Source organism: Balaenoptera ricei, chromosome 2, assembly GCF_028023285.1.
Source record: "Balaenoptera ricei isolate mBalRic1 chromosome 2, mBalRic1.hap2, whole genome shotgun sequence".
In the NCBI taxonomy this organism is placed as follows: domain Eukaryota; kingdom Metazoa; phylum Chordata; class Mammalia; order Artiodactyla; family Balaenopteridae; genus Balaenoptera; species Balaenoptera ricei.
In genome coordinates this window covers 44752081-44824169 of record NC_082640.1, presented here as the reverse complement: position 1 = coordinate 44824169, position 72089 = coordinate 44752081, and the positions used below count along the sequence as shown (strand labels likewise).

Below are 72089 nucleotides of genomic sequence, written 5' to 3'. Positions count from 1 at the left end.
TGGAAGCAACCTAAGTGTCCATCAACAGATGAATGGATAAAGAAGATGTGGCACATATATACAATGGAATATTACTCAACCATAAAAAGAAATGAAATTGAGTTCTTTGTAGTGAGGTGGATAGACCTAGTGTCTGTCATACAGAGTGAAGTAAGTCAGAAAGAGAAAAACAAATACTGTATGCTAACACATAAATATGGAATCTAAAAAAAAAAATGGTTTTGCTGAACCTAGGTGCAGGACAGGAATAAAGATGCAGACATAGAGAATGGACTTTAGGACACGGGGAGGGGGAAGGGTAAGCTGGGATGAAGTGAGAGAGTAGCACTGACATATATCCACTACCAAATGTAAAATAGATAGCTAGTGGGAATCAGCTGCATAGCACAGGGAGATCTGCTCGGTGTTGTGTGACCACCGAGAGGGGTGGGATAGGGAGGGTGGGAAGGAGATGCAAGAGGGAGGGGATATGGGGATATATGTGTACATATAGCTGATTCACTTTGTTATACAGCAGAAACTAACACAACATTGTAAAGCAATTATACTCCAATAAAGATGTTAAAATAATCATTAGTTCAGTAATTTTTGTGTACATAAACATATGTTAATGTGTGTGCATGCATTCAAGCATGCATATATATTTTATTTACAATACAAATAGAAATCTAATTTTAATTACATAATAATTGAGAGAAAGTGAGTGCTAATGCAACTCTTGAGTACTGCATAATGGTTAATACCTATGACTCTGGAGTCTGATTATCTTGTTCAAAACCTCATGCTACCACTTAGAAACTGTTACTAGGGCAAGATAATTAACCTTTCCAAGCCTCTGTAAAATGAAGGCAATAATAAATAGAACCTAACTCAGAAGCTTTATTTTTAGTGTCCAATGCTAAAACTATGTAAGATGGGAATGCAAATATAAAATATACCAAAATTAATGAGTGTGATACACTTGCTTGGATTCACAGTAACTAGGAAATCAGCCCTTCCACCATCAACATAATTTCACCTCATTTATTTTGAAAGTTAAACCGTCTTCAACAAATCCCATGACCCCTTTATAGAGCATAATTCTGGCTTTCAGCTGTCATCCTGGCATAACTATTGACAGTGATTCCTCCCACTCTCAAAAGTTTGCATGATAATTTATTTGCTTACTCAGCCTTTACAGAACTTGGATGGCAGTCTCTTCTTTTTTCCTCTAAATAAATACTGTGACTGCTTTTGTTTTCAGATGTCTATGTGACATCTTTTCAAATATGTATGGTTTTTTTCTTTCCAAATTTGTGCTATCAGTTTTTCCTCTCAAATAGCCCTTTGGGGTTTTTTTTAAAACTTGTGAGTACCAGGTCTCCACCCCCCCACCCCGCCCCCATGTAACACAAGAAATTCCTAAAAGCGGTGTAGGTATTTATACTGAGGGGTTAGGGGGAGAGGCCTGTATTTATGTATAATAGAAAACTGTAAAACTGATTTTCAAGGAACTGGGGTGTGCACTAATTCAACTTCTAGCTGATGGATGCACCCTTCTCTTCTCCCTGCATGAAGATTTGCATAAGCCACAAAAACTATATTTCAGAATACTTAGTTTGTGATCTTTTCCCCATAAGAACGATTTAAAACTAGAGATCGATGCATGAGACACAATTTGGGGAGCAAGGGGTGATAACAGGTCAGCCTTAAAGACTATGAATATTCATACAGTGAAGAGACCTCTTTGCTTTGGTTTCAACCAGATTTTCCCAGAGTGACTTGTGCAAAGAACAGATCTTTTTATTTTTTTCTTTTTGCATTTTTATTTCTTTAACTGAGAGGCTGTGTAGTGGCATGGAAAGAGCTTATAGCAGAGCTATTAAAACACCAGATCTGGAAATAATCATGGCTGTATCACTTATTAGCTGGATGACCTTGAAAGGTTACTTAATCTATCAACTTCCTCATTAATGAAATGCAAAACCAATAGCATCTCTCTCATCTTGTTATAACAAGTGAATATAAATAGAAAGGTTAATTTAATAAATAGTATTGAAAAAGCTAGTTATTCATTAGAAGGAAAACATATTGGCCTCTCCATCTCATGCCATATACAAAATATAAATTCCCAATGAATTAAAGATTAAATACAAAAACAGGAACAGCAAATACAATAACAAAAACCTTAGAAGAAAATCCAGGAGGCTGCCTGTACAATTTAAGGATGGGGGGAACATGTTGACTACGGCAAGTAACCTAAGAAACTGTAAAAGAAATTATAGACTTTTTTTTACTATACAAGAAGTTGAAAACTTTTGTCTGTCATAAATATATATACCAATATACAAATGATAGAGTTGGAAAAAATATTTCCATGCAAATGACAGATAAAGAAGTAATATCTATATAATGCAAAAAGCTTTTGCAAACTGACAAGCAAAAAAAAAAAAAACCAAATGAATAGAAAAATTTTCAAGGAAATTGAATAGCAAGTCACAGGAGGGCAAATTCAAATGTTGTTTATACAAAAAGATGAATAAACTCATTAAAGATCAAGAAAATGCCAATTAAAGTAACAGTGAGATAACAGTGACACTCATCAAATTGGTAAAATTTATTTTTAAAAGTTAACATTTATTGATGGCAAATACTTGGAGGGGACCAAGCTCTCATACTTTGCTGGTTGAAATATAAATTATGTGGACTTTTTCAAAAAACAACCACGAAGAAAAATCTATTAAAAGGAAAAATATGTTTATCTTTGACCTAGAAATCCCACTCCTGTTTGTCTATTCTAGAGAAATCAAAACACCGATATGTTTATGCATATAAACACACACATAGTGGTAAAGGAATAGAAATGAAGTCAAGGTCTGTCAATAAGAAAACAGTTGAATTAATTATGGTGTTTCTGTATCACAGGGCATTACACTCCATTACAAAGAATGGATTAGAGCCAAACCAATTCACCCGGAAGGCTAGCTACAAAACATTGTTAAATGAGATAGGCATGATGAGAAAGGTTTTTTCAGCAAATTACTATTATTTACTAGTTTAGATAATAGCAAATGATACTCATCCTGTGCCCACACTAGTTTCTTGGCATTCTGTTGGCACCCAGTCTTCATTCTTGAACAATTGTATTTTAAAGGGTCAATCAGCATTCACAATCTATCCGCACTCGAGCCCGATCTTAGGAGGAGACAAATTGCCATCCATCCATGATCAACTCTTCAGACACAAATTGGTCATTACTCCTCTTCATTAGAGAAATCTTGGTGTTTCTCTAATAATTAAAATAATGGACAATAATCCAATTCTGTTTGGGTTGTTCCTTTTATTTGGGACTTTAAGGATTTGGTTTCTTTGTTTCCCTTGTGAGAGATGTTTGTAAAAGTAGGTGTTGCAGTTTATCTCACAGACAAATAAAGCATTATTATCCCAAGAGCTTCTAAAATGGAGAAGAAAAAGCAATAGATTTACTTTTTAAAAATGGTTTGCTGATAAGAGAGACAGCCCATGAGTTGAAAATGTGAGAGGTCCTGAACTGTACAGAAAGATGCTCAACCTTGCTTGCGGTGGAATTTTCTTGCACTAACCTAGGTAAGGAAGAACTATGTTTCCCAGAACTCCCTTCACTACATAGCTCCAGGTTCATGTGCACCAAAAGAGACCTGGTACAGGGATTTGGAGAATGGAAGAAAAGCAGGAGTCATGTTCCTTTTATACTCAGAAGGTCAGTGCAAGATACCACGTGCTGCTGCTATTCACACATGCCTACCTGCTGGCTTAACTTGCAGGGAACCTACAGCCAGCCTGCATCAACTCCCACTCCTGCCCAATCTCCACTTTTGGCTTTTCACTCTCCCAGACCTGGCGCGTTTTAGCTCTTTGTCAAAGGGCAACAGTTTCTCTTGCAGCTAACCTGCCACCTCCCCACCACCACCATTAAAGTCTGAGGCTTAGAAGAACTAAGAGATGAACTCAGTTTCCAGTCCAACCTCTGGATTCTGGCTCATCCTCCCAGGTTCCTTGCTTCTCTTAGTTTCCCCTGCTAACTCCCTGCCCTGCTGACTTTAGGCTCCAACATCACACAACAGAAACAACAGCCACATATAAATTGTTTGACCAGTTCTCACAATTGTGTACGGTCAAATACATAAAATCATGGCTTATTATCAATATTTCCCACTGTTTCTGACTTTTAGATTGAACTCTGATTGATGCCTTACTCAAAATAAGAGAAAGGCATATTAAAAGTTCACTGAGGTAGAATCAGTGAATATCTGATATATAAAAATATATTTTTATGTTGGATGGAAGCTGTGGGAACACAGGCCCAATCATATATTGTTAAGGAAATTAAAAAATACTGTGATAGTCATGGAGAATAAGTTGATTCACATCGAGTGAAACCATACATAGATTTACTCTTAGATCCTGAGGTACTACTTCTGGAATCTATCCCAAAGATACACTGGCAAAAATATAAAATGATGCATGCACAAGCCTATTAATTGAAACACAAATTTAATAACAAAAGACTGGCAATAACCCAAATGTACATCAATAGGGAACAGATTGAAAAATTATAATAAATCCAAGCATTGAAGTAGTATAAAGCTGTCAAAGGGAATGAGGTGCATCTCCATATATTACTATGGGTTAATTGCAGGATATAGTAAATATAGTAGAAAGTAGAAGATGCAAAGGGGAAAAAAGTGTGGGTAGTGTGTGTCTACCATTTATCTAAGTGTTTGCAAGGATATGAAACAACTGGAACTTTTATTCTATACACTGCTGGTGGGAGCATAAAATGTTACTTTTGAAAACAGTTTAAACATACACCTACCATAAGAACCAGCCATTCCATTCAAAGGTATTTAACCCCAAAAAATGAAAGCATAAATCCATACACAGACTTGTAAATAAATGTTCATAGCAGCTTCATTTTTAATAGCCAAAGACTGAAAGCAAACTGAATGTTCATGAACAGATGAATGGATAAACAAATTGCAGTATATCCATATAAAGGGATACTATTCATCAATAAGAAAGAACTGTTCATACATAAAACTTTGATGAATCTCAATATAATTATACTGAGTGAAAGAAACAAGACAAAAAGAGTACACAGATTCACGATGATCTCTATTAAAATTCCAGCAAATTTTATTTGCAGAAATGAAAAAAATGACACTAAAATTCATTTGGAGTTTCAGGGGATCTCCAAATAGCCAAAACAGTCTTGAAAAATTAAAAAAAAAAAGGTTGAGGGTTTATATTTCCTGACTTCAAATTTACTACAAAGACACAGTAATCAAACCAGTGTGGTGATGGCATAAAGACAAATAGTTTACTGGCATAGAACTGAGAGTCCAGAAATAAACCCATGCAGCTACGCTGCATTGATTTTTAGCAAGGGTGCCAAGAGCGTTTAATGGGGGAAGGACTATCTTTTTAACAAATGGTGCTAGGACAACTGGATAGCCACATGCAAAAGAATGAAGTTGAACCTCTATCTCACTCCACATACAAAAATAAACTCAAACTGGATCAAACACCTAAGTGTAAGAGATAAAACTATAACATCCTGAGAAGAAAACAGAGGGGTCTTTCGTGACCTTGAATTAAGCAATGGATTCTTAGATGTGACACCCAAAACACAAGCAACTAAAGAAAAAATAAATTATCCTTGATCCAAATTAAAAACTTTTGCACATCAAAGGACACCAGCAAGGAAGTGAAAAGACAGCTTACGGAATGGGAGAAAATATTTGCAAGCCATATGTCTGATAAGGGTCTAGAATCCAGAATAAACAGAGAACACTTACAACAACAACAAAAAGACAAACAATGCAATTAGAAAATGGGTGAAGGACTTGAACAGACATTTCCCTGAAGATGAACAATTTCAAAATGTTGAAGAGATGCTCAACATAATTAGCCATTAGGAAAATGCAAATGAAGACTGAAATGAAATACTAATTCACACCACTAGGTTGGCTATAATTTTTTTTTAATGGGAAATAACAAATGTTGCAGAGGATGTGGAGAGATTCGAATCCTCACACATTGCTGGTGAGAATACAAAACAGGGTAGCCACCATGGAAAACTGTTAAACATACTGTTAAAATATGACCAACCACTCTCTCAAGTATATGCCCCAAAATATTGAAAACACGCAATCAAACAAAACCATGATTTGTCCATGAATGTTCATAGCAGAACAATTCACAAGAGCCAAAGGGTGTAAACAACTCAAATGTATATCAAAAGATGAATGAGTAAACAAATTGAGGTATATCCATACAGTGAAATATTTTTCAGACATAAAATAGGAATGTCTTACTAATACATGCTACAACACGGATGCACCTGAAAAACATTATGCTAAGTGAAAGACGCCAAACATAAAAGGCCACACAGTACATGATTCCTTTTATATGAAATACCCAGAATAGGTAAAACCAGAGAGACAAAAAGCAGATTAGTGGTTGCCAGGGGCTGGGTAGAGGAGAGAAAAGAAAAGTGACTGCTTAATGAGCATGAGGTTTCTTTTGGGGGCAACCGAAATGTATTGGAACTAGATAAAGGTGATGGCTACACAATACTGTAAATGTACTAAATGCCACTGAATTGTCTACTTTAAAATGGTGCATTTTATGTTATGTGAATTTTGCCTCAACAAAAGAAAACAAGACTACATAGTGAATGATTTCTTTTGTGTAAAATTATAGAGATGAAAATTCATCTATAGGGACAGAGAGCAGATCAGTGGTTGTCTTGAGATAGGAGGGTATACAGAGGAGGGGGATTACCAAAGGGCACAGGAAGCTTTAGGGAGTGATGGATGTGCTCATTATCTTGATTGTGGTGATGGTTTTGTAGCTGTATACATATGTCCAAATATGTGTGCAGTTTATTGTATGTTATAATTCACAATTAGTCACACCTCAATAAAGCTGAAAATAATTTAAAATGATGGAGTTCTCCATAGATTAAAAGATACTTAACAGTCATAGTAACAAGTGTACTGTGTGACATTATTTACCTCCTTATAAAAAACACATCATAATACACAAAAGGTACAAGGAAAAATGTGAATGACAGATAATGAATGACACTAAGGTATTGCTGTTAATTTTGTTAGCATGATAATGGTATATGATTATGTATTTTAAAGTCTTTATCTTTTGGTGATACATAATGAGGAGGTTATTCTCTTTACCTTTATATACATTTGAAATTTTCTATAATAAAATATTTAAAAATAAGGTTAGCATGCATATGTATTCCCCTCACATAATACAAGATGTAAAGGGAATTTCTTATACTTTTATTCCCTTTCCAAGCCATAAACAACTTCATGGGGATAGATTTTATTCAGTAGAATGACTCAAGCCTGTTCTACCATGCTGTCTTAGTTAGTGATAGTTTTACTAGGTCCATACATTAACTGATAAAGGAGGAACTGACACAAAGCCAATGATCAAGGTCTTGGCCTCCTGAGGCAAGACTGTCTAAGAGTCTCCCAACATAATTTCGAGGTGAAGGGGATCATTACACTTCACCGAGATTTTTCAGAAACTGAATTTCTATGTTTTTCAATACCAATCATCTCTCACTCAGCCATCATGGCAAAACTCCAAAGCCTCAGTCTGAGGTTACCCTGGGAAATGTCTTTAAAACACTATTTCTACTTTTATTTCTGGATGATCAGAAATAACTGTATCCTTCTGGGGATAATATAAACTATTTGTCCCATGTTCTGCACAGAATATTGGCATTTCTGATGAATAGGAGAAAGTTAAATCCATTTTGGGAGAGAAAGGGGAATTGGAGGAATCGATGTCTCTGAACGTTCTGGTTTGTATTTTCAAAAGTTTAAGGATTTTTTAAAACTGTTAATTCCTCTAAGGTTTTACTTATAAATATATGTGTGCCTCCCTTCCACTGAAAAATTCTTTCAATATTTCTTAGGTTGTTCTTAATCTATTCTATGCAATTGTCGTAAATCAATACCTTTACTGAGAACACCACAAACCCAACAATTACTTTGAAAGTTTCCTGCTCAGATACACCCAGACATAAAACTGGAATATACCACAAAACTTAGGACTATCAGATTTATATGATTTTAAACAGAGATCTCTCTTATAAGTAGCAGATAGAAACTGAGTTCCAAAGTATAATGTCACTAAATCATTATCCTAGAATCAGTTAAACAAAAGGTTTTGATTTAGAAATCTACTCTACATGGAAGATAAAAACACATTACTTCAAATCACTATGCACTATGGCATTTTTACCCGTTCTGTTTAATCAAAGCACATAGCTCATTAAACCAGGACAGTGAACCATATGTACATTACCCAGTCATATTAATCTTATTGGTCCTTGCCTGTCTGACAATGACCAACTTCATGTTAATAATGACTCCTCCCTAAAGAAAGATCTGAAATTCTTCTACCTACTTCTCACTCCTCCTAGCTCTGCACAGAGACATTCCTAATAGTTGATAGAGAGACCCTCTTCTTGGTGATGACACCTGTGAAGTTGTTCAAACACAGAGATACAAAGACATGAATTCAATTCTTCTTCCAATTTATCCTTCAAGTCACTTTTCTCTAGTAGACTTCTGTCATTTAAATTTTGAATAAAATATCTATTTTATCACACCCTCCAACTCTGTAACAATCACTACTACTTCTTGAATGCCTTCTTGAGCCCTGGCACTCACTAGACATGTGTATACTCTAGACCAAGCCTCACAATAATCATGCAAACAAGATCTTACCTTTTAAAATGAGAACACAAATAGCCAGAGAGATTAAGCTCAAGCTTACTCAGCAATAAGTGATAGAGCTAAAATTCTAAACTTAGTCCACCTGCCTGTGTCTTGTGTTCTATCTACTACTTCCTTTCCACTCTCTACATCTCTCAACAGAACTGTGTTATCACTTTCCAAGACTTTCACTCTCCTTAATAACTTCAGCACCTAGTTCCCAAAGTGTAGAGGACTGACCCATCCAGCTACTGTGCCAGAAATAAGATGTCAGCTAACTCTGGAGGTTTACTATTGAGAAGTCAATTTGGCTCTCATTCTTTTTTTTTTTCTTTTCCATATTCTTTTCCATTATGGTTTTCTAACAGGATATTGAATATAGTTCCCTGTGCTATACAGTAGGACCTTGCTGTTTATCCATTCTATACATAATAGCTTGTATCTGCTAATCCCAAACTCCCAATCCATCCCTCCCCCACCCCCCTTGGCAACCACAAATCTCTGTGTCCATGAGTCTGCTTCTGTTTTGTAAATAAGTTCATCTGTGTCATATTTTAGATTCCACATGTAAATGATATCATATGGTATTTGTCTTTCTCTGTCTGACTTACTTCACTTAGTGTGATAATCTCTAGGTCCATACATGGTGCTGCAAATTGCATTATTTCATTCTTTTTTTATGGCTGAGTAATATTCCACTGTACATATGTACCACATCTTCTTTATCCATTCATCTGTTGGTGGACATTTAGGTTGTTTCCACATCTTGGCTATTGTAAATAGTCCTGCTATGGACATAGAGGTGCATGTATCTTTTCAAGTTATGGTTTTGTCCAGATATATGCCGAGGAATGAGATTGCTGGATCATATGGCAACTCTATTTTTAGTTTTTTAAGGAACCTCCATACTGTTTTCCATAGTGGCTGCACCAACTTACATTCCCACCAACAGTGTAGAAGTGTTCCCTTTTCTCCACACCCTCTCCAGCATTGGTTATTTGTAGACTTTTTAATGATGGCCATTCTGATCAGTGTAAGGAGATATCTCATTGTAGTTTTGATCTGCATTTCTCTAATAATTAGCAATGATGGGCATCTTTTCATGGGCCTATTGGCCATCTGTATGTCTTATTTGGAGAAATGTCTACTTAGGTCTTCTGCCTATTTTTTGATTGGGTTGTTTGGGTTTTTTTGTTGTTGTTGTTATTAAGTTGTAAGAGTTGTTTGTATATTTTGGAAATTACGCCATTGTCAGTTACATCATTTGCAAATATTTTCTCCCAGTCCATAGGTTACCTTTTTGTTTTGTTTATGGTTTCCTTTGCTGTGCAAAAGCTTATAAGTTTGATTAGGTCCCATTTGTTTATTTTTGGTTTTATTTCTACTGCCTTGGAAGTCTGACCAAAGAAAACATTGGTATGATTTATGCCAGAGAATGTTTTCCTGAGTTTTATGTCTTATACTTAAATCTTTACATTTGGCTCTCATTCTTAGGCCACATTTCATGCTAACCACTTTTGCCACTAATAAGGGTAATGTTTTGTTTTCCACCTACCTTATTCCTTTATTTTATTTCTCAGTTGGTTCAAAACCCAAATGGGGAAGATTGGGCCCACTCTATGATCTGACATCACTATTTTAGAATATGTGCTCCTAAGTTTGGGTGGATTTTGCCTTTGCTTATTAAAAAAGAGGGTTCCCTATGCAAATCCATACTGTAACCAAACACAATAGTTGTTTAACCTGCGTGCACGCACACACGGAGAAGTTAGGTTAAGAACATATGTGTTAATTTGCCTCTGAGGAACAACTTTAATTATAAGTGAACATTTTTTATTCCTTAACTAGGCCCAATAGGACTTCTCTTTGGCAGTACCTACTTTTTTATTTTTAGCTGTTGGTTAGAAATGTTCTCTGTAATTGAAAGCAATAAAAAGGTTTTCATTTAAAAGGAAGGGGAGTCTATAAATCAGATTGATATTCTCCCGCATAACAATGAGTCTTTAAGATTTTATTTAAGCTTCTTCCCCTGTTTAAATAATATTGAGACCCTTTCAACTTGCAAGTGGAAAGTAACACAGCTTGCTGTGCTACCAAACCCAAGAAGCCTCACAATATAAATAGAGCCAGAGGTACATAGAGCCAAAGCCAGCTCAGCTCCTGCAGGATTCCCTTGAATACAAGTCCCTTGCCAACAACCAACATATTTTCTTAGCAAGAGGAAAAATATTTCACAGCATGTTACATTACTTGCTGTTTTTCAGCTCTTAAATAATAAAAGTCAATAATCAGTGAAGTCAGAATAATGACTTTAAACTCACACGGGGACCACCAGGTTAAGAACTGTGGACCAGATTACCAATTCTGACAAAAAAAAGGGAGCAGGTTTATGATCAGATGATCCATAGCATAAATAGCTGAAAATGGCAATAATCAAGGATTCACTTCAGTGCTTTATGACTCACATTTACATGTTAATGATCAAATGGAGAATCAGAATTATTGTTGGGAATAGAGACACTGTACCCCAGGAGAAACAGGAGATTACCTAATTTCCGGGGTTTCACAGACCGCAAATAGATCATCAGGGACCTTTACTGCACATTTAACAGTTCATTTCAAGGTGCATCCTATGTGTCACAGCCCCAAACTCAAATACCTGCAGGGTCAAATAGGTAATGGAAGTAAGCAACATGGACCCCGTTTACTAGTTCACACAACTTCTCTAAATTCTCAGCAGGACTAGCTACACAATTTGTGGAGTCCAATGCCTAATGAAAATGCAAGGCCCCTTGTTCTCAAAGCAGCAAAAAAGTGACATTAAAGGTATTAAAGTATGAAGCTTTTTCATTTCTCCCCAGTCTCATGCTGTCTCTGTCTCTGTCTCTCTTTCCCCACAACTCCCTCTACGTGTCCTGTCAAGATGATTTTATTTGCTATTTAATGCTGCTTTTCTTCAGGCACAGGCAGACTCATTAGGCGAGTGCAGACCCTATGGTGTAAGACCTAAAATTAAGATTCAATATTACATGCTGTCTTGACATCTGAAGCCAAGAGGGCCTCAAATGGCATAATGACAAGTTCCCCTCCCCACTCTGCTCCTGCAGATAAGGTCCCCTCGCCAAACACCCCTCCTTATCACGGGGCCCCAACACAGGGCCTGCTTGTTCCTGAGAAGCAGGTTTCAGTCCCCTGCCAGCCCGCAGAATTATTCAAACCAGCCAATTCCATCCTCCCGTGGAAATCAGGGGTCACCTCTACCTCTTGTTACTACAAAGCCTGCTCTCACAGCCTCTGCTTATTTACTCTCTTCCCAAGTGCAACTCCTCTGTGGCCCTGTGTGGCACGTGACTTCTTCCTCCCTGGACCTGTGAGTACAGATGACTAATAACTGCTGTCAAACTCATTTGTCTTGTGTCAAGTGTCATGTGTTCAGCCATCCCCATAATCCCAGGGCATGACTCTTACCTTTGCCAACAGAGTGAAGAAGAGGCAATCAAAATAGACTCTCACAGACCCTGCCCTGTGACATCATGAGCAGGCATATGTGTACATGCTGGTATGTGATCCACCGACTGCCTCCCACACGCTGCTGGACCAGCACACCATGCCCCAACCATGGGTGCGGAAGGTATCTTCTCTTACCGTGAGTTTACCACCCCAAGTCATGGCAGATGGGCAACCCCCAGGGGCATTGCAATCTCTCGTCCAGGACATGACAGACTAAGGATAGATGAGAGGGTCACTCCTGCCAAGTCACCCACCAACAACACCCTGGCACTGCTAGCCCAGGGCGGAGACAGCCACCACCATGCCCGGCTCCAAGATAGGAGGAGGACATGCTTGTCCAGCACTGACTGTCCACACATCAATGCCCAGACCCCCACTAGGGGGAGACGGTGGCAGTAGTCATGAGGTGGGGATGAGGAGCAGGGTCCAGGCAAGGTCTGGGGCACCAGGAAGTGGGGAAGTACGTGGCTGAGCATCCTTCCCAGGAATGCAGGCAGTGAGGTGCTAGAGATGCAACTGCACGTGGGTTGAGGCTGCAGACCTGGGGCATGCTCCATTGTCCCATCAGACTTCATGAACAAAGCACAAATTCAAAGATAAAATTATTAAGAATTTTAAGACAGTAACCAAGGGGCATTAAACCCTAAGCATGGAGCCCTGCCTGTGAAGTTGGTCCTGGTTCTCAAACATTCAGCACACTAAGTAGCAACGTTTCTGGTTGTACATGTTTATGACTGTTCATGACACATGATTTCTACTGCACCCAGAAGATCCTTTCTGATAAACTTGCTATCTCATAAAAACTTCAATGCCTCCAAAGTATCTTCATTCTTACTGAATTTACAACATCTTAATTTATTTTCATTGAAATGTAAAACCTGTTGAAATTTCAGTAATTTTATTTCCAGTTTGGCCCATGGTTCTCAATGTGGTTATTTCATAAAGAATTCTTAAATTACATCACTTTGCATAGATACAATTAATTTGTACCTTAAACACCTAGGAATGTGTTTCATATCTACAAAGAAATTTGCTTTCTTCTTTCTTGCATGAAACATAATACCCTCTCAATGTATCTTCCATTATTCCAGTGTGAATAGATACAGAAGATACTTCCTCTTAATTCTATGCCATGAAAACAGCACTGCAGGTATGACTGTGAGGGCCCACTGACAGCCTCAGTGTTGAGGGGCCAGTAGAGTATGGTTTGGGGAGCACGTGCCCCATCTAAATGGAGCCTCCATCGCTCAGCAGCCAAATCATTGCCACATGGAAATATGGACCCAGGATTGGCAGAGCTGCCACATTTTCAAAGAAAGCCAGTAATTCAGATTTTTACAGGAAAATAAAACTTATTTGTAAATGATGATGACCGATGAAAAGAAAAAAAATTTAATGCTGATTTGACCAACACAGAAAGGACCTAATGAGACACATGTAGGTAGCATTCAGCCACATTTGATGGTCTCTGACATGGAAGAAGAGTACCACTCTCATAAAAATCCCATTTATTGCTCTGTCATGACACTTACCACTTACGCACTCATTATCTCTTTATTTGCCTGTTTCCTTCACTAGACCCTGAGCTCCCTGTTGAAGGGAGTATGTCTGCACCTGGCACAATGGTCTGGCACACACCAGGTGCTACAGAATCATCTATTAAATGATTTATTTTACTTTTAAAATTTTATTTATTTATTTTTGGCTCCGTTGGGTCTTTGTTGCTGCACGCGGGCTTTCTCTAGTTGCGGCGTTGGGGCTTCGTTGTGGTGCGTGGGCTTCTCATTGTGGTGGCTTCTCTTGTTGCAGAACACGGGCTTTAGGCGCATGGGCTTCAGCACTCATGGCACACGGGCTTAGTTGCTCCGCTGCATGTGGGATCTTCCTGGACCAGGGCTCGAACCCGTGTCCCCTGCATTGGCAGGCAGATTCTTAACCACTGCACCACCAGGGAAGCTCCTATTAAATGATTTAAATTCAATGAATACTTATTAAAAACTTACAACTTCCCAGGCACTGAGATGAACCAAACAAATAATACACATATTCTATGAATGAATCTTTCATTTTAAAAACTTTCTTCTTTTCTTCTCAGTGAGACTTTAAAAATCTCTAAGTTCTTTTTAAAATCACATCTATCAGTAGCAGAGGGTCAAGTGTTGAGATTTTATTCTGCAGAACTTGGCCCTAGACCAAGAAATACATTAAATATCACCCTTGAATTTCGGTGGAAAGCTCCCGACATTCCTCAAGTTTCTTATGCATGTAATACATAGATGGGACATAATGTCTTTCAACAGACATTAATTGAGGGCCTAATATATACCAGGTACTGTGTGAGCTTTTGGGGACCAGAAGACCAAGTAAACATGGTCTCTCCCCTCAGTTAATCTCAGACTATAGAAAGACAACCTTACCCTGACTTCGTCTAACTTGCTTTTTTGGTCCACAAATTCTTCCTTGCAGGAGAGTCAGCTCCATCTATCCATTCCCCTCAATCCCTTTTCCAAAGTGCAGTCCCACTGACTCCCAGGATGCCATAATATGACAATCTGGGGCCAACAATGTCCATGAGTTTACACTGGCCTGGCCTATCTCAGGATGTGATGCCACTCTCACGGCTGCACCTATGAAAGCATCCTTCACACAACCACATCTTATTATGCCTACTGCACAACCAAGCCAGAATATCTTAACCTAAGATATTTGCAGATGTTCCTGGATGAGAAACCACACTGGTGCTTTCCAAATCTGCCTCCTCCTGCAAACCAACGCCCAGTCTGCATTAGCAACGATAATATCAGATATCATTGATTGACTCCTTGCTCAATACTAGATCTATTCTGAACACACACTGCGTACAGTATATAAAGCAGTCCTTACACATATACACACAGTCTCTAAGGTCATCTTTACAGTTACCCAGAAAGAAGTCAGTTCAGGGAATCCAGGTTATGAGGCCAACACTTGTTTGGAACTCATACTGTTTATATTTGTATAGGATACAAAATTATAATTCTCAACTACTTTGTAGGCCTCCTGACTCTGAGGATCTCAGATATGGATTTCTTACATACCCGACACAGGTCATGGGAACTAGCTCAGATTCTCTCTGCCTAACCTTCCCAAATCCATTAGTATTCACCCATGACCACATCATCACACTGGCCTGGGGCATTCGGCTAAGTGTTCTCCCCAGAATTCAAATAGGAAGAGGGGAACAGGTAGTAGGACACCAGTGTCCTCTTTTCTCCCAATCCTTTACTTTTGGCTTCCCTCCTCAATCTGTCTTTCCCACTTTCTTCCAAGTGATAGAGCCACGGGGTCCCTCTGAGCAGCCCCACAAGAATTTTCACCCTAGCTTTTGCCTTCTAATTCTTGCCTCCATTAACTAGACTCCTCTTTCCCATGGTAAAAGAACTTTCTACCATTTCCTATCTAGTAAGACATTCCCTTAAACCTTCTATTTGCTTCTCTCTGTACTGTGTCTTGGCTCTTGGTATGATTATGAAGAAGAGTGGAATTTAAATAACCATGTTCTCTTTCAACAGACCCTAGCTTTCAATGAAGACTCAAGAAAACCTGTTCTGAAACTCAGAAGTGAGCACTGATCTCTTTGGTCTAAGTGTACCCTGAGCAAATTAATGTTTTAGGTAGATGAGTTGCCCTTTGGACATAATTTAAGGAGAATAAAATACATTGTCATAGTATATTTTTAAAATGGTATCCCAGGGACAGGAACGCTCATAGTAAAAAGAAGTTGAAGTGACATTCATTATTTTCTGTCTCAAAGAAAAGCTTCAAAAGGAAGCAATCTTCAGACTGAATAAAATCTGTCACCTCCCCGCCCCCCCGCATCTGCATCTGCCTTCCTGAATGCCAAGAAGTTGGAGGAGATGAATATAGGGATCCTCAACCACTCTGCCTTCCTCTTCACTCTCATCCCTAATTCACTTCTTTCTCTAGGTTGTACTTTTATCTAGGTGGTCTGAGTGCCATAATTCCTGCATCGGATCAAGAGTTAACATTTTTTAGCTAAGAGTGATTGACAAAGCCTCTTGTTGTTTCTTTATGACTTATGTCAAGCTTATTAAATAACATTTAATCAATTCTGGGCAGCGTTGATGAATCAAACTCTTGGAGAATGGGTGTCTGGAAATGTATCTATACTTTCTAACATTAACTTGTGTTTAAAAATAGCCATTATAAGTGTTTTTGCTCTAAACTGTGTTTGTATGGAACTTTACAGTAAGGTATATAACATGGAAAACAGCTCTATCTTTGAGAGGTGAAATTAAACAACTTACCTAAGGTGACTCAACTACTAAGTAGATTCAACCTGTCTTACTTTTCTTATAATCTATGTTCCTAACCACTAGGATAGACTAGCTCCCTATAAATAGGACACTGGTTCATGCCTACAGTACCATGCTTTGAGGCAGCAGGATAGTTTGCTTCTGACCCAGAATTCTGACACAGCAATACAACTTATGACTGCCCTCACAATGCCCCGTACCTAGGCTTTCTTAGTTGTTACTCTCCTTCAACACATCCTCTCCCATAAAGCCATTTGGAAATGATGACCTGGCAGAATTCTGCATAGTCCAACATCCAGACCATGTACCAGCAGATAAGGCATGACCTGTTCCAAGGATGTGACAAGCAGGTAGAGTCTCCAGGTCAGAGCCTCATCTGGTATCAGGTTAGATCAGAAATCTCAGCAACAGGCTCCCTGGGACCTTTCTATGCCAACATTCATGGTAGTCAATGATGTGTCTTTGAGGTGTGCATTTTGTGTTGATTTAATCCCGCCTTCATTTTATTTTCCCATTATAGCCATTTAATCTGCTGCTATTGCTATTATTATATTCTAAAAACTGCTTAAGTCCCTTCTTAAAATGAGGCAATAGATAAATATTAACCAGACCAGCCTAGAATTCTCATAGAAAACTCTAGTAACTGTAAACCAAATGTTAGCGTTAAGAATCAGCAACCCAGTTGTGTAATGTCCCTACCTCGCTGACTGAGTACCACTGACCCACCCTATAAAGACAAGACCCTTCCTCAGCCGGGAGCAGGGCAGGGCCCATGGGGACAAGGATGACAGAGACTGAGCAGGGCTCCTGGGGATGACAGGCAGAGCCTTCCAGAAGACTTAGATTGACTGCCCCATGGTTGAATCTGTCCTCCTTTCTATCGACATAGCCAACGCAGACAGCCTACCTCCTGGGAGAAGAGATTTCAAAAATCCCTCCTGTTTTCAGTATCTACAAACGGGCTCCTTTCCAGTCCCTGGAAAACAGCATGGAACATTGGAAAGGCATGAGATTTGAAACCAAACCCAGCTATCCATCCTCACTGGCCAAGTGATCTTGGAAAGTTACTTAACTTCTTTAAGCTTGTGTTATTTCATATGTAAACTGAATCAGTATATCCTTGCAGGGTGGTCATAAAGAGCAAACGGAAGGAACCTGGTTCTGTGCAGAGGTTGGTTAACAGTATATGGACTATGTTCAAATATGTCCAGTCTTCCGTTGCCCCTTCTTCACAACCTGGCCCCAACTCTGCCTTGTAAGCCATGGACTGAACTATTTATTATTAACTGTAAGTCCCTGGGTTCCATGTCTACCCAATTTCCATGTATAAAAAGACTAAAATTGGAAAATATATATCTTTATGACCACTTTGTGCCAGATTGACTGACTAGCTTAAATTTTTGATGCATTAACAGGGGATGAGGGCATTTCTGTGGTTTGGTGTTCCTTGAACATGAGCCAGACCTTGAGCCAGAACCTCTAACTTCTGTTGAAGGACCTATCTACCTGCTGATACTTTCAATACACTCCCTCGTTTTATACTCACACCAACTCTGGGATGCTAATTTTATAAACTGAGGCATAAGGAAGTTATGTATCTTGCATCAAGAAAGTGGTAGACCAGGAAGTCAAACGTAGATCTCACTGGACTGTGTACTTTCCCAAATGATGCAGTCCATGTGGCAATATGCTGCATGAAACTTCCTAATTTTAAACAGTATAGCAGGTCTCAAATGCATTCTGTTGTACTAAGCCATGCTAAAGGAGGAGCTATTCCACAAATAAAATCAGAATCATCCTGCATTTAAGGAACTCACTAAGTATGTCCCTTTTAGCATAAATGTTGAGAAAATCTACTGGCACCATCAAATATAAAAATGTGAAGACAGTCAGAGCTGCTGTGCTCTATTTCCTGAGAGACTCAGAAATGTAAGTCTCACAGCAAAGGTGGTCTATGTAGAATTTGTTATTCTTTTTGTTGTACATGCCGAAGTTAATTTCATATCACGAAAATATCCTAGATCAGTGTTACTAACAAGAATGGTTCTCAAAACTTAATTTGGTAGAAATAGACATGTTAAGAAATTGTTGTATATCTTATTAAGGAGGAAAATAGATTAGGGCTATTGTGTTAAAATACAACCGGCTCACCGTCTCCGCAGATGTGATACCACAGAGGCGGAGGGCCAACTGTACTACCATCATTTTATATAAGGGACTTGAACATCCACAGATTTTGGAATCCTCGCCTGAGAGTCCTGGAACCAATCCCCCATGGATACCAAGAAAGACTACACACTTTTCCTGTGGTCATTGGAATGTAAAAGGAATGCTGACTTTACCATCAAAGTAAGGAAAAGATTCACTCACCTCTTCTCGTGTGATGTGCTTGGTCAGTGAGTTTGGTGAGGGCAAGAAGAACAAGTAGGCAGGCTGTTGCCAGAATCTAGAGATCAGGCAACTGTCTGAGTCTGTGATTAAAGTTGGGAGTGGTGGGCCAGGATGGCAAAGGGATGGTAAGGCCAAGACCCATCCTGGGAGGTCACAGAGATGCCAACGCCAAGCAAGATGGTTCAGAAGCCAGTAGCCAAGGTTTCTGAAGACAAAGCATGGGAGACAATCACCATGGGAGCCAGCAAATCTTCAGGCCAATATTTCTCAACCAGAGCACTGCTTATCCACAGCATCTGAAGGTGCTCCCTCAAATATGACATTCTGAAAACTAGATTGTTCTAAGTATACTCTGCGTACACTATGAAAGATAACGCCTCCAACTACCACTTATATCACTCTTCAATTTCGTTTGTTCACCAAGTTCTACTAGATTTACCTACCAAGTATCTCTAGAATCCCTTTTCTTCCATTCTTTTCTTTTGCTGTGGTCCTTATGACAACTTGCCCTGATTACAGTTTCCTTAGGATGAGACTTCTTACTTCTGTTCCTATCTACCCTCTCCCTGTACCTTCAACTCTAACCATATTGTTTCTCTGCTTAGAGACTTGGAGCACACAATCTACAATCCCTTGCTGTGTTCATGTTGCTACTGCTGCTGATGCTGTGAGATGCTATGTGCCTGGCACTGTCCCAGGCACCAGGGATACAAAGAAGAATAGGACAGATCTCCTTCCCCCAAAGAGCTCATCATATTTAGGAGAAAAATCTCCAGCTTCATCTCATGCCATTCATTCCTATTCAGGTCATATTCCTGCCACAGAACATCAATCAATCCATGCTCTTTAATATCTTCTTGCCTCTGACTGTCACTCTTCTGTCCAGAAAACTCCTATTCATTCTTCAATATGCAACACATTTATTACCTTGTGCATAAATTTTTTCTCAATTCCCAAAACATAATTTGTCCCATGTGTGTTCCCAGAGCACTTTGCATTTCTCCTTGTATAGCACTGACCCCATTAATTGTAAATATCTGCTTAAAAGTCTTCTTTTTCCACTAAACTTAATCAGTTTTTCAAGCACAAGAACCATATTCTGTTCACATTTGCATTGCTCAGGAGATGAGAGAGTGCTGAAATGTATTGATATTAGGCATCAAAAACATGGTTTTAAAAATTAGTTTGTTAATTAAATACATGAATGTAGACAAGGTTTGAGAAATCAGACTGAAATTTGATACAAAATAACCACACAAGCATCATATTTCATTTATGGTACTGAAGATTGAAGATGGAATACCAGTGGAAACACCCAGAATGTTTGGCAGGTAAATGGGGGATTCTTCGTCTTAAGAATGCAACAATCATATTTTTAAATGACTTGAGAGGAATTTATCCACTGCATAAATAAATTATTTCCTCAAAGATATTCAAGTCATATTTCTAATTCTTATCAGCAAGATCATCTACTCCTGTCTCCAGAATCTCTTCATTGGCCTAGTGGTAAATTTATTTTATTAGATAATTTTTCTCTATCTAGTTAAAGGCACGTTTCAGGGAGGTAGGAAATGGTGCAAGCTCTCCTTCGTCTCCCGCACCATCCTACAAGCATCCCCCAGCAACAAGAGCTTGGATACCAGAGACTGAGAGAAAGTCAATAACTGACAGCAAGGAAAGAATTCGAGGCATTGATCATCTCAGACTTGGGAGTTGAGATAAAGCCACAGAATTCAACACCACATTAACTCTGCTTGTGCTGGAAGGGAGAAATATTTTTAAATGGGCTCAGATTTGAAATATGGGAGCGATTTTAAGGCAATTGAATTTAACCCATTGTTTCTTGGCACTACTGACACTTTGGACCAGATAATTTTCTGTTGAGGGCGGGTGTTGTCCTGGGCACTGGAGGACGCTTAGCAGAATCTCTTGCCTCTACTCACTAGATGCCAGTAGCAACCCCCAGTTATGGACAAGCAAAAATGTCTCCAGACATTGACAAATGTCCCAAGGGGCTAAATGGACCCCTTGTTGAGAACCACTGCTCTAACCCATCACACACAAATAAAAATGCTTCTAGCTCCATTATAGAAAGCTACCTTTTCAAGTGCTTTAACAATGACAAAATGTAGAATAGTATCAAATTAATATTTAGGCAAATGATGTTGCTCCAAAGAGATTATCCTAAAGAGATCATCTGTAAGCCCCACCAAAGAAATGTGAAACAGACTTTGACATTACCTCAGCCAGAGTTCTATTTTGGATGAGAAGTGGAGGCAGTTTGCCATGCGGTAAGCTTCTCCTTTCTTGATATTTCTGGAGGGCATGTGCTTGCTTGCTCTACAGCCAAATCAGAAGCATTCAACACAATGATTTCTGTTTTAAACAAAAAGCGATAGTCTCAGGAATGTTTTTCCTGACAAAGCAGGCTGTAAAAACCCTGCTGTTCAAATGAGAGAACTGATCTACCATGTCAATGACTCAGCCCTCCTTCAATCCAGTTCACCTGAAATCAGCAAAACAAGACAGAAGGCCAAATTAATGTTAATTCAATAGAAAAAGAATCTTTTTACAACATAATCTTTTTATAACCTCCCCAGGCCTTCATTTCCTCACCTCTGAAATCAAGTAATAAGATCTGTCTAACAGATTTATGAAAATTGAGACATTACATACAAAGGCAGTAGCTGGCACATGATACATATTCAAAAGTGTTTAAATACCAATTCGAATATATTTTCTCAGTCAGTTTCTCTGATATCATATGAGAACTAAGACTAGAATTTGTTTTCACCTCCTGTTGCCTACTGAACAATCAAAGGGTTAAGAAAAACTAAAAGAATTAGGACACTAATCATTTACTAATGTATTTAGTTACTTTTGTGTTTCAAGAAAACACAAAAGACATCAGACAAAAGTTTCATATGAAGTAACCTTCTAATCCTAACTTCTTAAAATTTAACAAGCATTGATCTCTAAGTAAGTGGTTGGCCTTTTTTCCTACTGATATTTCATTCCAAAAATCATTTGGCATACAGGATGTGTGTTGTTGTAAAGAATGGCAATTTTAAATATTCAAAATCACAGCATTCCTTTTCACCAAATATTAACACTTATCAAATGTATGAAATATAAATCAAAACCAAATCTAGTAAGGAATATCTATGTGTATAACTGAATCATTTTGCTATACAGTAGAAATTAACACAACGTTGTAAATCAACTATACTTCAGTTTAAAAATAAATTGAAAAAAACCAAGCCTAGGAGAACCAACTCAATGCATCAAATAAAAGAGAGCATCAAATAAAAGTAATCATTATAAATGGCTACTTTTTCAGGCTGCACCAGGAACCAAGCCAAGCCCTCTGCATAAATCTTTGATGTTCTACGATGTGTCATATTGTGATCTTATCCCCCATGGCAATTTTTATTATTCCCATGTTACAGATGAGGAAACCGAAACTGAAAGTATCTGAGTGACTTGCCCAAGGTCGCGCCCCTTAATGGAGCCAGGATTGAAACCCAGGCACTCTAGCTGGGCTTCTATCCATCAGGAATTACGCCTCAGTATAAATGGGTAATGGATATGAAGAGAGTGTGGGTTTCTCTTGCCGCCAAGTTACCATGGAAGCAATGACTTAAACCAGTCCTATTAAAACATATGACCACCTGAAGATCATGCTGATTTCAGTGCCTCACATATTAGTCCCAGGCAATAAAAATACAAATCATGAAAACTGGCTTCCCCATTCGTAAGCCTATCTTTCCTGTAGATAAGTCACGTAGCAGAAAAATCAAGACAGAGTCCTCATAAAACAACTATACTCCAATAAAAATTAATTAAAAAGAAAGAATATCAATGATAAAAAAGAGTCCTCTTTCTAAAAGATTCTTCTCCATCAGAGACTTCTAAGTAAGCCTATCTCTTGAGTAGATTTTGGAAAGTCCATGGACACTTTATCAATATATGCAGATATTTTGCATGCATCAGAGACCAGAATTTTTGGAACAAAAAATTTAAGAAGCGCTGTGCTAAACCAAAAGAAGTACACGGATCAGAAGCCTATTAAGAAACTTTTAGTGCCGAGATCCAATAGGATCTGATTTTAAGATGGCATAATATCCATAGCCAACTCCTAAAGTAGTAGCAACAACCAATAAATATAAATATGTCAATATGTCATATTCACGAGTGGCCAAACCCAAGGGACTCATGTGCCTCAAATTTGAAGATTCAATCCAGACTTCTGGACTTCCCTGGTGGCGCAGTGGTTAAGAATCCACCTGCTAATGCAGGGGACACGGGTGGAAGATCCCACGTGCCGCAGCGCAACTAAGCCCGTGTGCCACAACTACTGAGCCCAAAGCCCGTGCGCCTAGAGCCCGCACTCCGCAGCAAGACAAGCCACAGTAATGAGAAGCCTGCACACCACCACGAAACTAGAGAAAACCCACGCACAGCAACAAAGACCCAACGCAGCCATAAATAAATAAATAAATAAATTTATTTTAAAAAAATGAAATCCAGACTTTTGTCAAAGCACCTACTAGACAACTAGCAGGCGCCATGATGGGCACAAAAAATTCAAACATATATTAAAATTTCTGCCTTCATAGCTTATTATGGAAGATTTTTTGAAAATAAGTACCAATAGTAAAATAACACTGAATGGTAAATGTCACTATAAAGGTACGTGAAACATTATAAGGGATCAGAACAGGGTAGAATGATTAATTCTTTGTGTCAGGAAAACATGAAGAGTTACAGAAAAGAAATGGTGTTTGAGCAGAGTCTTGCAGGTGAAGAGGAGCTTGTCATACAACAGAGTTAGTTGACAGTACAGTGGTCATGTCTGAGAGGGGACAAACTGTCCTACATTCCTAGAAATGTGCAGAAAGGAGAGACCAGAGACAGGGTTTGGTATGTGGGCTGAGGTAAAGATGCAATAACCCAATTCAAATATATTTGGAAATACTCTACCGATGATAATGAGAAGCTTTGGAGGATATCCCTGGAAATGAAGATGATCTATCTGTGTGACAACGAGCACTCTGAATGCAGAGGATGTACTTAATTGGAGACAGGAGAATCTGGGGACAGAAAGATCAATTAGGGTGCCCTGTTACCATAACTCAGGAGAGAGATGGGCCTCAGGGCACATCAGATAAACAACTGGGGCTGCTGGGAGTTGCAGGAAGAAAGGGATCAGAGAGAAAAGGGGGTACCCCACAAGGATAACTGGATGCTAACTGACCCAATGAGAAGTGCAGAAATAGCTCCCTACTTCAGAAGTATACATGGCCCTTATTGTATATCTTGCTTAAAATGGGTACACATCTATATTAATTCCAAGAAAAGACTTAGGTGTGACACATCGGAGAAAGGCTCTAAGACTCGGGAACATGGATGATCCACCAGGCACCATGCTGGACACTGCACACATTGCCTCAAAGACTGTATGTCAGGAGCTCACCCATGTCCTGACCCACTGGCGAGGCCAAACATCTACCTCTTGCATGGATCAGCCTTAGCAATCCACCAAGCATGGCTCATTTCTCTCCATTTCTCTTGCCCAGCAACAAAATGAATCGCTTTTTTTATGACATCAGCCCTACAAATCAATTCAATGAATTAAAACGGGCCCTGCTGGACCAGAACACAAGCCAAGGGTGTCAGATCCTCTTTCCTCCCACTGGCTCTCATGGATCAAAATTGCTCCAGGGTATCTGAAGAGAACAGCTCAGGCTCCCCCTGCCCAGCACCACGTGGGCTTGAACAAGGCCAGACCACCACCCTTAGGGACAGCTGAGATGCTCCTGAAATGTCAGAAGCAGCCCTGCCAACCTCCCAGCCTCCGCCACGTTCTGTGTGATTGGTATTGATTTCAGACACTGTTTCAGAGCAAAACTGAAAGCGTGTGCCTTTGCAGCTTGTCAAGAACTCAGGCCCGACTTTCACAAGGGACTTTGCACCAGCAGCCTTGTGCCTGGTGCCTGGGAAAGTGGAGTCAGGCCCTCCGAGGCCTGTTTCCTCACTCTCTGAGATTCGATCAATGATTCGCCAGTCAACATTTGCATTCTTTTAACAAGTGTACATAAAGTCCTCCAATTAGGAGAAAAGGGAGGGGAAAACAGAAGACCTTCAGTCATTGGTGTGGACAAGATTCAAGCAGAATATAAAATGTCAACATGCTCAGATGCCTCTATCTTTTGTACTTTTGGGGGTCTGTTGTTCTTTTGAGCAAGTCCGTATTTATTCAACAGACATTTATTACACGTTATAGTAGATTTTGGAGTGGGGATAAGGAAATCAATCAGGAAGTCCCTGCCTCAAAGAAACCTGCAATCTAGGAAGGAAACAGATATGGATACAAATGCTACAAGGAAGGAAATCAAAGTGGGTGAGGAAATAAGAAATAGGAGATGGACCTGAGCTGCATTGATGCTGGGGTAAGTAAGGATTTTCAGCCTTGCCCCAGATGGATTATTAAAAAGAGAGAATATTAGGATCAAAAGTGAAACTGTTGTCTGCTGGTTAGTTGCTGGTGAAATGTTAATATCAATAAAAGCCTTGAATGTGACCTCCACATCAGATAGATCATCTAGCTGAATATTCTCCCCACATTTTACTTATTTTTTTACTTGTCAATCATTTATTCATTCAACAGATATTTATTAAGCACAGTGTAACTAATAAAAACAATAAACATGTTCATGATTATTTGTACACACATAAAACTTCTGTAAACAGTTATAAAGCATGACCTAAACTTGAATTGTTAAAAACCTGTAATAATTTTTTTGTCATCCTGAAGCATTCGACCATGACTATGTACTTGGCACATGGCAGGTGCTCAAAAATGTTTGTCCTGTGATAAGAGGTACACCTAATTTCCTTAGGTAGCTAAGAGCATCATTCCCGGTTTCTCCTCACAATTTAAATCCAAATGACACTAGAGTGATCATATTAATCTGAGTTTCAAGTTTTCGAATCCTACATTTTGACTATAAAGTACGGTTTTGCAAACCATCTTTTTATAAAAAGCTGCAGAATGTTGAGAATAAAGTAACCTAGGAACGTGGGCCCTGAGCAATGACACAGTCTGATATTGAAAGTAACCTTGAGGTTTCTCTCTTCAACCTCAGAGAACCACAGGAAGAGAAAGCAAAAATAATGGTGGAAATAAAGTAAGATAGGTGTTTAAAATGGCCTAAAATGCTATCTATTTTTAATGATCTCGGATGCTAGTAACCCAAGGAAGGAAAGTCAAATTTGAAAATAACCAGTGAGCCTTTACTTGGTATTCAATACCATATGTCACAAAGTTTCTAAACTTCCCTGTATCATCTTCTGCAGTATACCATAAGGGCATTAGCGTCCCCAGTGCTTAGGAATTAAACAGGAAGAGAGAGAAGAAATGCATAGGGGCAGGCTTGTAATAAAAGATCACCAAACGTAAACTAAACGAAGCCAGAGGTCAACCTACATAATTGCAGGAGAATCTCAGACCACTTGTTCATACATCTATTTCATTCAATCAACAAAACTTTACTTAACCCTTAATATTTGCCAGGTACTGAGCTGGGCGGCTTGTCACCCAGAAGCTTGTCATCCAGTAGATCACGCTAGAAATGTCTATTGATCTAAAATTATGAATAAACCATCTCATCTTTTTTCATAAGTTAAAATTGCGTCGTCATTCTACATTCTATTTCTCTCTCATTCATTCATTCAGCCAGTCAGTTGCTTATCCGACAAAGCTTTAAGCATTTAATCTGTATCAGATATTTTCCTAGGTTCAAGGGATACCCAAATTAATAGAATACAGTACCTGCCCATAAAGAGGCAAGGATTTCTAGTAATTCTGGTTAAATATGATTGACACAATAATTACTACATAAACAAAATGCTATAAAAGGTACCAGCAAGAGGTGGGGAGGGTGAAGAGGGATTTTTAAAGTTTTAAGGAAAAAAGGGAGGTGGCATTTGATTTGGGTTCTCCAATATGTGTAACAGCTTCCCAAGCAAAGGCGATGGAGGAAAGGCATTCCTGATTGAGAGCAGGACAGGCAAAGAGGCAGAGGAACAAGAGTGCGAGGACAGTAAGGCCAGGAGAGCTGGACGGCCACATGCTTGGGGCTGACGACTCCACACCGCAGAGTCAGGCACAAGCAGGAAGATCTTGGGGGCTCGGCAAGGAATTTGGGCTTCATCCCGTCACTTGGGGGGTGCTTTCAGATACCTACACCCTAACTTCATCAAGCAAGGCTTAGAAAATTTAAACCCAAGAGCAAGTCTATCAACACACAAAGAGCTATTTCGTTTTGCTTAGAGAATAAAACATGACAGTCCTCCTGGCTGGGCTAAATTTTGAGTGGATATTGAAATGTTTAGCCTATAGAGAAAGGGGAGATCACTATTAGGTCATATTTAAGGTTCGCTTGTCATTCCTCCATGCCTTTATTCAACTGCTTCACATCAGTCCCTGCAGGATGCCAAGCACTGTATTAGACCCTTTGACTCTAAATAATAATGAAAATAGGGAATTTTCTGGCTGTCTAGTGGTTAGGACTCAGCACTTTCATTACCAGGGCCTGGGTTCGATCCCTGGTGAGGGAACTAAGATCCTGCAAGCTGCGTAGCGTGGCCAAAAAATAAATTAATAAATTAATAATAATAATAATAATAATAATAATAATAATGAAAATAGACATATAAGGGTTTAATAGTAGAGTTGGCCAAACAATATAAGTGCAGGGCATCAGAGAAAGCCCATAGCAGGGACCCTTGACCTGGCCTGGGGTGGAGGGGTCCATACCTTAGAATTGAAATGCCATAGAGAATTGCCGCATGGTATTTCACTGGGAAAGCCCACTGGGTGATGTCCAAGCAAACCTAATAGTTGACATTCCATCAGCGGGTCCCGTCCCCTGGAGTTGCTGCACCTCCCTTGAATGTGCTTTTCTGAATACACATGGACAGGAAAGAAAGCAAATCCTTCTGCAGGTGACAGAACTAATTCCCAGGTCCCCATCTTCTCTGTCAGTCTGGAGCGACCCCCTGAATCTTGTTCATAAAACTAGGATGAAAAAGGAAAACAAATGCATTTCATTGAAAAGGAATCGCAAGGCTGCGACTGACTCCATCACTTCTGTCAGTAGACGGGAAATTCAAGCGCAACGCCTGTATATAATTACCCATCATGTCTTGAATACAAAATTACTGATTTAACCCGTGACACATTCCACACACAAATACTGTAATACTATAAAAGGAGAGTTGGACAATAGATTCCATAAATAGAAGAGGTGTGTAGTAAAGATTTTTTTGCTGCTATTTTATTTTATGCATTGTGATGACACACACACTACAAATTTATAATCACTTCGAAAATAGGATCTATATATTGGATTTCTTTTCATCTGATCACAAAATCTCTGCCACTTTCAGATTCCCCCCTTCGCAGCTTCCTGAAGACCCAGAAGGAACATCGGACTAGGAGTCAAGAAAAGCAGGTTTCTCAGGCTCTGTCACAAACTACTTTTTGTATGCCAAGTTGTTTAATCCCTGCTCAATATCCTCATCTGTACCACGTGAACAGGGGTACCTACCGCACTGAACTCCCAGGCTGCTTGGAAAAGCCCTGGATTTAGCATTAAGAGGTTAAAGTTGCAGTCTGGTCTTGCCGCTGACTGGCAAATTACTTTGGGTAAATCACATAAACTCACCAAGTTAATTCACCTGCAAAGGGGGCCTAATTCCACCTGCCTTATAAATATGTCCTGAATCAAGTAAGCCAAAGTGTTTTACAAACCACAACCACTTAATGGTAGCCTAAGGTATTATTAATTAGAATCAAAGAAGATCACAAAGAAGATCTTATAACTCTAATGCTTTGAGGAGAACACAGTACCTGTGACATTGAATTTCTTATGCAGTCAACCATGCTGTGTGCATTTTCCACAATCGAACTTTAAGCTCTAGGACATTTTAGGGCTACCTCCTTTTATCATGAGCTGGGGAAAGACTGGGAGTTCCCAAGTGGCAGGAATCCCCGGGCAGCCCAGATTGCTCTGCTCTGGGAATATCCTAGGGAGAACGAAAAATGCTAAGTCAGTGACTGAGGAGTGATGACCTGATGCTACTCCCAAACTGGGGAAAATTGGAATGAAAGAATGAGGAACTCCTTTCTGCCCCCAAATTCTAAGGTTTAATAGTAAAAGGGGCCTCCTGTAAATCTCCACCTAACTATGATCAAACCAGTTCAATGCTCAGACCAAGATTTGTTCAACAAGAACCAGGTGGAACCCTTCGAGGCTAATGACACATGAGATTGAACTTCGGAGTGGCTTTTGAAAGTCTCAGTTCCTAAATCCAAGTTCATCTACTTCACCACCTCCCTCAATCTGTCAGACATTCTAGAAGGACTCAGCCTTCTCCAAGCTGACCCACTGCTGCACAGCACAGCTGGCCAAACAGAGAGAGAGAATATGCCGTCCAAATATCCCCAAGTGTCCGCAGCACGCCAGTTGTCTTGACTAGGAACGGTAGAAATAGCACTGACACCTTCCCGCTTTGGCCTTGGTTTGGAGTGTGTGGCAGTGTCCGCTGCACCCCGTGCCAAACCAGAGCACAAGGACACGGGCGTGAATTTTGCAGCCTAAATTCCCCAGGGTAATTTTTACAGCTCTGCTATAGTAGTTACTTTTTATTTAAAGGTCAAGATTCACATGGTTATTTTGACTTATGTTTCTTGGCCTAATCTAGATTGGGAGTGGGGAGAAAAAGAAAGAAAGAAAGAAAGAAAGAAATTGACACAAATAGATTAATAGTTTGCAAGTGAAATCTACAGCTCATTTTGGGACCTGTCCTGCGAGAACCTTGCTTTCTTTTATTGAAAAGGGCAAGAAAGAGTGACATTTCTGTTCAGCTCAGGGAGCCCAAACAGCCAAAGACCAAGTCCCAGAGAGGAACATCTGGTTGGCAAACACAAAGGAACATAACACCTGCAGACTGGCCGTGTTGTGTTTACTCTGGGACTGGTTGTCCATTACCCTCTGAAAATACGTTTCAGGGCTGGAAATGGACTGTTTGTGCCAAGAAAGTCTGGGGTGATAACGCAGCCTGTTCACCTTGGAATTCTCCCTGTCCCAGCATGGGCGGGCCCTGCTGAGCCAAGAGAGATTTGTAGTATTTTTCCACCTAGCACTTCTTTGCAGAAACCTCTACAAGTTTGGAGCTGGACACCAGAGAAGGGGCGTCGGGGACTGAAAGCGTGGAGAATGACTGCTTCAGGATGTGGTTATGCTATTATTTATTCCTCTGTGATGATTTTCTGGCAAGGCTTTGCATATCTTAGCCTCTGGACAGAGTTGCACATATCAGAAACAACACCAAAACAAACTGTTTTAACACCCACACTTACAGGAAACTTTACCCCAGGGGCTCCAAGTGCTTCTAACAGAACAAGAAGGCCTGCTGTGTGCAGCTCTGTCCTTGGCAGCCGTGGTTGTCAGCCCTGAGCACAATTTATTGTGTCTTCTTTGAATCACTTTTGGCCTAGAATGAAGCATCCACCAAAGAGACCTCACTCAAAGCAGCTAATGGTGCCCACGGCAGGAGAGTTCCCACCAAAAGGCAAAGCCCCCTCACTGCTGGGAGCCCCAAAACCCAGCAGCGGCACCCCCTGTTACCATCCTGAGTCAAAATTGCAGCTGGAGTCTGATGGGTACAGTAAATGCCATTGGCTTGGGGACAGTTTGAAGCCTGGAATGAAGAGACATCAGAAGACGTGTGTGGAAGAACAGCAGAACTCACATTTATATGAGTCTCAGCTTAAGCCCCCCTAGACAATTAGCTCTTTGCATGCCTTTTCTCATATAATTCCAGAAAACAATTCTATTCTTATTTCATAAGCTAGGGAAAGAAGGCTTAGAAAGTTTAAGCAATTCTCCCAGGGTCATGTTATTCAGTCAATTGGAAGCACTGGGGTTTCAACCCAGGCCTACCTGGCCTTTTTTCCACTGTCTCCTGTGGCCTGCAGAAGCTTGACATGCATTGATAGTCCTTTTGCCTCCAAATGTATTCCAAAAAGATCCAGTGCACTTTCTGGGATGTTTGTCTGCTTCTAATGATTGAACCTCGTCTCCATTCCTTCCCTCAAGCTTCCTTGTCTCAATCTGAGAACAGGAGGAAGGTTAAGGGATAATGGAAGTCCAGGCTTGTTTCACACAAGAATTGTAGTGCATGATTGACATATGTTTGCTGTATTGTTTAAGGATGTTCGATTCGACTCTGTAAACTAAGAAAAACAGACCAATGAGGATAGAGGAAATTAAGAGACGTAAGCGGCTGGTGAGACACATTAAACACAGATAAAGTAAGTTGAGCACGAGTACTGGTGGTACGTGGGAAAGACGAAATATTCAGAGTTACACTAAGACACTAAGGTACTCAGAATTCACCAGGCCTGAAGTTGGCCATTCATTGGGAACACCTATTTTGGCTCTACCAATTTTCTGCCTACAGCACACAGGTAAAAGCCAGCAGGCCAACTGGCAAGCTACAGCTGTGACCAAGCAAACTTGTCTGTTTGTCTCGTAAAAGCAAGTCTGTGTTTGCCTCAAGCCCCTTCCAGACGCCCTTGTTCATTATGAATTCTGGTCCACCTCATAACCCCAGCAGGGAAGGCTGGTGTGTCAGAGAAACCAACAGAGAGTGAGAGACAGAAGAAGCAACAGAGACAGAGACAGAGAGAGACTATAGGCATTGCCTAATACAGGATTCAAGGAGTATGGTCCTTTTACCCTGTTTCTACCCACCTTTGGTGTGTCAATCATCCGTCTCTTCCCCCTTGTTTCTCATTGTGTGTTTATTAAACCACATGATTCAAACATCTTAATCTGGCACTTGAGTCTTTATGTTCCTGACCACTGCGGTAGGTGACATGGTCATACACTTGGAGGGTACCATTGCATCAAGGTGATTTCCCACTTAACACATGACCTCCAAGAGTCAACTTATCTTTAGCATTTTGTGGTTCTTAATCTTCAAAACATAGGAAATCCTGGTGGAATGATTCAATGGCAAAGAAAAGCAAGTAAACCCAGGAAGATTGATGTGATTTTTTTCTAAAAAGACAATACTAATGAATTACTTCCTGAATGTAATCATACCATTGGAATTTGTATTCATTTATTTAAAAATCCATTCTGTGTTCTTTGGACTCAGCCTGTCAGTAGGCACTCTTACTGAAAGTCCTTTCACCCTTGTGGAAGCTATGTGAATATTATACTGACTTTGTAAGTTTCTCACAACAGATGTGAGTCTTCCTATTTTACCAATGAATAAACTGTGCTCAAGCTGATAGAGAGAATTGCTTAAGGCTAGATTGCTACCAAAAAATGAGTCCAGACCTAGAATCCTAAATAAATATTCTATTATACCACATATACATTGAAACGTATATAGATTCCTGTCCACCTGTGAATTGAAAGATAGGGAAGGAAAAATAGGGAAGAAACAGAAATAAGGTGGATGGTAATGAATGACTTAATATTTTTATTTTACATATATGGTACATACAGTACCCTTTGCTGAAGGCCTATTGTGTACCCAGTAATATTATATGTGTCTTATCCACACTACCTCTTTTCCTTGAAGTGCCAGGAGATGTTATCATTCTCAGTTCATAATTAATGAAAGGCAGATTTAGAGATGTTCCTTCTATAACATGCCTAATCACAAGTAGAAAACCCAGATTTCCGACGTAGGTCAGCTGACCCTAAGTCTTGCTTTCTGAGATGCAATAATTATAATGTTCATCATTGCCAATTGAGAATCCATAAACTTTTTGAGTATTTTCTATGTGCTGGGCAGTGTTAAGCATTCTACTTGAACCATCTCCATTTTCCTCGGAGAGTGTCATTAACAAAATGTCTCTTTCCCAAAAGAATGGAAAGTTTACGTGTTAAACTATAAATGCAGGGCTTTAAACTTTAAAATATGCAATGGAGAATGCTCAAAATACCCTATCAAGATGGGGACTGTCTTTAATCTTTGGCGTTGCCTTCTAATCACTTCCAAAAGGAGGATAAAAAGAGGAGACTCTAAACCCAGCGGTCAGGACTTGTCTTGGGAGAATTAATTGTGGAAAAGAGTACAAATGATCAAGAGGACCAAATGCAACCTGTGCACCTTATTTGGATTCAGATCCTAAGAAACTAAACATAAAAAGACATTGAATAAGGACTGGGTATTAAATAACATTAACAAAGTATTTGGATTGTGTTTTGTAAGGTATGATAACGTTCCTGTGAATATATAATAATATATAATAAAATATCCTTATTTTTGTAAGGCATATATCCATTCTACTTTTATGTGTGTTCCAATTTTTTTGTAATAAAAGGAAAATGATTTGTTGGGGTTTAGAGAGGAGGGGGTGGGAGAAGAGAGAGCAGAATGAAATGATCTGGAGGGAAAATGTTGGGGGCACCTAGAAAGGCAGGGAAAAGGATGAAAACAAGAAATAAACTCCCTGGGGTGAAGGGGCTTAGTCTAGAGTGGAGTCAGAGAATGGGAATGAGGTAAGTAAAGCTTCAGCCCTGTGAATCCAAGGATCCACATAAGCAGCAATACTAACCAAAAAAATAAAGAGGACGAATTAGAGCCCAAATAAGAATGAGTCAAGGAATGGAAGACTAATTGAACATCTAGCATGCAAATCACTGTGTGTGCATGTGATTTTGTGATTTATAAGAAATATATATTTGGTCTTCATCCCCATTTCTGGCACTAAGCTCCTAAAACCCTTGGAATTTATGTTAATGAGGTGACTTTTGAAAAGCCTTTAGGTAGCCTAAGGATGGGAGCTGGTTGCCAGGGGAAACTTAGAGGATTGGAACTTTCAGCCTCACCCCTCAACTTGGGGTTGGAGGAGGAGCTGGAGATTGAGGTCAACCACCAATGGCCAATGATTTAATCAACCATGGTTTGTAATGAAGGTATTGCTAAGTCCCAAAAGGATGGGCTTTTTAGAGCTTCTGGGTTGGTAAACACACAGGTGCCTGGGAGAATGGTGCTCTCGGAAAGAACACGGAAGCTCCAGGCCCTTTCTCCATACCTTGTCTTATGCATCTCTTCCATCTGGTTGTTCCTGAGTTATATCCTTTTACAATAAACTGGTAATCTAGGAAGTAAGATGTTTCTCTGAGTTCTGTGAGATGCCCTAGTAAATTCATCAAACCCAAGGAAGAGGTCATGGAAACCTCCATTGTATAACTGGTTGGTCAGAAGCCCAGATGATAACCTAGGTTTGCAATTGGCATCTGACATGGGGGGCAATCTTGTACGACTGAGCCCTTAATCTGGGGGATCTGATGCTATCTCTGAGTAGATAGTGTCAGAATTGAGTTGAATCGTAAGACACCCAGCCGGTGTCGGAGAATTGCTTGGTGGTGTGGAAAAAAAAAAACAAAAAACACACATCATCATGCATCACCACACTTCTTCCTCATGGACCCGAATGACAGATGAGAACGCTGAGGCACAGGGAGCTGAAGACCTTTGCCTGAGGTTCCATGAGTCACAGAGGGTTGTTGATGGGTAAGGAGGAGAGTGGAGAAGCCTACTGGACAAGGATCCAATGGAACTTCCATGAAAGCAACACCAAGTTTTTGCATCAATCTTCATTTGAAAATAGGGTTCTGTAGCTTAAAAAGACACAAAAATCCAAAACTGAGAGAATTAAAGCTGAATATATTAGCTTGAAAAACTTAACCCAAACATTAATGTAAACTTAAAGGACAGTCAGAGATGAGAATGCCCAAAAGGTGACTTTCAAATTGTCTAAACTTGTGTCAGATTCAACCTCACTGCAGTTATCCCAAAGATTTCACCCACAACTGCATGCAATTTGTACCCAGAAATTCCCTCACACTGTAGTAGTTTGGGTATGAACTTGAAATTGCTCGAGGAGGGGGGGTGGTTGGGGAAGAGGCAAGAAGAAGGGGGCAAGAAGAGAAAAGGTAACTTAATTGGGCAAAGCTGAGGCCCTGCAGTGAGTTCTTTGAAGAAGATGCCAAACCAAACTGCTGCCGCGCTAGAACAGCCATCATATGCAAAATGGCCTTTTAATGGGGGGCAGGGTGTATTTCCCAGCTTTGTCTTCTCCACTAGGGAAACGATTCATACACGTTCCTTGAGCCAGATGCAGAGTTCTGCACTGAGGTTCCTCCTGTAAGTTTTCAGTGAATGTGATTAGCATCCCATCTGCTACAAAGCTACAAAGTTCCCAGAAACTGTGCAGTGAAAAAATAATAATAATAATAAGGTTGGGTTCATGTCTGGCTGAACCCTTTGCTCACTGTGTGGCCTTGGGCCAGTCAGATGACCTGCTTGTGTCCTGATAGTCAAACCAGCTGGAAAATTGAGTAAGAGACAACGGCCTCCTTGCAAAACAGATGCTACAGCTGAGTTGCACACTTGTTTTTTTTAGTAAATAAATTGGAGGTCAAGGAAAGGAGGGAGTGGTGAGTTGTTTTGAATATTCAGGAGCAGCTCCAAGCTGAGGAACAGATTAGAACCTCCTTCCAGAATGATCACCAGGTCTCCTATGGTCAACCTGGTCTCCCACCTCTGCAAACACTGCTGGATCACAGGTGGCCTCTCTTTAGACAACTTAACCCTTGACACGAAGGTCCTCAGGGATCATATTTGTTAAAATATCACCTCATTGAAGCTGTCCTGGTGCCTAGTGAAGATTGCAAGCCCCCTTCCCCCGGCACTCCCTGTTTTCCTCCCATGTTTATTTTGGCCAGCACCTTCCTTGTTACCTAGCATCTAATGTGATGACTTATTTATGTTTTCTACCCCCGACTAGAATGTAAGCTCCTCCAGGGAAGCGACTTTAGTCCATTTCATTCACTGCTGTGTCCCCAGTGCCAGAGACAGTCCCAGTAACTCGCCCGTTTTCTCTGGGCTGGAAAGCTGGGAAGATTGTCATAGTTAAGGGAAGCGGCTAGTATGCTTATTAAACAATTGGTCTAGTCAATCTTTAAGGAAGTAGAGTGCATCCCATCAGATGTTCTCAGTGTGATGGGGTGAGATTACAGGACAAATGCTCCTGACATCATAGTAACAGATTCACCGGAGGTGTGATTGCTCATACCCCCGGTTTCTGGGACCAGAAACTGCACTCTTACAGCTTTGTTCCTGCCTCCCTGCCTCCAGGCTCACCATGCTCCAATCCACCTCCAACCTCCTACCAGCAGGATCCAAGTCCGACCCTATGGTTCCCCCCAGAGCTGCTCATTGCCAGCATGATAAACTCCAGACCACGTTAGGGTCTTCTTGATCTGTGCTCGATCCACCTTTCCTGCCCTCCTTCCCACCTCCATCATACCTTACCTGCCGGCCACACTCTCCCCACCTCTACCCCTTGCAGTTTGCTGGATGCGCCATGCTCTCCAAGTCTTCAAACATTTTCTCTGCTCTTCCCTGCCTGAAACTCCTTTCTCAACTGGCCGACAACTACTGGCTTACCCCATCGTGCTCCAACACCAGCTCCTGCCTGAATCCTTCCCTGTTGATTGCTCCCCACCCACCTCCCGCACAGGTCCCTCTTGCATCTTAGGAGAACCACTGTGATACTGTGCTACACTGCATTATGACCACTTGGATGTTTCTCTTCCCTACTAAACGACTGTGGTCTCAGGACAAAAATAGAGTCTTATTTATCTCCATGCCTAGCTCAGGGCTGGGCATATGTGCTGGCACTCTGCAACTAGCAAATGAATAAAAAATAAAATCAGGTTTTTTTTCTCAGGTTTAACAGTTCCCTGGTTTCCTTCACCTTCATAGATCATTTTAATATTTCAAATAGGTAATGAAAACCTGATCAAATGCTGAAAAATAGCTCTTCTGTCAGAGGTTCCATCCTGTGTGACAGTCTGTTATTCCCAGACAGTTAAGATTAGGAGTGTTAAAGGATAAACCAGGGCAACTAAAAAGTTCAAGTTTATTTGAGCAAAAATGGATTCCAGTCGGGCAACACCAAACCAGAAGTGGTTAGGAGCACTCCCGGGACAGAAGCTAGAGAAAAGACTCAGAGAAAGTACAGAAACAAAGAAAGGAAGTGATTTGATTGGCTATAGCTTGAATCCTAGTTGGCTGCTTGTGATCGATTGTCCTTAGTGTTTGATCTGTTTGATCTTGTAAACCTGAGGCATTTACAGGCTTAGATTTGGGCTTGCTTATGTAGGCTGCCATGGGATTAGAGACGCCTCAGTCTAATGGTTCCTGTGCCAACTACAAATTGGCACTTGCCATCTGCTTCTACAAGGACTAAGTCACAAACTGCTGCAGCCGCTGACCTTCAACACCCCCCTGAAAGGCATTCAAGATGGAGAGCAGGAATGAGGCCCTCTGTGCTCCGGGAAAAACTGGCAGAACAGGGCTTTAGATAGTTAGATATTTTCAGGAGAAGATTTTATGAGCCCAAGTCTTGCATCTCCTCATATCTAGAAAAGCACTGAAATCATTAACGGTGACATCTGCTCCTCATGACTCGCAGCAAGCCTCTGCCAAAATGTGTGCTCGACTGCAGGACCCCCCTCACTGAAATCATGTATAACACTGAGCAGCCTCCCTACCTCTTTGGAGCAGTTTCTAGGGCTATCTGAGATGCTGTCTCCCGGGCTATAATCCTCATTTTGCCCCAAATAAAACTTAACTCACAACTCTCACATTGTGCATTTTTTTCAGTCAACACTTGTTTAATTAATTTAACAGAGGTCTGAGTTTCTTTAGCTTAAAGGGCTAAATCAAGCAGGTGCTTACAACCAAGGTGTATTGCTGGAAAGCTCAAGTGTCTAGGTAGAAGAGGAGGGCAGGCAAAGGTGGATAGTGGAAGAGAGAGAAGGAAACTGACCGAGTACAACAGCCCAGGGGAAATCAAGGGCCTGAGTTGGGTGTGATTCAGCCCCTCCCAGCTTCATACCTTTGCAAAGTTCCTGATGGCTATTGGGCCTCTTGGTGGCTTCTGAAGATTTTCCCAGAAACCCCCAGAAGGATAAAAAAAAACCCTGTCTGAGAGCAGGAGAAACCTGAGAGAAGTTGCATAATTATCTTCCACCTGCATTGAGAATTGGCCCCTCTGGGCTCTCACAGAACACCATGTAATGCTGAGCCATGAACTTTTCTTGAATCTTTCAAGTATCTACAAGATTCTCGAAGACTCTATTTTCACACCTCAAAGTATACATATTGCAACACAATTTTAAGAGCTGGTTTTTGTTTCCAGAAAAATAGATGCTGAGGGGAAATATACTTTCAAAAATTAATTTTTTTCAAGGTGGGTGGCAAGAACAATCTAAAAACAAAATTTGCCTTTTAAATTGAAACATGCCAAAGAAGTACTTGCTTTTCCGCCCTCCGGTCTTGGGGCTCACTCATTTCCTTCTCACTGTCAGGGAAGAATCAGCCATAGAAACACAGACATTGCTATTCAAAGCCCATCCTTTTCTTTTAGAACTTATCTTTGACAGGAGACCATGCAAGTTTCTGACTGGGGGAAGCTGACAGTGGCAGAAAGTGGATTCAGAAGAGCACTAGTTGCCTCAAGGACTTAGGCTGGGGACCTTTGTCTTGTCAGCCTGCCAAACCTTCCCCATTCCTTGCCCTCACTCTCTCCTCCCAAACCTGCTGCCACTCAAATTATTAAACCATTGTCTTTTCCTGCCACTGCTTTCGCCCTGTGTGGCTCAAGTCTAAGCTTGCTTCTTAAACAATGGGTCCAAGTGCCATGTGGGTAGGGACTGTGTGCTTTTTATTCAACCATGCATTGGCCCCAGCTCCCAGCCAGCACCTGGAGCAGAGCAGGCATTCAAGAAGTGTTTGCTGAAAAATAAAAGCTATGCTATATGGTTTTCTTTGTGATTCTTGATCCCACTGCTACATTTTCAGGCCAAGAAGAGGTAGCCCAACACCCCAAGCCTGTATTCTTCAAAATGCCTTTACAATTGTTATTTTCCAATTGACTGTGAAAAAGAATAAACTCCCGTGACCAGGAAGACAGAAAGAGAACTCGTTTACATGGCCCCAGGCTCAGCAAACCCACTGGTAGAGATGCAACAACTCACAAATGCCCATCCCAGGGAGGCTGGTGGAGGAAGGATTATTGTTAACTTAGTCATCTTCTTTATTCAAGGTGGTGGCTTTGCTTGGGCTTGTTTTGACCCATTGATCTTCCCTACAGATCGTATCTCTTACTTTGAAAACAATCATGTTTTCAATCTTCTTTTACCTATTCACCTCCTTCTTTTTAAAGATTTTAATTTTTAGATTCTTTTTCCTATCTAACACAACATTGCAAATCAACTGTACTCCAGTATAAAATAAAAATTAAATTTAAAAAAGGCTTTAATTAGTTTACACCAAAGTTTTCAATATTCACAAGTCTTCTTTAGGTCCTGTAATCAAAATCCTTCATAGGTCTTTGTATTCGTTTTCTTAGGCTGCTGTAACAAAGTACCACAGACTTGGTGGCTTAAACAACAAAAATATAATCTCTCACAGTTCTGGAGGCTGGAAGTCTGATTGCAAGGGTTGGTTCTTTCTGAGGCCTCTTTCCCTGGCACGAGGACAGCAGCCTTCTCCCTGTGTCTTCACACTGCCTTCCCTCTATACACATCTGTCTCTGTGTCCAAATTTCCCCTTTTCATAAAGACATCAGTCACATTGCCTTAGGGCCTAAAGACCTTATCTCTAAATAAGGTCATACTCAGAGGTACTAAGGGTGAGGATTTCAACATATTTGTGGGGAGCAGACACATTTCAACCTATAACAGTCTTTCTGTACTATTTGAAGCACCCATAGTGAGAGTTTGCTGGACAATATAAAGAAACTGTTTTTTTCCCCATAATTCTGAAAATTAACTCATTACAGAGATCACCAACCCCTTTAGCTCCAACTTCCAAACAAACAAAAATAATAAATAAACAAATGAGGACTACATCTCCAAAAGTCTAACTGCCCTCTGAAGCAACCCAATCCTACCTGCTGAACTTTCCCACTCCTGATGGATCAATAACACTTTCTCCTTGCTGCTACATTATTGGACCCAATTTCTCTAAGTCAGGCTTATGAGCTTAAAGTAAACCAGTGGCCTTGACTCTTACTAGGTAAATCCAACCAAAGAGGAATAATTACTTGCCCAAGGTCAGTAAGTTAGGTATGAATTGTAGTATGCAGCCTATGAAGCCAGAAAAAAAAAGCAAGCCTATCCCAAGAGTCCACACAGAGAGCAGCTGACACATCACAACTGGGCTGAGAGGCAAGAGCCAAGCTGAGGGGGTAAGCTAAGTTCGAAGGTCATAGAAAGTTACCAACAAATGACAGGCAGGATTCCGAGATCAGAGTCAAACTTCAACCTTTGCTGGGAGAGAGGTTTGAAAAGGAGCTCTGGGGACATCCAAGGCCTCCCTGCTAGCCAGCTCAGGCTACTGTAAAAGGCAAATGGAATGTGTTTTTCAGTGGGTTCCAGTGGTCCTCTTAAAGGCATATATATTTAAAGTAAACAAATTTTATGTGTAAAGCTCAATGAATTTTTTTCATAAGTATAATGCTGAGTAAGCACTACCTAAAACATGACTCAGGACATTCCCGGCACCCACAAGGCTCCCTCATGCCTGTCTCAGTGACTACCTACTCCCTGGAAATAATCACCATTCTTTTTTTGTTGTTGTTGTATGATTTGTTTATTATAAACTATCATCTTGAATCAAATTATAACATGTAAATTGAGATTTCCTTGTCACTAAGAAAATAAACCAACATTCTGCTGATGTTTGTTTTTCTGTATGGACTCCTAAATGCCTGCTCTTAAATTCTGTCAAATTCTGAATTCTCTAGCTCTTAAAAAAGCAGCATTCTTATTCCCATCACCATGGATTAGTTTTGCCTGTCCTTGAACCTCATGTAAATGAAATCACACAGAATATAGTTTTCCGTGTCTGGTTTCTTTTGCTCATTTTCATGTCTGTGAGATTCACCTATGTTTCTCTGCATACAACAATAGCTTGTTTTTATTTTTGTGGTGTACTCCATATACCACAATTTATCTGTCTGTTCTACTGTTGGTGGATATTTGGGTTGTTTTCAATTGGAGATATCATGCATAAGGTCAATTTGAACATTCTTATGCCTGTCACATATATACTCATTCCTTTTAGTTATATTACTAAGAGTGGAATTACTGTCAAAGGATACAAGCATATGTCATTTTAGTGAGTACCACCAAACAGTTTTACAAAGCAATAGTGCCCACTTACACTCCCATCATCAGTGTCTGAGAGTCCCAGTTTGAGCTATAATCCTGGGTGCAAGTTCCCCTCAATATCTCTGTGTGTAAACTGGGGAGTCTGTCTAAGAAGAGAAACTTGCAATGTCAAAAAGACTCAACATGTAGCTATTTTCTGACCAATGCGCTAGTCCCTCCTGCTAGAAGACTGGATGGAGGACGGTTAGTTGGATATACTAATAGGGAAGCATGAGCTAAGAAAACAGCAAATAGATATAAAGTTGGACTCTGCTGGCCAGAGTGTTGGACCCAGGCTAACACCATCTATAGTGATGGTCCCTCTGCCAGGTTCTTCTTAATGTTGGCTGGCCCCCTCGTTACCACTCAGCTTAAATGGACTTAAGGACCAGAAGGGCTGACCTGGAGTCAACTGGGTGCTGTCCACAAATACTGATGGCTTTGGATACCTTCTCCTGGGGAAATCCTATAGAGGCAAACATTTCTTAGAAGTCCTTCTACTTCATCAGTACTTGGCCGTGTAGCAGCCAGCCACAAGGAAATTGCACATGTCTGGTAAGAAATATCACAGCTCTGTGGAGGAAGTGCTAGGAAAATAGTAATGATGCTCTTGAATCTTTCTGGCAACCAACACATCTGCACACACAGGGGGAAGATGTGCCTTTCACATCTATTAAGATATCAAATGAAAGATAAAAAGCAAGACTGAAGCCGCTAGTCTAAATAACCTTGCTGAACCCTCAAAGATCACTCAGAAGACACTTGAAGACATTGTAAATGGCTTCTTCCAAAATACTAAAGCTCCCTAAAAAAAACAGGGTAGCAGGAGAACACATTTAACAGTGTGTTCTTTAATAGTGTAAAGACTAAGAAGAAAACACTGACTGTATCTAATATTTTCCACATTTGTTATCCTTTGCTCTTCAGAATGGCATTTTTAGTTGAGCAGGGCTAGTCTTATTATTATCAAACTGCCTTCACAAACCAAAAGGACTGTTTCCTGATAAAAATTAATCCTAAAGTAGAATGTGTAGATTTCATAAAATTGAAACGTCTCCATTATTATAGAAACGTTAGAGGCTAACTTTTTAAAATTTATTTTAAAAATCAAAATGAGAGATTGACCAAAGGAATATCTGCATGCATTTAAATGCAGGTGTTCTTGAATATAGGCAGCAATACTTTGACATTTCACAAGGTCTTTCCAGAAATTCAAGATGTTCACCTTAGATTGAACCAATAAACATGAACAGTAATCTAATTTAAGAGAGAGAGAGTATTTTGACCTTTTAGACAGCTGGTAAAATTCTGCAGTGCTGTATAGACTTCTAGATACTTTGAACAGAGGCATTTTACTCTGACAAGAGCTGTTTTTCCAGAAGAATTCATTAAAAACTTTCTGCCTTTCAAAAATCTGCATTTCTATTTCGAGACTGGGAAAGGTGTTTTTTTTCAAAACTTTCAAGTGTTTCCATGTGGGTTCAAGTTCAGGTGCAGAATCTGTAAGGGAGCAGGAAGGTCTCTGCTTTCTCTGTACTAGAAAGAATTACAGGCAGAAAATACCTGATCTTCAACAAGATGTGTGTGGGTATCTTGAACTGGCCTCAAAGGGTCTTTCCAGCTTGGCTAACATTACAGAAATATCTATGGCTTTGGTCTTTATCGTAGTCCTTTTGTTAGAATTATTTACCGCTGCAAAGTCAGCAAAGCTTATGTCACCAGCAGCCCAATTCAATCACTGAATACAAATAAGGAGCCTTCCGCCCAAGGGCCAGAGGGGAAGCCCTCTTCCCCATTTACAGAGGAGCAGAGTCACAGACAGTCTGAAGTTTTGATGCTCAGCGTTGATTTATGTCTCATGATTCAAGAAAATGAACTGACCTAAGAATTCTTGTCTCATTCAGTTGACAACGCCAACTGCGTTTGGAAGAAATGGCAGTCATAACGACCACCCTCCTCACATTAAAAAAAAAAGTTCTTCTTCCTCTGCATGGGTCAACCCAAGACCATTTCAGCCATTATTCCCTCATTATTGCTTATATCTAAGGATAACCTTGCAGCTGAACAAAACCCATAGGGCAATTACATTTCGAGCTTCTCTTGGAATCTAGACTCCACGGTAACCCTACACCTCATGCTCCTGACCTCCTAGGGAGGAATTGGTGTCCTCTGCTTCCAGAGGAAGTGAATTATGCCCCCAAGACCCTGGGTCACAGCTGACATTCCATTCTGTTTGTGGGCAAAATGGTTCCTTTTTTCATCATTTTGCTATTGACACCAGTAGGCAGTGATTTCATTGACCTGAAAGTGAAGTCACCGGAACTGTCTTTTTCAGAAGAAAAGATTATTGAAAACATGTCTAAATTATGGTCAGTAAAGAGATGCCTGGCATGTTGCTGATTGCCTGCAACTCTTTTTCAGTAAGTGGCCTCACTTCCTATTAAAGATTTCATCAAGATGTTTGCCAGAATACGCTCCACATATTTGAACTATATATTCTTAGAGAGATTTTTTTTAATCCCTCAACTCCCCAGTCTGAGGGAAATGGAATTAAAGGGATTGTCCTTGAAGTGAGGTCTAATATCCCATCTATATATCTCATGTTTAGACCTTGAACACTGGCAATGGCTTCAGAGGGTTGACTTTTATTCCTGTCTCCAAAAGACAACATTTTGAGAGTGTTGGGCAAGTTACTCTCTCTCTCCATATCTGTAATCAAAAAAAAAAAGAAAAAAAAAAGGAATGTAGAAAAATTGTCCTAGGCTCCCATAAAGTGGAGGTATTTGTGATTGTTTTAGAGTAAAAAGATTAAGTCACAGTGCAAGTGGGTACAGGGTTTCTCTTTAGGGTGATGAAAATGTTCTAGAATTATGTGTTCACAATTCTGTGAATGTGCTAAGAACCATGGAAGTTATATGGTATGTGAATCACATCTCAGTAAAGTTGTATTAACAAAAAGAATTAAGTCACGATAGTTTGTCATACAACTATTTTTAAGAGTTAAACAATGCAAGCAACCACTTTCACAATATCACTACAGTTTGGGAAGAAAATATTTGGAAAGATAATAACAGCAATTTGACTACCTCAGCAATAATCTTTCAAAAATGTTCACCGAAACAAAGAATAAAATTTATATGGGTACATAATTATGTAACACTAGATTGCTATAGTATTATTGTGATTTTATTTAGCCACGCCTACATGCTCACTATAATCTAGGCGAGAAAGTTACCCTTTGTGTTAATGAGGTCAGTATCTGCCCATGAGACCCGGATGTGAAGGATCAGCCACTGTCCCTTTTGGGTGAAAGGAGTCATTGCACGTGGTATATGTCCCTGCGCCATCATCAGGGAGACTCAAAACATGACTTAACTCTGCACTGGCTCCATCATATATGGAAGATGGGGAAGTAAACTGGCCCAACGCTTTAAGAAAGGAAAATAGGAGAGGGTGTGGAGAAAAGGGAGCCCTGCTACACTGTCGGTGGGAATGTAAATTGGTGTAGTCACTATGAAAAACTGTATGGAGATTCCTGAAAAAGCTAAAAATAAGAGTTACCATATGATCCAGCAATCCCGCTCCTGGGCATATACCTAAACAAAACCAGAATTTGAAAAAATTACATGCACCTAGATGTTCATTGCAGCACTATTCACAAGAGCTAAGACATGGAAGCAACCTAAATGTCCATCGACAGATGAATGGATAAAGAAGATGTGGTACATATAAACAATGGAACACTACTCAACCATAAAAAGGAATGAAATAATGCCATTTGCAGCAACATAGATGGACCTAAAGATTATCTTACTAAGTGAAATAAGTCAGAGAAAGAAAAATACCATATGATATCGCTGATATGTGGAATCTAAAATAGGACACAAATGAACATATCTACAAAACAGAAACAGACTCACAAACATAGAGAACAGACTTGTGGTTGCCAAGGGGGAGGAGGGTGGAGGAGAGAAGGATTGGGTGTTTGGGATTAGCAGATGCAAACTAGTATATATAGGATGGATAAACAACAAGGTCCTACTGTATAGCACAAGGAACTGTATTCAATATCCTGTGATAAACCATAATGGAAAAGAGTATGAAAAAGAATATATACATGTATAACTGAATCACTGCTGTACAGCAGAAATTAACACAACATTGTAAATCATCTATACATCAATAAAATATAAAAAAATAAAAAGAACAATGATATCTACAAAAAAGAAAGGAAAATGGCAATAGGTATAAAAATTCTAACAATATCATATCCTTTAGACTGTTGTCACACTTGTAGAAACCTATCCCAATGAAATAAAGCAAAGAACTATGACCAGAAATGTCCATTCAGCATCACTGCTGGTACACAGACTTTAGAAAACAACCTAAGTATGTATATACGTATGTACGTATAGATATGTATTTGGGAAAATTGTGGAAATCCACTTTAAGGTGTATTATGCAGCTATGATAATTTTTATTATGTTAAAAGAAAAGATAAAGAGCAACCGCATATGTACTATCATCACAACACTTTTAAGGATACAGTGTGATGGTTTTCAAGATATGCCCACAGACCCTTTGCTGTGTCTTCCTTTTGAGGAAGGGAGCTTAATTTTCCTTCTTTTGAATGTGAGTGCAATTTAATGACTTGCTTCTAGTGAACAGAATATGGTAGAAGTGATAGAATGTTAATTCTTAAGATTGACTGCAGTTTCCGTGTCGGGGTTCAGTCTCTCCCTCCCTCTCTTTCCCTCTCTGATCACTTGGTCTGGAGGAAACCATGACGAAAGGCAGCCCTGCAAAGAGGGAAGGCACCTGCCCTGAGGAGACACTGAGGCAGACTATGGAGAGGCCCAGGTGATGAGAAATCAATAGAGGCCAACCAGCAACCACGGGAGGGCGCTCAGAAGAGCATCCTTCCCCAGACAAACCTTGAGATGACCTTCACCCCGGCCAAAAACTTGATGGCAACATCACCACGGACAGACTGTCAAATCACCCACCTAAAATGTTCTGGGAGGCTCGACCCAGAAAAAATCTGTGAAATAATAGTGTTTGTTGTTTTAAGCCACTAAATTGAGGATAAACCCTTACGCAGAAAAGATAACTGATACATATAATACAGAAAAAAAATTACAGGAAAATATACCAAAATGCAAACAGAGGCATAGTAGTCAGATGACAAAGCATTTTCCTCCTTTTGTCTCTCTTTTCAAATAATCTCTAATTAAAAGTATTCATTACAGCCTTCTTGAAAAATATTTTAGTTCCTTTATTCCACAGACAGCCATTTAACTTTTCCCCAAACCCTAAGTATCTGAAGGATGTGAACTTTATTCTGGTTCAGAGACACATATGAAGTGGGGGAGGAAAGTGACCAACGCTTTAAGACATAGCAGCTCAGAACACAGGCATCGACGCATATGCTGTTACATACTGTTCCTTTTTAAAGATGCTTCTGACTCAGCAAGAGCAAGGCAATCATTGAAAGGTTTTTCTGGTTGTTTTAGAGTTTATCTTGACACACCCCTGTTCTGTTATCCAGCGTTTTTTGACAGACAATGTGGATTTGTAAGAAGTCCATTTATTAGCCTGGTGACCTTGGGTATTTAACCTCTCTGTACCTCTGTTTCCTCGTGTGTAAAATGGTGATAACTGTACCTTTCTCGTAGAGTGGTTGTGAGAATCAAATGAAATAAAACATGCAAAGCACCTCATAAAGGGTCTGACCCATAAGGGCTTTGCAGAAGTAGCTATTATCATTAAGAACATTAAGAGGACCGTAAACTATCTGAGCCATTAGTTTGATGGGTAAGCCACGGGCTAAGGAATGACAGCAGGTTCTGTAACGATATGTCCAACCAAGCCAGGTTCACTGAGTTTTCGGGTACCTCGACCCCATCACAGTGCCTTTTTCAAGGAAAGTTATTCTGATGACTTGCTCCTAAAGCTAATTTGTCACGACAGGAAAATAATTACATGGACCAAAGCTTGTGTCCATTTCCATCTGCCTTGATAGGATTTTTTAAAAATCTTTTAAATTATGAATATTTATTTTGATCCCATTTAAAGTCTATCTCTGAACTTAGGAGGGTGGGATTCCAGCTCTTCCAAAGCCAAGAAGCATGATCAATCAGGTACTGAACCTGTAGGAAAGAAGCAACTGGATGAGGGTGCTCACTGGGTTTGCAGGCCACCTGGGCTAATTATTCTTTTTTTTTTTTTTTTTGGCTGTGTTGGGTCTCCGTTGCTGCGCGCGGGCTTTCTCTAGTTGTGGCGAGCGGGGGCTACTCTTTGTTGCGGTGCGGGGGCTTCTCATTGGGGTGCCTTCTCTTGCTGTGGAGCACGGGCTCTAGGCACACAGGCTTCAGTAGTTGTGGTGCGCGGGTTCAGTAGTTGTGGCTTGCAGGCTCTAGAGCACAGGCTCAGTAGTTGTGGCGCACGGGCTTAGTTGCTCCGCAGCATGTGGGATCTTCCCGGACCAGGGCTTGAACCTGTGTCCCCTGCATTGGCAGGCGAATTCCTAACCACTGCGCCACCAGGGAAGCCCTGGGCTAATTATTCTTAAGCACCAATTTGCATTTAATCTCAGCTTGAATCATTTCACTCCAAAGGTGGTGTGTGCGAATAATAAGGCATTTAGCCCCATTCATCTCTCAGGTCAAAGGACCTTTGCAGTTTTTAATTAAAGACATAAAAGAGGTGAAAGTGTGTGAACCTGGCTTAAAACAGGGACTGTGTATTGTCAAGGAATCAGCAAATGCTCCTTTTACTCAGAAATCAAACATGTTCGGGCTACACAGAGAGAACCAATCATAATCGTAATGGCGTGACCAGGAAGATGGGCTTCAGTTTTCACTGGGGCATACCCAAGAAAGACATCCAACACATAGAGCAGTGACAGAATCTCACAATTGCTTTGGGGAGCTATGCCTTCTGTGCCCCCCAGAAGACTAGTGCTCTGAGCCCAGTGGGTGTTAAATTTTGAAACTCCCCAATAAAGGAAAATGAAAAAAATCTAAACTTCTAAACAAAGTACACATTATTTGGGGAGGTATAACCAACTGACCTGATCATTAAGGGAGATAGTATTGCTATTACTGGAGTTAATTCAGTTCATTGACTAGACTTAGCTCTAAGCAAAACAGAGGACAAGAGAGCATGCTGGAAAGAAAAATTGCCTCAGGGATCAGGTAATCCAGGTTCTAGCCCTGTTTCTATCATTTACCAGAAGTGTGACATTAGTTAATTCTCTCACTAAGTCTGCTGGAAAAATGATGAACTGGGCCCAAAGCTTGTGGCTATTTCCATTTGCCTTGATTTATTTTAAAAATCCTCAAATTTGGGATGTTTATTTTGTCCCTAACTAAAATCGATCTCTAAATTTAGGAGGGTATGATTCCTGCTATTAGCTCCGTTCTATGTAAAATGAAAGGGTTGGACTAGTCCAGTGGTACTTAATTAAGAATAGGAATCAGAATTTCCTGAAAATATTGTCCAGTCTCAAGACAGATGTTATTCAGAATATCACGATCTAGCACTTCTGGGGCTGGGGTCTTAGCACCTGTTTCTTGAAAACTCTCTCCAGGGGATTCTGATGTGGTAAGAACGAAAAGGAGGATGAGCTCTGAGTGCCATCCATGTGCAGTATCCTATGAGTCTATCTCTCCTGCCCATAAAAGTCCTCAGTGCCTCACTTCACTTCTTCCCAGGTTGGTCCTGGGACCCGCAAATCAAGATGAACTTCACCAGTTATAGAGAAGGCGGCTTTCTTAAAGCAGGGTCAGGTAAGTGTCTGACATTACCCTAAAGATGTTAAGTCTGAACACGAACAAATTGATGTCATAGAGAATTCTTTCTGTGTGTAAACACACACATACACACACACACACACACACACGTACACATGCGCGCACACACACACACACACACACCCAGAGTTGCTGGGCAAAATCCCTCCATTTCCCAACATTGTTCTGATGCTCAGCTCCTGGTCAATTATAAGATCCAATGTCCTGTTCCACTGTGATTAGGGACCTAGGACAGGAAGACAACATGTGAACAATTACTGAGCACCCAAACATTACAGGAGCTACTTCTTTCCATCATCGATAAAACCCTCTGAGTGGTCCCTATTTAACATACAAGGAAAGTAACAAGAGAATGATGGTGCCATTTAACCAAAGGAAATAGTTACTGCTACGAAAACAAAGAACGTGGATGTGAAATGTTGAGCTCGGCTCTCCTTTTCATACAACAGGTCTGCAGGCAGGAAGAAATGCCAGGGACAGACCGACCAGCAGAGAGAAGTCTGGGAGTCTCACACCTTGGTTCTTAACACATCAATCTTACTTGTTCCTTTTGGAATGAATGTTAGCTATGCACCCCTCCATGGGGAAGGAACCTGAGACTCCCAAGTAATCAAGCCTGGAGAGGCTATTATTTTTGAAAATAAAGAGAGTCACAGTGTTTGTTCAAGAATACAAAGAGGCACATGACCTTGAAACCCTCTAAAGGGGTCACAACTACTGTGGACTCCACAGGCATGTGACACGTTCATGCACTCAGGACGCCACACTCAGAAGGCCCCGTGTTTGGCTCAATGCTCTACTATCTCTGTCTTTGAAATCCTGAATACTTTTTACACATGGGCCCTGCATTCTCATTTGCACTGGGCCCGACAAAGTGCGTATCTGGTTCAGTGGAATAGAGCACCAAGGATATCTTCCGCTAGATGAGACTTTTACTTTCAGAGCACGTGGCATAGTTGTGTGGCCTGTGGAGGTGCTGATTTCATCATTAGCAGGTTGGTCTCCAGTCCAAGGCCTGGGTCGCCAAGGCTGAGAGGAAACGTGACCTCCTGAGACGTGAGGGACCAGCTGCTGAGACCTGAAGGCTCCAGCTCTCCCCTGGTGTTCACTGGATCAGCCAAGGCAGCCAGCACTGGCCTGAAAAATTGACTGGCTACTGGAAGGGAACCTGCTAACGTTACTACCTGGAATGGAACCGGGCAGAGACTAACACCAGGGTCAGACGAGAGCTATTTTCTTCTCCTCGGCCAAACTGACTCCCATCAGTAGCATTCTCCAGCATGACTCTCTCCACAAAGCCCCCACGGCCCTGAGTGCTAACCAGCAAAGCACTGGAAAGCAAAGGTGGTTTGGTGTGAAGGGAGGAGAGTGGGACGAGGATGTCAGATGCCAGGGTTCAGAGTTGGGATGAAGGGGGCCAAGCCAGGGACTCTGGAAAAGTCTCACCTCACTCCAGCTATTTATCCAAGGTGCCCTTGCTTGTCTCACAGCGGTGGGCTATAGGTGGAAGGAGGGCTCATTCTTTCCTCCTCTCCACTTAGGAAAAGTCTAAATATGAAACACAAATGTGGAGTCAAATCTGAGGAGAGCAGAAAGAAGAATGGGCTGAGTTTGAGAAAACTGGATTCCGAGAGAATCAGGGCTTCAAGAGGAGGTACGGGAGTGGCGAGGGGGTCAGAGGCAACAGCAAGAAAGAGCAAGAACGAGATGGTCACGTGACCCAAGGGAAGGAGGGTTGAAATAACACCCTGATCAGGCAATCCGAGCAAGAAAACTGAAAGTTGCAGAAGAGCACAGCTTCTGGGGGATGCTTCCCCTCACAGCTACCATATTGGTGGGCTCCATCACAGGGCCTGGCACTAGACCTGTGCTCCCAGCAGGATACCCCATGGCTAGTATCCAGCACACACCTACCCCTGAACTGCTACACCGCCCTCCTTGCTTCTCTTCTCTGGAAGCCTGAAACCAGCACCCATGGCAAGGCCTTTCAACAGCTGAAGCACAACAAGCCACCAGCTCTGGCATTCCTTCTTTCCTTCACTCATTTCTTCAACAATGTCATTGGAGATGAAAATATGGACAAGACAGACAAGATCCCAGCTCACATGGAGCTTAAAATCTAACTGGGGAAAAAGTGCAAAGAATAAATAAACAAGACATTGCCTAAAGGGGTAAGTGATACAGAAAATAAACCAAAGTGATGCAATAAAGTGATGCAGGGGTGGAGGTTGGGTGAGTGTAGGGATGAGAGTTGTCAAAAGGTCACCCTTGGGAGGTGGCAGGCTAAAGCCTAAGAGTCAAATATATGAGCAAATCCAAGGCAGAGCGCTCCAGGCAGAAAGGATCATAGGTGCAAAGACCCTGGGGCAAGAACAAGCTTCCTATGTCCCAGGAAGAAAGAGGACCAGCACTGCTGGAGGACGGAGAGAAGGGAGCCATCTGTGGATGCAGGCCAGATAAAATAAAGGCTTGGGTCCCCAGGACATCCAAAACAGCTATCTTCCTATACCTGAAAGACCATCTCCCAGAGAAGGCTTTACCTACTCCTTTTGCAGGACCAAGTAAGTATCAATCATAAAGTGCTGTGCACATTGCCCCCTCCAAGGAAGTGAAGAGCCAGGCAATATCTACGCATCTGACCGCCTCCTGAGCTGTTGTGTTCCTCACTCCTTTCAGCAGCACCTGCTCCAGCCAGGCATCTCCCAATCACTCGACAGGTGCCTTCTCATTTAATACTTTCAGAAGTCTTAGGAGATGGGTGGTGCTTTCCCATTTTACAGACAAGAACACTGAGGCTTAAATAGGTTGAGTTACAGATCAAAACCACACAGCCCTCCGAGTAGCAGAGTCAACGTTCTATCATCCAAGCAAGTTTGTAGCTACAAAGCTCTTGTTCTTTCTGCCCAGCCACAAGCTTTGACCCCGCACCCTAATGATCCCACTCCCCTCCCTCGCTCTGATCAAGCCATTCCACCTCCCAACGTTGGCCTCTGGCAACACACTGGCAATGACGAGGTTCCTCCCCATCCCCAGTGCCTTTTCAGATCCAAGTGCCTTAAAGCAACTGAAGAATGGTTGGAGACAAAACAATGATTTTTAATCCACTTTGAAACTCACTTTCCTTTCATCTTTCATTACCCAAACTGGATCAATAACCTAATACAATTGCTGATGTGGTTTTCAGAAGACGTAGTTCTTTCTTAGCATTTACACCTACCAAAATGCATCATTTGTCTGTCAATCAGTCTGCCTTGATGAGGGATCATATCTCCCTCACCACTGTGGTTCCAACCCAAGTATGTTTCCTGAAGATTGATGGAAGGAAAACTCACCATCCTCCATATGAGGCGCTACCTGGCCAGGTGCTTATGATCTGGAATAAAGTAAGCTACCTGTGGTGATACATACATGTAATGGGCAAGGATGCAGATACATATATGTAATGAGTGGGGATGTAGGAGCCTCATTCTAAGATGGGATTTGTTGTCCTCATCACAATACTCCAGTTTATTTGGTGTCCTACAGTTTGAATCCTAAGGTTTAGCAGCTGCAATGAAAGAGAAAGTGCAATTCTTGGACTCAACACACACGAGCTCACGTTCCTGCTCTGCCACTCCCTAGCTTGGTGACAACATCCAAGTCTCTTTGATGCACTGAGCCTTAATTCTCACCTGCAAATAGTACCAGCTACCGTCTTTGGGCCAATGCTATGAGCCACATTCCAGGCTAGATTCTATACACTACGTCTAATCTTTATAAAAACTCTCATAGGTGAATGTGTTATTTTGCCCCCATTTTAAACATTAAGAAACTGAGTCTCTAATGATAAGAACTTTTAAGATTTACTCTCTCAGCAACTTTCAAATATGCAATATAGGATTATTAGCTATAGTCACCATGCTGTATATGACATCCCAAGGACTTATTTATTTACAACTGGAGGCTTGTACCTTTTGACCACCTTCACCCATCTGGCCTACCCCTCACCCCCTGCTTCATTTTGCAACATATTCAAATAATGAATCATTATGTTGTACACCTGGAACTAATATAATGTAATATGTCAGTTATACCTCAATAAAATAAATAAGTAAAAGTAAAAGTAAAAAAAAATTAAATTAAAAAAGAAACTTGAGGGGCTTCCCTGGTGGCACAGTGGTTGAGAGTCTGCCTGCCAATGCAGGGGACACGGGTTCGAGCCCTGGTCTGGGAGGATCCCACATTCCACGGAGCGGCTGGGCCCGTGAGCCACAATTACTGAGCCTGCGCGTCTGGAGCCTGTGCTCCGCAACACGAGAGGCCGCGATAGTGAGAGGCCCACGCACCGTGATGAGGAGTGGCCCCCACTTGCCGCAACTAGAGAAAGCCCTCGCACAGAAATGAAGAACTAACACAGCCATAAATAAATAAATTAATTAATTAATTAAAATTTATAAAAAAGGAACTTGAGTCTCCAAGAGAAGAAGTAACTTACGAAAGGTCACATATTTAAAAGGTAATGAGAAGTCACAGATGTAGAAAACAAACTTATGGTTACCAGGGGAGAAGGGGGAAGGAGGGAGGGATAAACTGAGAGATTGGGACTGACACATACACACTACTATATATAAAATAGATAACTAATAAGGACCTACTGTATAGCACAGGGAACTCTACTTAGTACTCTATAATGGCCTATATGGGAAAAGAATCTAAAAAAGGGTGAATATATGAATATGTATAACTGATTCACTTTGCTGTATACCTGAAACTAACACAACATTGTAAATCAACTGTATTCCAATAAAAATTTTTTTTAAAAAATGAATTATTTGAAGGTCAGGTCTTGCATTAACAAATTGAGAATTAAATAGTGCTGTTTCTTTCACAGCAGGCTCACTGTTTTACTTTATATTCAGGTATTGTAAGAGAAATTTAAATAAAACTCCAACTGGAGGGCTACATGTAAAAGAATGAAATTAGAACACTCCCTAACACCATACACAAAAATAAACTCAAAATGCATTAAAGACCTAAATGTAAGGCCGGACACTATAAAACTCTTAGAGGAAAACATAGGCAGAACACTCTCTGACATAAATCGTAGCAAGACCTTTTTCAATCCACCTCCTAGAGTAATGAAGATTAAAACAAAAATAAACAAATGAGACCTAATGAAACTTAAAAGCTTTTGCACAGCAAAGGAAACCATAAACAAGATGAAAAGACAACCCTCAGAATGGGAGAAAATATTTGCAAACGAAGCAACTGACAAGGGATTAATCTCCAAAATATACAAGCAGCTCATGCAGCTCAATATCAAAAAAACAAACAACCCAGTCCAAGAATGGGCAGAAGACCTAAATGGATATTTCTCCAAAGAAGACATACAGATGGCCAAGAGGCACATGAAAAGCTGCTCAACATCACTAATTATTAGAGAAATGCAAATTAAAACTACAATGAGGTATCACCTCACATGGGTCAGAAAGGCCATCATCAAAAAATGTACAAACAATAAATGCTGGAGAGGGTGTGGAGAAAAGGGAACGTTCCGACACTGTTGGTGGGAATGTAATCTGGCACAGCCACCATGGAGAACAGTGTGGAGATTCCTTAAAAAACTGAAAATAGAGTTACCATATGATCCAGCAATACCACTCCTGGACATATATCTAGAGAAAACCATAATTCAAAAAAGATACATGCACCCCAATGTTCATTGCAGTACTATTTACAATAGCCAGGATATGGAAGCAACCTAAATGTCCATCAACAGAGGAATGGATAAAGAAGATGTAGGACATATATACAATGGAATATTACTCAGCCATAAAAAAGAATGAAATCATGCCATTTGTAGCAACATGGATGGACCTAGAGATTGTCACACTGAGTGAAGTAAGTCAGACAAAGACAAATATCATGTGATATCACTTATATATGCAATCTTAAAAAAAAGGCTACAAATGAACTTATCTACATACCAGAAATAGAGTTACAGATGTAGAAAATAAACTTATGGTTACCGAAGGGAAGAGGGTAGGGGGAGGGATAAATTGGAAGATTGGGACTGACACATACACACTACTATATATAAAATAGATAACTAATAAGGACCTACTGTATAGCACAGGGAACTCTATTCAATACTCTGTAATGGCCTATATGGGAAAAGAATCTAAAAAAGAGTACATATATGCATAGGTATAACAGATTCATTCTGCTGTACACCTGAAACTAACACAACAGTAAAACTCAACTCTACCCCAATAAATTTTTTAAATAAATAAATAAATAAAACTCCAAACAATGTCAAGAAATAAAAATAAAAAAATAAAAGGTAAATGAGGCAAGTTTCAAATTAGGGTCAGTTTCCCTCCAAAGGCCAACCTCCTTGTGCTCAAATTCACAGCCTCCCTTATAAAGCGCCTGCCTGTGCCTGTTCTGAGGAAACATGAGTGCACAGAGCAGAGGCAGAAAGAATGGCAGTAAAGGAGCCAGAGGAGGCCTGCGTGGTCCTCTGGGGCCAAGCCCTGTGAAATTGATCCCCAGGCGTGGGCCCAGCCTGCATGCAGGCCTCACCTGCGTGTGGCCCACATCCGGCTACCGGCCCAAACTGGCAGTGTCAGCACTCTCACCGTGCAGGCTCCCAGGCCTTTAAAAGCTGTTCTTCTGCAAGAAACACAAACACCCTTCCTCAGACATGGCTGGCTAGACAGACGGTCCCAGGATTCAGTGTAAGCAAGACACCAGTGGGTACAGCTAGAGTGCCAGCTCATGCTGTAGCAGCCTTGCCAGACAGATAAACTGCTCTGCCTCTGGTTCATCTTAATTTAGAATTCATTATGTCTCCCATTCCATGAAAGATAAACCAATAGCTGCCCTTGACAGCTGTTTTCTTCGGGGTCATTCTTTCTATCCGCCCAGATACTCTTTCTTTGGGGATTTGAGCAATGTAATGTTAGTCCTATCAATTTCATTCAATCCTTCCAGGGTAGTCTACAGGGACTGGGGAGGCAGCCAAGCTGAGTGCCCTTAACTGTTTGTGCACTGTGCAAGTCCGAGACGGAGGGAAAGAAGGATCTAGAAAGAAGGTTCCCAAAAAAGAAAAAGAGAAAAATAACTTCTAGGACAGGATCTGTGGAAAGTAGACAAGGAAGAATGAGAATGGCAGCAACTTGGAATGCTGAAATCAACTTCGACCAGATTCTGCTCCATGGCTGGGGACAGAGGGCAGCTCATAAGCTGCTTGCCTCAAATAGGATGTTCAGCTATGGAGACACAAAAAGCCGACCCAGCCAGCAAATCATTTGCCCATCAAGGAGGGAGAGTCCATCCCTTTGCACCTTTATGTAGCTGAATTTGACGATTTCATGGGCAGATAGGCGTCGGAGGAAACCTAGACCCATGTGAATAGTGGAAAGGATTTCTATATCATGAACGTTGGGTTGGTGATGGGGAAAGTGGAGTCCAGTTTTCTGAGAATTGAGTGAAATGGTCAGCACTTAACAAGCATTATCTCACAGTAACCCTGAAAGGGAAAAACAAAGATCACCAGTTTGCAAGTGAGTAAACTGGGGCTCTTGGGGTTTCATCAACTTGCCAAAGACGATGCAACTCAGAAGTAAAGAAGCTAGGATTCGAACATAGGTGAGACTAGCGGTGCTCCGCCTGGGTGATTTGGTCCCCAGGGACTTTGCCTGGAGAAATTTTTGGTTGGCACAGCTGAGGTGCTGTTGCTAGGGTCTGAGAGGTAGAGTCCAGGGATGCTTTTAAACATCCCACAATGTGCAGGACAGCTGCCCACAGCAAAGAATTATCTGGCCCCAGATGTCAGTAGGTTGTGTTTGAGGAACCATGGGTGAGACTGACTCACAGCCCGTGAGGCTGTGAGGTTGGGCACGATAAAAAAAATTACTCAAAATAATAGGACGTTTTATCATTGAAATTCTAAGCAGGGCCTTGGTGCCTCCCAAACTTAATGGGACTCATGAAGAAGAGAATTTCCAAGGCTCTAAAAAAATGATCCCCATGCGCAATTATGACAGTTTGTCTAGTGGAAACCATGTGGCCAAACCCCCAGGCAGGGTCTTGAGATCAAATCCCCAAGTCTTTTCTGTGCCTGAACTGGATTTTTCTAAACATGTACGAAGCATTTTCAAATGGTGACCGAAAAAGAAAAGTTCCCTGCGAGGAAAATGAAATACAGTTCAGGAGTGGCAAGGGACACCTCAGCCAGAATTCTCCAGAAGCATCTGCACTTCATCAGACCCGTGGGCTAGAGTCAGCCTGGGGGTTATCCAGGCTCTTGTCCCTCCAGAGAGCATGCATCCCCCGAGCAGGTCTTGGAGCTACCGGGGATCTCCTTTCATCCTTGGAGGAAATAGCCATGGCAAGCGGGGTCCTTTCTGACTTGGGTCCATGCAGCCCACCTGAGGCCCCAGCCCTTTCAGACCTCTAACCCCCTTGCTGGGCCTTTGCCCATGCTGTGCCTTCTCTCTGGAAACTTCCCTGAGGCCACCCTGAGCCACCTTCCTGGGCACTCAGGTTTCCTTCATCGTTCTTCCTACAACCCTGGGCTTTTCCTCTGTGGTGGTGCTGGGTTCAGCTCCTGCCATTCCTCAAGCACCGGGCCTTCCTCTTACACAGTTTTGTCCCCAGCACCAGAGGACAGAAGAGCTTCCTCAGGAAGATGAAGGAATGAAGAAAAGGCAGTGGTGAGTTGTCTCGAGTGGTGACAGGTAACAACTACTAACTAGAGGGCACTTTGATGTTAGGTCAAGAGGCTTGGGAGTCAGAAAGCTCAAGTGACCTCATACCTCAGTTATGTCATGAACTTATGCCTGTGACTTCACCTCTCTAATCCTCAGTTGCCTTATCTGTAAAATGGGAGGGGAGTTGAAAAACAATGCCTATCTGGTGGGCTTATTGTGAGGATCAATGAGATATACATGCAAAGCATTTAACCGGCACCAGGCTTGGAGAAAACATTTTTTTAAAGAAGGCATCCTTTTTTAAAAAGGAAAGATGACACTGTGGCCAGTAAGAGGAGTTTGGCTTTAGTTCCACATTAATGAACAGAGAATCAAACTGACGCATGCAGAATTCTACAGTCCCATCTCCTTTGCCACCCCAGAGAGAAGGGTTTGAAGCAGGGTTGGGCGTTCTGCCTGTGGCCGGAGCTTGGCTACAAGATACCCTCAGTAACCTACTGCTGATTGAGGCAGGAGAAGGTCCCACACGTTTTCTAGCAATTGCAGGACAAATAGAGCAACGATCATCGGTGCAGATGAGAAGGGCTCCTGCCATGAAAACTGGTATGATCTGTCCCAGAAGGATAGAGCTTCGTGGTTTTTAAAAGAGATTCTTAATTTCTCAGGCGCTACCAATTTCCCGTGGAGAAAGCGATCTCCATCTCTGTTAACGGAATGATTTGAGACAAAACTACAAAATGCTTTTGCTGGAGTCATACTGCCGCTTTACTCCTCCTGCCCCCTCTCAGCTGCCCCTTCCCCCTTCCCGCTTTTTCGGGGGGACTGCATTCTCTGGTATCCACTGCTGGCTTCTCGTGAGCACTCCAGGGAGGCAGGGAGATGTAACCAGACCTGGTGGGCGATGGTATCAGCTGCCCCCAGTGACTGGCACTTCGACTAAAAGCCTCCTCCCCCCTCCTGCACTGTGATTGAGTTTCCCTCTCCCAGCCCGGACCCCCAGCCCCCTCTTAGAGACAGTGTCAGTGCCAAAGGGCCAGGCGCTCACCCTACAGCCAAGAGCACCTGCGAATGTGAACCAGCCTGCCTGCCTGAGTTACACACTACCTTCCACTCGGACAGACAGCTCTGTGAGCTCTGGGCAGGCTGGGAGGGGGGAGCCAGAGGGACCTGCGGGCAATTCCCTTTCCTTGGTCCCTGGGATGCTGGGGTGGAAATGCCCAGGAGGAGGGGTGAGGGTAACAGTGACAGAGATCTGGGCAGGGTTAAAGGAGGTCCTCAGAGCTGGGAATCTAAATGAAGCACGAGGCTGAGCAAACAGAGCTCTTTTCCTGCCCCCAAGAATGGTAATGAGGGTGGGGAGAGAGACCAGGGCTATTACGGGGCTTAGGGTCCTAAATGTAGTCTCAGGTGTAGCTCAGGGTCTCCATAGTGCTGATAATAGGCAGACAAAGGAACCCTGAGGGTCAGAGAGGGTTGCACCAAAGAAAACCAGAACCTCTGTTTGCGTCTTTTACACAAAAGTCAAAAGACATTGCATCATCAGATGCAATGCTGGCATCTTACCATTTCCCCCCAATTTCCTTATGCTAATCGACTTGTCAGTCAGTGTGGTCACTTACAAAAGATGGCTGAGCAGAGCTAAATCACTGCCACGAGCTCCTTCAGCAGGACCCAGCTTCATCAGCCAAAGGCAGCACAGATGCAATCCAACCCAACTGTAACAGAAAACTTGGCCATTTCATAAACCCACATGTCTTCATTTTATTTCCCAACAATAATAAATGTAGAGCTTACTCACACCTCCCGGGAGAAAGGAAGGACTCACGTTTATTGAGATCCTACCATGTGTCTGGCCCTTCCCAGACATCACCTCATAGAATCCATACATTGCCTAGGGAGTAGTTTTTCTCTCCCTGTTGACTCCAAGTCTCAAACTGTAAACCCAAGATTTGCCTGGCAGTCTTCCTTCCCCACTCCTGTGGTCAGCAGTCAACAAACACCATCGGTTTCACCTCCCAAAGAGGTGGTTCTTGGTTCCACCTTGCTCAGCTTCCACTGAGATTTCCAAACCCAGCTTCGTGGCCACCTCTTCCAAGTGACCGAGATAGAGTCAAACTCCCCTCTGTACTCCCCCTCCTTGATGGTGTTTCCTTTATATTCTTATAATCATGTACTATAACTTTTTGTTTGTTTGCTTATTTAAGAAGATATGCCATGTATCTGTTTATTTGCTTTTTTATTGAAGTATAGTTAATTAACAATGTCATGTTAGTTTCAAGTATACAGCAAAGTGATTCAGTTATACATAAATATATTCTTTTTCAGATTCTTTTCCCTTACAGGTTATTACAAGATATTGAGTATAGTTCCCTGTGCTATACAGTAGGTTCTTGTTATTTACCTATTTTATATCTAGTAGTGTGTATATGTTAATCCTAAACTCCTAATTTATCCCTCCCCACCACGTTTTCCCCTGTGGTAACCACAAGTTTTTTTTTGAAATCTGTTGAGTCTATTTCTGTTTTGTAAATAAGTTCGTAAATAAGTTCATTTGTATCATTTTTTTAGATTCCCCATACAAGTGATATTATATGATACTTGTCTTTGTCTGACTTACTCCACTTAATATGATAACCTCTATGTATGATAATTTTTTTAAAGTATCTGTCTCCCCTAATAGACTATCAACAGCTTGCAGGCCCCACCTGTGTCTTATGCCCCAGGGTCTCTCTCTGTCCAACACAAGAGGAATAAGTAAGAAAACTATGATTCGAAGAAGCAAACAATTATGTGCACAATTCCGGGGCCCAGATTCTCACCCAGGCTGACTGCCACGAAGGCTTCACGTTCCTGTCCAAAGTAACGCCCGGAACAATTCTGAAGCTCCTTTCCATAGGCTGCTGGAAGGAGTTCGAGATTCTGCTGTCCACGTGATGCAGGGATGTCCCTAAAGCGACAAACTGCAACCTCAGGCACATTCTCCCCTAGACACAGTATCACGGATGCATGGTGAAATTTTATTCTACAGCTGGTGCTGCAGTTCAGCAACATTATAGATCAAGAAAGTCTTCATAGATTATCATACACAGGTAATCACACCCCTGGTTTTCCATTACAAATGATTAACTCATAGAATTTTAGATCCCCAAGTGTTCTAAGTGCTTGATATACACTAGCTCGCCTAATCTTGATAACAATCCTACGAAGTGGTTAGGGATCATTATCATTCCTATTTTAGAGGTGAGGAGACTGAAGCAAAGAGAAAGGTAAGTAAAAAACTGTCCAGATTCATAGGATTTGAACACAGGCAGAGGTCCCTTAACTTCTCTGCAAAATCGCAAGTTAGATGTTAATATACTTTGTCCAGATAAAACTAGAAAGTGTTATCTGGAAAAGATTGGAGAGAAAATCCAAGTCCCTTACGTTAAGCAGGCCCTCCTTGGCAATTTACCCTTAGCTCATACATAAACAAGGTAACAAGTTACCTTGTTTTCCAGTCAAAACACACAAAATGCAATAAACTATGAAAAGGCAGGAAAGCTGTTATACATTTGTTAACAGCCTAATATATCAGGGGAAGAGGGAAAACCCTCTGCCCCTGATACATATATAATATATATATATATATATGAGAGAGCACTCTTCCATGACTTAGGATTCAATAACCAGACACTGATGCCAGAATCCCATCCCATTTTTTTTTTAACCTTTGACCTCCTTCACCCATTTCTCCCACCCCAACACTCTGCCTCTAAAACCACTGATCTGTGCTCTGTATCTATGAGCTTGAAGGGTTTTTTTGGGGGGGGGGGGGCAGTTGTTTTGTTTTGTTTTAGCGTCCACGTATAAGTGGGATCATACGGTATTTGTCTTCCTCTGTCTGACTTATTTCACTCAGCATAATGCCCTTGAGGTCTGTCCATGTTGTCACAAATGGTAAGAGTTCAATCTTTTTTATGGCTGGGTGATATTCCATTGTATATATGTACCACATCTTCTTCATCGGTTCATGGACACTTAAGTTGTTTCCATATCTTGGCTATTATAAACCATGCTGAAATGAGAGTTTATACATCTTTTCAAATTAGTTTTTTTTTGTTTTCTTTGGATAAATACCCAGAAATTCAGAAATTTGAATGTTGTTTCATATAAGAATTTACATTTCATTCTTCATTTTAACGCCTGTCCCCTCTCAGCCCTGTAGGCAGGAGAATGGTGTCTGTTGTACTACTTCCCTCTTTCCTGTCCACCTCTCCCTCTGCAAATAGATGCAGTGCTGACACTTTCAGGGTTGGTTGGATGAAACAGAGAGAGAAATAAGGGAAGTTCTCACTTCCCTGGCACTGTTAGAAGCTGGCCTTGTGTTCCGAGCTTGGCAGATGTATTTACCCGGTGCTTTCTCTGATGGGACGCTTTCATGGTCCTTTAGAATCCATCTCTGAACCATCGCTAGGAATCCCTCACTTTGTTTTATGTGTTCAGACACTTGGCTTTTCCAGATGACCACTTATTCATTCTGTCATTCTCAAGAATCCAGCAATGAACACCTTCAGCTTCTCTCCATTGAGTTCCAGTTACCTTCACAGTAGGTCCTTTTGAACAGGTCCTTAGATAACCTCGCATTCAGTTTCACACAGGGTCCACTTCTGGTCCAGAGAAACACTTGCTTTGTCTCTAGAAGCACCGTGCATACAAAGCAGCCCTCTTGCTGTCAGCTCATCCAGCGACACCTGACTAGATCAGTTCTTGTCCTTTGGTTGAGAAGGAGCCAGGCACCAGGCCACTATGCTTCTTACTGAAAGTGACAGATGCCAAGTTTTCTACACGGTTTTGTTGACTTGAAGTAAAAGAAGAAGAATCAACACCACCCACCCCATGCACACACACACAGAGACATACACTCACATACAGAGAACACACACACACAGGCACACACTCACAGACACACACACTCATACATATAGACACACACACTCACACACAGACACATACACACTCCTTGCTCTACATGAGGCAATACAGGGTTCACAGCAAAGTTCTTTTCCAAAAATCTCCTTCTCAAAAAACTTGTCCTCAAAATCTCCGTGCTGACTCATTTATACCCTTGATATAGATGAGAGGGTCAAGAGTCACCTAACCAGCTGTAGATCAGCCGCCTCCCCACTTTTTCGTGGTGGTCTCTTCAGGTGTGACGTACCCATTGTCTTCATCTTTGACCATAAGCCAGAGGAGGCCCCTTGAAAGTTGTGTTAGGCCAGGTCAGGAAGTGAGGTGAGAAGCACATACGTCAAACAGTCCCTTTGAGAGTCATGCATTTGGTGCTCAGGCTGAGGCGCAGAGCGCTTAAAACTATAACTGTACCTGTTGTGAGAAACCCCAGGCTCCCAATACAACAGCCTCAAATGTGCTTTCTCAGAAAACTCCTGACCCCAGCACCTGTGGGGCTGCCGTACTCCCCCCACCTCCACACTGTTACATCCTTCCTATGTCTCCCCGCTGGCCCCCATTGCAACAGACCATTTCCCCTTACCCTCACCTTTGTAAGACTGTTAAGGAAGCCTGCCTCTGGAATTCCTGCATTCCTCATGAAAGAGGCTCCTTAGCATTTTATGAGCCTCTCCTAGTGGAAACAGATGTCCAGCTTCATCACCAAATGACCTTCATTTCAATGGTACTTTCCTCCCACCTTGCCACATAAGTGGCTTCTCCCGCAGAGAAACACTCATGACCACAACTTCAGATTCTTTCCCCTTATAGGTTATTACAAGATATTGAGTATAGTTCCCTGTGCCATACAGTAGGACCTTGTTGTGTATCTGTTTTATATATGGTAGTGTGCATCTGTTAATCCCATACTCCCAATTTATCCCACCCCCCGCTTCCCCTTTGGTATGCTTGTTTTCTGTGTCTGTGAGTCTGTCTGCTCTGTAAATAAGTTCATTTGTATCATATTTTAGATTCCACATAAAAGTGATATCATTTATCTTTGTCTGACTCACTTCACTTAGTATGATAATCTCTAGGTCCATCCATGTTGCTGCAAATGACATTATTTCATTCTTTTTTATGGCTGAGTATTACTCCATTATATGTATGTATATATATATATGTATATATATATATATATATATATATATATATATATACATATATATATATATATATACACACCACATCTATTTTTTTTTTAAACAGAATGGTTTTTAAAGGCCCAGAGACTTCTGATCCTAGCTTCATATATCCCTGGCCATGAAGAAAAGAAGTCATTGTCCTTTGCAACAAGATGTGTTTCCTACACATTACCTATAGACCAATGTTGATCACTTAAAAGACACAGGTATGTCATGCGGGTGACCGGACCTCAGATTAGTCTGTGCAAAACAGGATATTGGGTGTAAGGACTCCTCTGATTCCCTTCCCCATCTGAGATCACAAATACTTGAATTTTCCTTTTGATTCTTCAGTTGGGCAATGAGACGTGATAAGCATTAGCGTGCAGCTGGAGGAGGAGGACAGGTGGGCATTTAAAGGAGAGGCTGTGAGTTCTAGGGGCTCCTTCAGAATCTTTCGGGGTGGGAAGTTCTGGATCCTGTTGTTCATCTATCTCCACCCAAATCTGAAGACTTGACTGGAAAGTGGGAAGAGACATCCGGTCTTCACACTTCCTTTTACTCTTCTGATCAAGGACAGTCCTTGGTGCTGGTAGAAAGTGAGCAAAATAACAGAGCAGCAGGGCAGGGACATCTCTTCCCCAGCTGTGCTTATCCGAGGCCTCTTCCCTTCCATAAACAGCACCAGATGGAGAATAATTAGGATCTTAAAAAGTAAATAACGTCAAACACAAGTTGGCGTCATTCCTATCACCCAGTGGACGAGAGGCTGTGAGTAAAAAATAAAGAGCGCTAAACAAGACTGCTCTCCCTCGGGCTGACAGTGAACCTGAGCTGTCCTGGCTTGGCAGGAGTGAAGCGCTTCAGTTAAGGCTCACTTCACACTGCCGCTCTGTCTGAGGCCCTGGGACAGAGTGGCTTCCGTTGGCTATCAAAGTCTCCTTTTCAGAACACACATTTATAAACACACTTTTCTAGAGTCAAAACCTTTTTTTTTTTTAAGTAGCCTTGGGTCAGAAAACCAGGAGACTCGGGGCTATTTTCTCAGGGTACACACACCTGGTAATGCAAGGATCCACCTAGAGGTCGAGGCAAGTTCTGTCAGCCTGGTTGGCTTATCCCAAATCAGACAACGTTCAACTCTTAAGCAAACAGACCCCTTGCCTATAAACCCTTCGTTGAAAAGCCAACAACAATTAGATACATTATAGGAACAGAGCAATCACAACAGTCTTGAGGCACAGACTGCCAACACTAAGGGGGACCATTATCAGTCATACTCCTGGAAAAGGCCACCCCATTCCGGAGATTGACTCACAGGATTGGAGTCATACCGCCCCCTGTGAGCAAACTGAGAGGTGACACTCCTGGGCGCCGTCTTCTCTGTCAACTGCAAGGCTATAAAGAGACAATAAAGTCCCTCTTAACCTCACCCTCCTCCACCTTCTCCCTGGCAGAAGCACTGACATAAACTAACGTCCAAGAAAATGATTTGGTGAGGTACCCCAGACCTTCTGCTGAAAACAGCAAAGGCATACACTCCTGTTCACCTACTAAATTCCCAAAACAAGTAAAGATGAACATGAAGACACATACACACTATGACCGAGAAGCAATCTTTTGGTAAACTGAGTGACATTTAGAAATTTCTGCCAGCTTACAAGATTAGTTTAGTGAAAACAACCAAAGCTGCTGCATTTTCAACCACATGAGCTAATGCTGCCTACCTGCTTTAAAGAAAGTAGAAACAGACTTCACCTCCCCCACCTCCCTGCAGGGCTACCCAGTCAGAGAGTTGGGATCCATCCAGATTGAACACTGGAAGTCTGTTGATGCCCTCGATGTGACCACGGTGGTGCTCTAACCCCGTCACCTCTGTTCATCTTGCTACTCCATTAGGGCACTGAAATTCCCAGTACACAAGAGTGCAGGGTGGGTGAGTGATTGGAGAATGTGACATGGAAATAGATCCCCTACCAGTAAAATTCCATGGGAGAGTCAAACACAAAAAAACTCAGATAGTTGCTAACGATGAAGACCAGTTTTTCATTCATCTAATCAGAGCAGTAGAAATACAGGTCTGAGAGGACGTCTTATGGCAGTATCAAAGGGCCTGCCACAAACTAGGAAGTGAGCTGGGAGCTACCTAACTTAATCTAATTTCAGCTACTGAAGTGATCGAGGAAAATCTATACATCTGTGTTGAGGAGGAGAAGAGAAAGCCAGGATAAAAATGGCAAAGGCTGGGACTAAGCACATTTTTTGAGGTTGGGGGAGGTGGGCAGGGAGGAAGGCACATACACATACACACACATGCACACACAGATACAAATAAATTTTAAGTCTATGTCAACATGGGCTGATCTACATGTGTTTTGAGAGTTGGGTTCATAATGGTTTAGCATTATCTGACCTTGCTTTGGTGCAGTTCGTGTCTCCATTCCTTATAGCCCTGCATATCCCTAAGTTTGAGTTTTAAGCAGTAGATTCAAAATACACAATGATTATCAAGTCAAAAATTAGAACCTGAGTGTCTACATTCTGTCCATTCTCTCTGACCACTTGGAATCGTTTGTGTTTAAAATGTAAACAGTGAACACAGTGTGATTCTGTAAGGGGCAGTGTTTTTGTAAGGACCAATGTATACAGTAAGTTGGTTATGCAATATTTCACTGAAATCAAATTTTATCTTTAAAATTGAAATGTATACTCTTTAAATTGTTTTAAAATAAAAGAATGAATCAAGAAAATGATTCCTTAAATTGGGAGTATGGAATTAACAGATGCACACTACTATATATAAAATACATAAGGATTTACTGTGCGGTAGGGGGAACTATATTTAATATCTTGTAATAAACTATAATGGAAAAGAATTTTTAAAAGACTATAGATGTTTATATATATATAAATATATATAACAGAATCATTTTGCTGTACACCTGAAACTTACCTAATATTGTAAATCAACTATACTCCAATTAAGAAAAAGATGATGATTCCTAATTATTACATGATTACTGACAATAATTTTGCTGTACAGAGGAGGTCACATAAAAACTGATCCACTTTGGGTAGCCAACCCACCAGCTGCACCTCTGCATTTGCTGCACCCATGTTCTGGAACATTCTCCCCTCGATAGCCCCAGGGCGTGGACCCGCAATTCTTCAGGCCACTGCCCAAATGCCACCTTATCCAAGAGGTCTTCTGTGACCAACACCCACATCCATCAGTTTGGGGCTTCCTGGCCAGATTTGCTTTTGTGCATTTCTGCAGCCCCCTGTCAAGTTCTATATTGGGTGCTCAATGTGTCTCCCCTTCCCCCAGGAACTCCCAACTCCCCAGGACAGCCAAGACTTCATTTGTTTTGTTCACATGCGGGTTGTTAGCACCCAGAACAATGCCTGGCCTGCACCCCCAACACAGGCACTCCGTAATTACTCATTGAAAAAAATAATAATTGGGTGATTTCTGGATGAATAATTGCATGATTCATGCTTTACTTCCTGACTTGGAATGCCACATTTATTCAGGAAAATTACTTGCTTGATATACTCAAGGGCAAAAGCCTGCATCTGTAGTCTACAGAGTGACCACGGCGGTGTTGGGAGATGATGTATAGATGATGCTCAGGAAACAGGAAGGCCGTTCCCATTAGCTGCATCCGCTCCCGCAGCACTGCTTGATGTCGGAGGCTTCACACAACCCTCCTTCCCCCTTCTCTTCATATCTTTAAAGGAAATCAAGAGCACCTTCTAGTAAGCATGCACAGAGCTCTGACACAGCTCAGGGTTCCAGGTAGAAAAAGCATTCAAGACCAAAAGGAAGATGGCTAAGCAGCTGAACACAGTGTGACAGGACATGAAACTATGGGGAACCAGTGGCCGGAGAGGGAACAATGTGGCTCTTGGCTGGTGCCCGCCTCGTCCCAGCCTTTGCACCACGGTGGCAGTGAATGGGGCACCTCCCTTGCTTTGCTCGCGACAGTGATGCATCGTCTATCGTTCAAAGTTCTAAATGACAACACCCACTCCTCTAAAAGCAGGTAAGGCAAAAATAAACCCGTATCCTGACTTTCTTGTCATGGGTCTATTTGGCCACCAGCTTTGTACTGTTGAAACGATTTCAGATGCAAAATATGCTTTAAAATCTAACAATACAAGCTTTTGCGTGCTGGTGTACTTTTTTTTCTGGGCGAATTTTACTTGTTCTTCCCAAATAAATTCTTCCAAATCAATATTGGAAATGTCATTCCAAGTTCAAAAACCTCCCATTGCAATGCTGATTGGAGTTGTGTCAAATGCGATTCGTTTGGGAAGAACTGGCCACTTGGCAATGGGAGGTCTTCCTTCAACGAGATGCAGTGGGTCCCTCCATTGACAGCAGCTCCTGCTGTGTCCAGAGCCTACCCACCAACTGCTGGTGGGCACTGCTGGTGGGGAAGGAGAAACGTGAAAAACAGGCAATGGCCAACCCCTTCACCTCTGGGCCCACTGTCCTCCCCTGCTCCTCTACAAGCCCAAACAGCTCTCTGCTGGCCCCTGGCTTCCCCCGCCTCTGCAAGAGGCAGAGATAAACTCTTCCCTGGACCTCCTTGTGATCCCTGTTGCCAATCTAAGTCATTTCACCTCATACTGGATACCTTTGTCTTCCTTCTTCCTGACATTGGGAATCTACTCCTCCGGACTCTTGCATCTCTCTTGATTCAACTCCCTCTCTTGTTCAGAGCTCTTAGTTTCCCTCGGCCCTTTCTACACTTTTGTATCCCTTCCTCTTCACCTGCGCTAGGTCATTCATAAAAATTAACATTTACAATTCCCAAAGTTAAAAGCCCGCTTATCTTGAGAAGGTGCCTTCCAAGGACCCCTTCGGAAGTGCCCCTGGACATGGGGCCCAGACTCAGGAGGGAAAGAGCCCCAGACAGACCGTAGAAAACCTGAACCCCATGGCATAGCAAAAGTCAGTCGCCTCTCCTTTTTTTTTTTTTTTTTTTTTTATATAGGATATTTGCTGTGAGTCTTTTTTTTTTGGCTTGTGGTCTTTTTTCAAGTTTATTTATTTATTTATTTATTTTTGGCTGTGTCGGGTCTTCCTTTCTGTGCGAGGGCTTTCTCTAGCTGCGGCAAGCGGGGGCCACTCCTCATAGCGGTGCGCGGGCCCCTCACTATCGTGGCCTCTCTTGTTGCGGAGCACAGGCTCCAGACGCGCAGGCTCAGTAATTGTGGCTCACGGGCCCAGTTACTCCGCGGCATGTGGGATCTTCCCAGACCGGGGCTCGAACCCGTGTCCCCTGCATTGGCAGGCAGACTTTCAACCACTGCGCCACCAGGGAAGCCCAGTCGCCTCTCCTTTTGACCTTCCCCTCCTGGATGAAACAAACCTTCTCTCTTCTCACCTCCTTCCTTTCAAATGGGTCCCTCTCTACCTTCTCACCTAAAGGTCACCTGAAAGCCCCTTGGCTAGAATCCTGTAGTTCTTCAGTCTTTTGAGATGGACATGTAGCTGAGAAAATGTCTTTCTCGTGGTATGACCTTTGCTCCGTCCTGCTGTAAGCAAATCTCTCACCAACCAGCTGATGTTTCTTTCTCCCTAAAGTTTCTCAAAATCACCAGTACAATAACACACAGAGAACACCATTCAGAAACTGTAGGCGGTGGCTGGGTGGTCGCCAAGGTTCCCAGTGACTCTCTGACATAATCAGCAGCGTGGCACGGTCCATGGGTTTCTGACCAAACAGAGGAATCGAAGCAGTGGCCAGTGCCCCACTGTCCAACCCAGGGAGACTGGCCTTCTCCCCAGAGGAGGGCCATTCCTGGATTCATTCATTTCTAGCACTTATCTTGTTTCACTGTGCATGTGAAAGAAGATGCTTTTGCAAACCAGCAGAAAAGTTTTGATCCTGATTCCACATGCTCCTTTACAGGCGAAGGATTGCAGGGCATTCTGGCGGGGCTTTCCTCGGATGCCTCTCATCTTTGGCATGTCCTTCAATTCACCAAACACTTGTTGATGATCTACCAGATGGAAGTCACACTCCGAGCACCCAGGGAAAAGCACGTCTGCCTTTCTGCTTCTGAAACTAAATAGGGGCTTGGCAAAGATGAACACTAACAATGACCTTCCCCTAGGAAGGGTCCGAGAAGGGTTGGTGTTTACCCAACACTGAAATATGTACCAATGCTCCCGCACTAACATTTTCGTCAGCCTTTCAGCTTTACAAAAACCTGGAATCTCCCCTACATCATGCCAGCCTCAGCTCAGGCATCTCCTGTCCAGAGAATCAACTTTATCTCTCTTGGACAACCTCACCTGCTCTCACGGCTGTTCATGACTCCACGGTCATTTCTCCTCAACATGACCTTCAGCCACTGCCCCTCCCAGAGATACCACCCCATATTACAGCCATGTTCTACAGGGGAAGCAAATTTAATGGATAGAAAAAGGGAGAGAAATTTATCAGTCAGTTCTTTCCTCATAGACTTTTTGTCTGCCCATCTGTCTGGGGTTAACAGAATTCTCTCACATCATTTCCCCTCATTCCCACCCCAGCTCTGTGTGGTCAGCTAGACAGGTAAGATTATCCTCATTTTACAAATGTAGAAATCAGTGCTCACAGAGGTGTCTAAGATCACCTAATTGGGACAGGAAATCATTTTCTTCCCAGAAGGTTCTCCCCACCTCCCAAACAGCCACGCCCCAGCTTTTGGGTGGCCGATAACCAGCTTCATGTCACCCTATCAGAGAAGATTTCCATGACCTAAAGTTAGGTAACCTTCATCTTATTTATTCCCATTAAGTCTTTTTCCCCTTCACAGCGTTAATCATATTTTGTAGTTACTTAAAAAAATATTTTGCCTGTCTCCCAACTGTCATCAGCTCTGTTAATGCAGGTACCATCTCTCTCTTGATGGCCGAAGAAGTCTCAGCCCCCAGCGCTGGTCCCAGCATATGGAAGAGACTCGAATATGTAATTGTGGTCCTCTGACTCCTAATTCTGTATCCCTCCCACTCTAATAAGCATTCTTGGAAAAAAAAAATTCTCCATACTAATCCTCACATGTAAGCCTAAAACCAAATCTTATCAATACTATTCAATCATGAACTTGGATCGCCTACTTTTTGAGCAGCATGGGGTCACAGGTTGAGTCTCCTGTTCCCCCCTAAAACTCTATTTCTTTGCCCCCCTATATGTCTTGCCTTGAGGGCATGAGGAAGCCACACCCCAAAGGGGGTCTGAAAGTGTTTTTTCTACCCCATTCTTCCCCCTCCCTCACTGTTCCCACCTCCTTCTGAGGCCATGGCCTCAAGCCAGCAACTTGGCAGGACTTCCCTGCCTCCACGTGGTGGGGCTTCAGTTGTGGGGTGTCTGGAATGTCCAGGCACAAAATGGCGGCTGGACCCAATGCTTTGAGTGGGGGCCTGCCTGCCCCGAGACATGGCATGCTGGCCCAGGGAGTGGTGGAGGGGATCTGATGGGCTGCCTCTATTTGCTGAGGTTGTCTTGACTTGTGACCATCTTTGACCCTTCCCAGCCTCTGGAGTGGCCTGTCTCTCCATGACCCCTTTTCTCTGGACCCCATGAATGCCCTGGGGAGCTCTAAAAAGGCAGAGGGGTGTGGGAGGGGGAGGGACAGAGAGCCTGGGTGGGCTTCAGAGATTTTTCTTGGAACTTGCATAAATTTGAAATCAGAGTCCTGTGACCCTGACCTGTTTCCTTCAGGGATCTTGGGACCTCAAAAAGAGGATATTCTATCTTCTCCTGCCCTCTGACTGTTCTCTTACCTTTTACAGTGACAAACTGCTTCTGTTTCTTGCTTCTCTAAGAAACATGCCTATGCGATGAAAAGAAAAGACCTTCTGTCTATCTCAAGACCCAACAGGCCATGGAAGCTGGTACTTCTTAGAGGCCGGTGGTCAGAGCTAACATTGTTCTCCCTCCAGACCACCCTCCCCAAATTAAGCTTCTTAATCCAGACAACCTCCCAAAGAGCCTCCCCATCTCCTGTCCCTTGGCCTCCTTGTTTCCTTTCTTTATAATCTCCCTGACTCACAGCCCATGGACCTGTAGATAGAGAAAATGCTGCCACCCAACCTTGAACTTCCATCAGCTTCTTCATGCCTCTCACTATGTCACTAGATCTAATGGAGTTTGCCAGAG

The 72089-nt window shown here is 41.7% G+C and overlaps 1 long non-coding RNA gene across 1 annotated transcript; it reads right to left on the bottom strand.

Annotated features, from left to right (window-relative positions):
- Positions 1-13828: 13828 nt before the first annotated feature.
- Positions 13829-55891, bottom strand: LOC132360339 (uncharacterized). The gene is made up of 4 exons (XR_009501077.1): positions 55689-55891; positions 21230-21494; positions 18968-19193; positions 13829-14240 (listed from the first exon to the last, which is right to left on the bottom strand). It is a non-coding gene; the product is annotated as an uncharacterized LOC132360339 (long non-coding RNA).
- Positions 55892-72089: the final 16198 nt, after the last annotated feature.